This window comes from Pinus tabuliformis, chromosome J (genome assembly GCF_031772625.1).
Source record: "Pinus tabuliformis cultivar Carrire ecotype Pingquan chromosome J, CPIR1, whole genome shotgun sequence".
NCBI classification, from domain to species: domain Eukaryota; kingdom Viridiplantae; phylum Streptophyta; class Pinopsida; order Pinales; family Pinaceae; genus Pinus; species Pinus tabuliformis.
The window spans coordinates 27576-99664 of record NC_142295.1 but is presented as its reverse complement, the minus strand read 5'-3'; the positions used below and the strand labels follow the sequence as shown (position 1 = coordinate 99664).

Below are 72089 nucleotides of genomic sequence, written 5' to 3'. Positions count from 1 at the left end.
CATTAAATCACTTCTCAAGGGACTGCATTTCCTTTCTGAGCATAGCCACAAATTCTGGAAAATTATAAAGACATTCAAGGAACTATTCCTCGCTGCTGCAGCTTCATTAAGGTGACTGTGTACTGTCAAAAGACCCTTGTGATATGTGAAACCGTGTAGCCAATTTCTGGAACAGCGTCTGGGTTGCTGGAGCTCTCTGAGGCTGCGTTGGACAGCGTGTAGCAGTGGCACGGCTTAGTATGCAAAGGGGTCACACTCCCAACAATTTCTGAGCAGAGTATGATCTTTTTATATGTGCGGGAGCGCCATTTCTATATCTGTGAAAGCCGATGGATTGATGTCGAATCTTAAAAGTTATTGTGGTATTTGATTTATCTGAGCACCCAATTTTATGTCCTGCTTTAAATTGTTGCCAATTCTGTGATTTGATTGAGGCGACCTTCCGAATTCAGTTTTTGAGATTCAATTTTCTCTATAAATATTGGAAAATTTGAGGAAATTTGAGCGGTGGAGTCGATTAAGAAGGTTGTGGTCGGGTGTTAAATCAAGTGGGCTTTCTTGTAAAAAAAACCTGGGTTCTCTCTCCCCAATAACATGCAACTGTGTTAATACGACCAATTATTGTGCTCTCTTAATCATAAGTGTAGAGTGAATTTGACAGTGTGCACCATCCTCAGCTTACGTGTTGTCAGCTCCATTGAAGCGGAAGTGTGGTGGCTTGAAACCGCCATTTGTGGCTCCCCAAACCGCCACTTCATGGTTGATTGAAAGCAAAATGTGGTTTGTTTTTGCAGTGTAAAGTTGATATATCATGTAGAGCGTGAATCATATCATGGTGCGTTGAGTTTATATGTGAAGTGTCATATGAGCATTTGAAATTAATTTGCCTTAGTGAATGCACCGGCTCAAATTAGTATTGGTTGTATATGACATGGTATATTAATCGAGTTAATTCATATTTGAAGACTGTGCCACTATATATATATATATATATATATATATATATATATTAATCGACTGCGCTGGACATGGATATGAAAAGGTTATTACACACTATCTAACATGTTTACAAAGATGATGTAAACTCAAATCTGACTTGCCGTGGCTGCTACTGCACATTCCAGCTGCCTTCTTTACAGGATTGTCTGATAGAAGCTTGGACATATCAAAGCAAAGTCGTTGTATGAAGTTTGAACACGACATAACTTCCAATGGCAAAGTAACATCTTTGAAATAGCCATATGCCACAGCAACTGCAACACGAAATCTTGTTTTTAATTCGAATTGTCCGCTCCGTTTTGTTTGGAGATGTGTGTTTTTAACATATGTCAATTCAAGGGATCTTGTTGATGTCATTGGAGTTGTTCATCAACCTTGACAAAGTTGTGCTTATATTCTGGAATATGGGTTCCTTCCTCAACTGCTTCTTCAACTTCTGAATTTGCATGCAAAGTCATCTCATAATCATTTGCTACTGTCTTGAATATTTGTATGGTTCCCTGTTATATTCTATTTTGGTTCATTTGCAACTAGTAAAAGGTGTTTTACATTTGAAGCAGCAAGCGATGGCAGAGTAGAAACAATTTTCTCTCTTTAGCAGCCGCACCATTCCTTGGATTCTGAACATTAAGCTTTGGTCACATTACGAGAAATAAAGGAATTGTGCCACAAACTACAAATTTCTTGTCACAAGAAAACAAACGAAGGAGCATCAGTTTAAAGTTACACAAGAATGTTACTGTAGAACTCTGCATATCTGTTTTATAAATTTTTTGAGGGTTAATGCAGATCGAGATTTGCTAGAAATGAAAGGCAACAGCTTTGTTTTGATGTATCGAAAATAAATTGTCAAAATAAGATTTCAGAGTCAGTACTCCTTTGGCATTGGACAGGGGACTCGTGAACAGTTGATTCAAAGCTCGCCTCGCTGAGTTCATCTTCCTGATCTGAGCCGAATTATAAAGTGTTTGAGGAGCTCAAACACAGTTATCTAGTTACTTAATATATTGCTGCTGGTTGGTCTGTTGGTATTCTGGGTCAATTTCTACCATACCAGAATGAGTTTGTCACAATTTGGATGCCATTTAGAGACTATTTGTGTGGCTGTATATTCTTCTCATTAGCTGATACTGAAGTGTTGATATACGAAGGAGTATTTGAAGGATCCAAGCAAGTTTGCAGTTGCTGCTGCCCAGTTGTGGAATTGTATTTAAAATTCATTATAGTGCATTAATTCCTTGATTCCACTGCTGCATAAAGATTTTGGTGAACTGATTGTAATCTTTTATATTGCACACTGATCATTTTGCTGTGTACTGTGAGTAGATATTACTTTTCTGCATTGAGTAGTAGTTGTGATCAGTTTTTAAGGTGTAAATCAGACATTGAAGAAAAAATGGCCAGAACCAGTGAAGTATTACAGTTCCTTAAAACTCTGATATTATCTACTGTTGATGACACATTACAAATCAGCAAAGGATCTCTCTCGGAAATTCAGACATGTTTACAAAATGCACAGGAAAAGATCGATTTTTTGCAACTTGAATCACAGCTACAGCAAGAAGAGCTACATCAATATAGACATCATTCTGAACCTGTTTCTGTTCAGAACAATGAAACAGACTCCCATAAACAGAAAAACAATATTGCTGAAGTTCATTCAGATCCAGTGCCCAATAAAGCAGCAATTGTACATGCAGATGCAGAAACTCAGTCTGCACTTCCCAAGCCCATCATCAGACCTTGGGAACAGCTTGTCCACAACAAGCACAGAACTGGTCTTGGATATGATAAGGACTTCTCCTTTCATATTCCAGACTACGCCAAGTCCATTCAGTTTCAGAGTACTGGATTCATTCATGACAATTCACCTGCTCCTCATGACAGTTCAGCTACAGCAGTTCCAGACTCTGCCCTTTTCCACAACAACAACAACAGATCGTGAAATGCCAACACTGTGACCGAGTTGGCCATTTGAAAGATCACTGTTTTGATCTTCATCCATGTAAGCACTGTCATAAAACCAGCCATTCTTCACACAGATGCTTCAGAAACAAACGTCCTGCAAGAACAAAGATTCATCTTGGATGGATCGCTTCTTGGCAATGGGCATCAACAGCCAAGAAGATATTCCAAACACATGTCAGAACTTGTTCCAGAATATTGAACAGTCTTGCAATTGAGTTTTCTCCATCTTCTCACCTTGTACCTGACAGGGGGGAAATGATGGTCATCTACAAGCTTCAAAGCCACATCAAGCGAACCTGAGCCACAACCTGCCACACCAGTTTCAGAGTTGTAGCCAGAGACAAGATGCCTGAACATGCCTTCAGTTGGCAATCTGGGACTTCCTCTAGCAGAAGACTTCAGCTTCTTGCCAGTTTCGGAAGAGTTCCAGGAATTACAGAGTTGTTGGTCATCCTTAAACCATCACAGATTGAGAACACTTCCTCTAGCAGAAGACACCAGCTTCTTGCCAGTTTTGGAAGAGTTCAGGAATTGCATTAAGCATTCCAGAGTTGTTGGTCATCCTTAAACCATCACAGGTTGAGACTTCCCTTTTCAGGTTGAAGTTTTACCTTTTATGCGGGGTGAGACCTCCCTTTTATGGTTGAAGGTTTCCCTCTTTAAAACAATAGGATCACTTCCTCTAGCAGAAAACTTCAGTTTCTTGCCAGTTTTGGAAGAGTTCCGGGAACTGCACTAAGCGTTCCAGTGTTGGTGGTCATCCTTAAACCACTGCCCTTTATACCAACATTTCATAGAGCACATTCAGCCTAGTGCTGCCATGCATTTTTTGCACATTTTGTATTACAGCTCTCTTCTTGGACTCATACATAACCCTTCGGATTAAGGGGGGGAATGTTGGACACCTAATCCTAATGGGTTAGTGTGGAAGTCGAATGGACAAAAGCAGTCCAAGAGACCTTGGGATCTGAAACCCAAGAGTCATATGTTGTACTATAAATGTATATCTGATGTTAATAAAAAGGTACTCACTCATTTATCTTTCCTATTCTATGTTTCCCATGTGTGTTTAACAAAGAAGAGGACAAGCATTCAAGAAGGCTAGAAATTATAGGATGTATTAAATGCACCTGACCTCAAAAGGAACCTAGTGTCCATCTTGGCAATGGAAGACAGAGGCTACAAGGTAACCTTCAGCAATGGCAAGGTATGTATATGGAAAAATAATGTTAAATATGCCTTTACCCTTGGGTTTAGTGTTGATTCATCATATCAGGTCGATGGAAGTCCGCTAGGTGTCATGTCTTGTGACACAACTCTTCAGTCCGAACTTTGGCATCAGAGGTTTGCCCACCTTCATTACAAAGCTCTACTTGGTGTAAAACAAATGGTGACAGGGATGCCCGAATTCCAAGTAGAGAAAGAAGGTGTATGTTCGGGGTGTGTCGAAGGAAAGCTCAAAAGGGGACCGTTCCCCTCAAGCCAAAGCAAGACCTCCGATGTATTACAGTTGGTTCACTCAGGCATATCTGAGGCTGGCATTAAGAGGGAGACTACTACACCACATACTCTTGAGCAGAATGGTGTGGCAGGAAGGAAGAACCACACGATGATGGAAGTTGTCCGGGCCATGCTACATGATCAAAGACTTCCAAAGTTTCTATGGGCTGAAACTACAATCACCGTCATATATGTACAAAATTGATGCCCTCATCAAGCATTGGGTTCCTAGACTCCTGAAGAAAAATTCACCGATAAGAAACCTGATGTTTCTCATTTTAAAATTTTTGGAAGCCCTGTATACTTTCATGTGCCGAAAGAGAAAATAAATAAATTGGGAGCATCTGGAAAGAAGGGAATTTTCGTGGGCTATGGTGAAAATACTAAAGGCTATAGAATCTATGTAGCGGGTCAAAGGGAAGTCATAATTAGTCATGATGTCACCTTTGACGAAGATATGGCTCTCAACAAGGTGATCAATCTTCCGACTTTGAGGAGCTCTCAAGAAGCCGACACCAGGGAACCGAAAGAAAAGGATGATGAATCAATGCCTGATGTAGAAGAACCCATGGATCCGATTGATCCTCCTCCATATGAGTCTTCCTCTTCTAAGAAGAGGCCTTCATGGCTTAAGGGGTTACTTGATGATGCTGAAGGACATGCTGCACCCCGAGGAACCTTTCGTGAAAGTAAGAAACCTAATAGGTATCAAGGATACCTGACCATCATGAGCACGATCATACAAAATGAGCCTTCGTCATTCTCAGATGCCGTCAAGCATCAAGTATGGAAGGATGCTATGACCGAAGAATATGAGACTATCATAAAGAATGGTGTTTGGGAAGTAGTTCCCAGACCCCAGGACAAGACTGTTGTTACTTCCAAATGGCTTTACAAGATAAAGCATGCAGCAGATGGAAGCACGGAAAAGTATAAGGCTCGTTTTGTTGCTCGAGGTTTCTCCCAAAAGGGAGGTATAGACTATGATGAGATATTTGCACCTGTTGCCAGATATACGACCATCCGCTCGATCATAGCCCTTGCCGCTTCACAAGGATGGAACCTACATCAGATGGATGTCAAGACTGCGTTCTTGCATGGCTCGATCAAAGAAGAGGTCTACGTGGAGCAACCCGAAGGATTTGAGATTTATGATCGAAAATTTCATGTATGCAGGTTGAAGAAAGCTCTCTATGGGCTGAAGCAAGCACCCCGAGCATGGTATGAGAGGATCGATAGCTACTTGATGAAGCTGGGATTCACTAGGAGTGAAGCCGATCCTAACCTTTACTTTAAGGTTGAAGATGACAAGCCTCTCATACTGGTATTGTATGTGGATGACCTCTTTCTAACAGGTGCAAACCCTCTCATTCACAAATGTTAGAGGGAGATGGCTTTTGAATTTGAAATGAAGGACCAAGGACTTGAAGTGTGGCAGAAGCCAAGGGAAATTTTCCTATCTCAAGGAAAATATGTGGTAAATATATTGGAAAGATTCGGTATGATGGACTGCAAGCCTGTGACTACCTCGAGGATCTTAACTTTTAGAAGTTATATGGTAGTGATGTCGGACCAGACTTGGGAAATGCCTCTAAGTTTCAAAAAAAAAAACTCATTCGCATTGATGTTCTTGGTGAACCTCCGTCCGAACATATGTTTTGCAGTTAGCATTGTGAGCTCACATTTGGTTGAGCCTCACTGGATTGATGCCAGGAATCTTCTAAGATGTCTTCAGGACACAATCTCTCATGGATTAAGATACACTACCGGAGATGTGAGACTACTTGGATATACTGATGTTGATTGGGCAGGCAGTGTGGTGGACCGTAAGAGCACTTCCGAGTACTGTTTCACCTTGGGATCTGCTTCGATATCCTAGATGAGCAGGAAGCAAAAGTCGGTGGCTTTGAGCACCGCCGAAGCAGGATATATTGTTGCTAGCATAACCTCGTGTGAGGCAGTCTGGTTGCGAAAGCTCTTCAGTGAGCTGTTTGGATTTACATTGGATACCACTGTGATTCTCTGTAACAACCAGAGGTGGGATTCGATTATTGAGGAATCCCGTATTCGTCAATTTCTCCACCAGATAGACATCATCTGGATATGGTAAGTCTATGAGCAAGGAAGCTCCATCACATTAAGATGATGTACAGGTTGATACACCTTGTCAAAGCCCCGAGGAAAGATCTAATCTGTGATTTTCCCAAACGACTTGGAGTCGGCAAGAAACCCTTATACAAGGGTCCTACATGTTGCATACATTGAGCTCTGGGAGCTCTGAGGGCTTGCGGTTCCTACTGGAGCAACATATGACCACAGGGTGACTCACCCTCCCCTGGTGGTGCACACTGGAACAAGATGATTCGCTCTCTTGTGGGACAAGATGATTCGCTCTCTTGTGGAACAGGATGATTCGCTCTCCTGTGTAGCAGGATGATTAGTTCTCCTGTGAGGCCTGGATTGATGTGTTCTCCATGGCAGCCTGGATTGATGTGTTCTCCATGGCAATTGTAGCAGGATTGATGTGTTCTCCTGTGAGGACAAGATTGATTAGTTCTCCTGTCGAGGCATCCTACCCATGCAGTCTGGAACTCATGGGAAGTACCTCTCATCTGATCAATGAGCAGGGAAATGAAGTTAGGGACCATAGTAGTACCGATGGACGCATCGTTGTAACTACCGTACTCCCTACGCTAGGATGACCTCCATTGATCTGGGATCAATGATACTGGTGTGGGACCCGTGGTAGGAGTTGTACCATACTATGACGCTGACTTCGGGCCGGTTGAGACTGGTCTGGGATCAGTGGTACATACTCTGAGACTGACTTTGAGTCACTGGAGGATGATATTGGTCTGGGACCATTGGAGTTGTACTCACTATGACGCTGACTTTGGGTTGGTTGAGACTGCTCTGGGACCAGTGGTACATACTCTGAGACTGACTTTGAGTCAGTATGATACATCCTCGATCATTTCTTCTTCTTCATAATTCGGACAAAAGCTGAGTAGAACAGAACAATGCAAGAGCAGAGCAGAACAAAACAAAACAGTACAGATCAGTGCAGGGCAAAACAAGACAAAGCAGAACAGGGAAAATAGAGCAGAGCAGGGCAAGGGTCAGGCTGTACAAGGCAGTGCATTTGATGGATGAATAGTAACGACCGATAGACAGATTGCAGATGAAGTCTTCCATGGTTGAGAGGGAGTGTTAAAATTGGCAACCAGGGCAAAACTTCATATGGGTCATCTTATTCATGGCTGATAATATTTTTATTAGATTCCTCTCGTCGAGAGGTGTAGGATTGATATAAAGATCATCCAATTCTGATAATTATTCATGGAGATATGAATTTATTTTGATTCTGGAATTATTATCAAGCCGACCTACAACTCATGTAGGCTCAGAAGCCCAACAGTCGCATCTATTCACCCACCAACGTTGTGTATAAATATAAGAGGACTTTTCCTCATTTAGACTCACTCATCTCATCACATCTCTCTCTCTCTACTGCGCAGATATGAGTCTCTTCTCTACTGCGCTGAAATGGGTCTCTCTCTCTCACACATGTGAAGCCAGAAGCTGTTGAATTTGAAGCTGCAACTGCAGAAGTAAAGATTGACTTGCGTGGCCTAGAAGATCTCCTCATCTGAACTGCACTGTAGGTTCATCTGAACCTCCTTTGAAAGCTGCAACTTTTGGTGGTGGAATGAAGTGAATCCGACGAACAGTTTGCAAGATATCGACTGCCCTAGTTTGAAGTCGGAAACCGCTGAAACTGAAGCTGCAACTGCAGAAGTAAAGATTGACTTGCGTGGCCTAGAAGATCTCCTCATCTGAACTGCGCTGTAGGTTCATCTGAACCTCCTCTGGACGCCGAAACTTTTGGTGGTGGAATGAAGTCAATCCGACTATCGGTTTGTGAGATATGGTCTGCCCTAGTTTGATAATGAAGCCGCTAATGTTGATGCTACTAATCTAGGGTTTGCTACTGCTGATATGAATCAGATTTATTGTACTATTTCTCTCTGCTGAATTATTGAAGATAAAAGAAGATTTGATCAAAGGGTTTCCCCACACATTGTGGGGTTTGTCCCTGGCTAGCCGCCACATCTTGTGTCTCTTGTCTTGGCTTGTTTTCTGTCGATCGTTTAATGTTCTATCTGCACTTTACTTTATGTACATGTGATTGTTAATCGGTGGAATATAATAAGAAAAAAAAGTAAATTTTTATAAGCATAGAACATACCATAATTTAACAATACCAATAGTTGATTATGTTGTAGCGAGATACAAGAGGAAATCTCTGCTATAATCAAGTGGACTCAACAAAGAAGCAGAGGTTAATGCTTTTTTCAAAGCATCAAAATATCGTTGCGCGAAATCAACCCATAAAAATGGGACCCCTTAAGCAATCTCATAAATCCTTTTGTGATCTCGGCATAATTGGCTATAAATCTCCTCAAGAAATTTTCTTTTCCTTGGAGACTTTGAAGTTGACGTATAGAGGACGGGGGAGGCAACTAGAGTATTGCCTCAACTTTGAAGGGATCTACACGAATCCCCTATGTCAACACGATGAATCCCAACAACCGACTGGATGTGACGGCGAAAACGCACTTATTCGAATTCAACCGGATTTTATAAAAACGACATCATTCAAAAATCAATCGAAAATGATTATGATGATCAATTCTCTTTCAAGAACGAGCAGCTAAATCATCCAGATAGGCTTCGATAATGTGCTTGATATCATGAAAATCATATGACATGGCCCGTTGAAAAGTAGCTCCAGCATTTTTTAGGCCAAAAGGCATCTTTTTGTATGCAAATGTACCCCAGGGACAAATAAAAGTTGTCTTGTGTTGATCTTCCGAACGGATAGTAATTTGACTATAACCAGAGAATCCGTCCATAATGAAAAAATCTCATTGCCCGCACATTCATCAATAATATGATCAATAAAGGGTGTGGGGTAATTGTCTATAGGACAAGCCTTATTTAGGTCCCTAAAGTCAATGCATACGCATATCGTTCCTTGCTTTTTGTCTATGGGGAATGGATTAGAGACCCAATGAGTTAAAGGAACAGGGTATATGAAACCCACTTTAAGCACCTTCTCGACTTCAACTTTGATAGCTATTGCTTTTCTAGGGTTTACTGATCAAAGTTTCTGACGAATAGGTTTTACATTTTTGTACGTCTTGATCTCATGCTAGACTATAGATGGATCTATTCCCGGCATTTCCTCATAAGACCAAGCGAACACATCACGAAACTCTTTAAAGAGATCGGTATAAGTTTGAATATCTTCAGGGGAATAGTCAGCTCCAATGAAAACATTTTTAATAATGTTAGGATTCCTAGAGATGTTCATTGGAACAGTGTGTGAGATAATAGACATGTTACCTTCGGCAAAAAACTGTGCTGGGGCCAAAGGGTTTAAAATTGCATGAACATCACTAGTAGAGGGACTGGACAAACTTGTTTCTACTTCCCGCAAATGAGGGAGGAAATACAAACGATGATGCAAATCATTACATGGTCTTTCAACACCCATCATTGCTTCTAGAATTGTTTCTTCAGATGGCAAGACAGTATCTAAGCAATCTTGAGCAGAAGTCAAATCTAGAGTTCAAGCCGGAGCCACATCCTCATCCAGCTCCTCTGGTGAAAAAGGAGTAGGATCAGATTCTGCAGAGTTAATAATAGACTGCAGACATAGGAAATGCCATTCCACCTACCTGCCCCTCATCTAATGTGGTGGTAGATGAGGGTAAGGGCCAAGGGTCCGAAAAATAATGAGTTCTAAAGAACTCTCTTTGAGAAGGTGCCTTGGAGGATGAAATAACATTAATTCTAGCTGAAGGAACAAAAATATCAAAGGTACCCATTAAGGAAGAGTACATTCCAACTCCTAAATTCTCTACAGGCTTGCTTTGGAACAGTTGACTCAAAAGATGCGTGGGAGTCACCTGGAGAATAATCCATCTGATCAACCTTTACAATTATCCCTTCATGAGGAAAACAAAGGATGTGAAATAATGATGATACAATAGCATCCATCTCATAAATCCAATTCCTGCCTAAAAGGAGGTTGTAATCCAGATTCGCATTGACTGTTTCTACTTCAATATTTACCACCTTTCCCCCAACACAGATGGGAAAGGCTGGAATAATCATGTGCGGCCTATGAGAATGACCATCAAATGTTGTCAATAGAGTAGGTGAAGGAACAACTTGAGGCGATCCAATAGCCTTCCAACATGATATGGACATTACACATGTGGAAGCTCCCTCATCAACTACAGTTCGAAAGATATTGGTCTTTCGATATGTAGACTTTATCTAGAAAGCCATATGATCTAGGAGTCTCTTTTTGATGTTTGACATATCAAATGTAAGCACAAGAGAATTTTTTGGATCAACTGCTTCGATTGCAGTGAGTAATGCACTCCTTTATGCAGGGCACGACTGGAGTACCTCTAACGCCGACATAGCACAAGGACTCTGAGCCAGATCTTCTACAATCAAGTAGTTCTGGGCTGCCTTAGCATTAGGGTTAATGGTCGAGCATTTTGCGGAGCCTTTCAGCATCCGAGGTATAGACTCAACAAAGGGCCTCTCGATATGGAGTGGCTCTGAAGCATCGGGAGCAAACTTAACCTTAGATGATTCTGGTTCACCATAATCACGCGATCATGTAGCAACGTCGATATGTGAACTCATCATATAAACATTTGATGTATTTACCCCTTCCTGGTTGACCCCTGCAGGGGTACCAGTACTAGAGTTCGTGCCAGCAAGTAACTATTGCCCTTGGGGAAAAGGGTTAGTTAGGACAGCCTAGGAGCTAGAAGACCCCTACTGAACTAATAAGCTGAGCACCTTGGATCTTAGCGCAAAGATGAGTCAAATGATATCCATTGCATAACTTGCATGGAAATTTTACTTTCTTCATAGACTCTTTTCTACCCCCTCCAGCGTCATTGTCGGGTATGTTTTCATTACCCTTCCCATCCTAGTTCTTATTCTTACCTCGTCCTTTCTTCTTCCCATCGGATTGCTAGCTTCCTTTGGGGTTAGAAGTTTGGACGGAATTTATAGACATAGGTTGAGAAGGCATAGGCACTGATGGTGATGCCTGCATAGAAGAAGCAGTTTGTAAAGACAACTGTTGCAATTGATTTAGCAGGTTAGTCGTGTTAGCATCGATCGATCCGACTAGCCCGGTGACATGGGGACCTGGCTTCGGCTTGGCTATATCAACCTTGGACCTAAAAGCATCAAGCAAAATTTTTTGAAGAACCCAAGATTGAGAATATATTAGTTCTAACTGTTGGGCTCTAAAAATGGCATGTTCTTCAGTGAACACACCGGAGAGCGACACATCCTTAGAGATCTCGGGTTGTAAAGATTTAAGAAACCATTCAAGAAGGAATTCTTGTGGAACGGGTTGTAAAGATTTAAGAAACCATTCAAGAAGGAATTCTTGTGGAATATCGGCTTTAATGAGCCTCTTCCTTCTCCTCCATTCCTGGATGTGATCCGAAATGTGGGTCGTCTAGTCCTGGTGAAAATTAGCCAATATCCAAATCACCGGAAGAAGCGAAGGTGCCCCCTGGGAGTTCAATGTACCACTTAGCATCATTTCCAGTTAGAGTACGTTGGAATAATCTCAACCTGATTGAATTATCTATCAAGGAGTTTGTCGAACACCATAAGTGGAAAGTGGTTACATGGTCACTCGGATCTTCACCAGTCTTCCCTTCAAATTTAGGTATATCTAAGAGAATTTTGGTTGGGACTGGAGGCCAAGCCGGGTTATATCTAATCAGATCATTAGTCAATTTAGAAAGATCTGGCAAGTTTAACGTTGCCAAAAAAGGTAGTCGCGGAGGACCCTGAGGATTCCACTCGGTGTGGGCGGAATTCCCAACGTTCTGAAAAGAATACCCTGGATTTGTGAAGGCACCAAGTTGCCTAAAGTAATTCGTAGACCCACCTGAACCATAAGAATCTCCTTGTGGTCCAGAAAAAACCAAAGTTTGACCAACTCTTGCCGAAAATTTCCGTAGCCAGTGAAATTGCCCCCTAGAGAGGTGTTAAAAGGAGCAGAGAGCCCTTCGTAAGGGTTCCATGCATGAGCATAAGGAGAAAAGTTCTGGAATGCACTGACAGAATGTTAATTTTAGGTATGTTCTATGCTTAGAGCAATTTATTTCAATTTTCACAGTTAGCTCAATATCTTTTCCAGATTAGCAATCACATAAGCATTAAAGTAAACTGCAGATAAAACATCAACATAAATCATAGAAGACAAGCCAAGACAAGAGGACACGAGATGTGGCGCTAGCCAGAGATAAACCTCAATGTGGGGAAACTCTTGATCAATTCTTCTTATATGTTCTTCAATAGTTCAGCACAGAGAGAGAGAGAGAGTATATTTACAACAGAAGTCAACACTTTGACTTATCCAAATAAGAGCATAGATTATCTCTAAGAAGATGATACATGAGATCAATTGAAGACATGTTGCTTCAACTGATTCTCCAAGGTGACTCCTTCACCTATCATTGTGTTGCATTTTGTCATCATGTTGCACCTCACTGTGTTGCACCCATCATCATAATGTTGGACCTCATGACCATGATGTACACATCATACTGCTGCACCATGCTTGCCTTGTTGTCCATGCTCATTGATGTCCCATGTGCCTTTGCTGTAACATGCTAGTCACTAATGTCTTATGTGGCATACAGTTGTCCCACTGTTCATTCCAAGTTTGCTTGTTGTCCCATGCATCTTTGCTATGTAGCTTGTTGTCCCATCCATATTTGCAGCACTGCGTAGCCTTGTTGTCCCATGCATCTTAGCTGCACTAGTCACCTTGTTGTCCCATGCATTTTAGCTGCACTAGTCACCTTGTTGTCCCATGCATTTTAGCAGCGCTATGTAGCCTGTTGTCCCATTTACTTTGTTGCACTAGTTAGCAGCACCATGTAGCCTAGTTGTCCTATTTACTTTGTTGTTGTCCACAACACTGTTGTTCCAATGCTGCCTTTATTGTTGCGTATATGGTGACTGGTTAGGGCATCTGGTAACCCTTACACACCCAGCTATCCGTCCACAAACAGTAGCATATTACTTCTATTCTCCTTGGCCTAATTGCTTGCCCATTGTGCTCTTAATCGTCCTGTCCCCGCGTTGTCCCTACAGCCATTTCACGTTGTCTAGGGCAACCTCCACGTTGTCCCTTCGATCCTTCATGCCAGCGTCCTCCTTCTTCTTGAGCTGCCTTAGCATAGCTTCGTTAGGGTTGCCTTTAGGTCTTAGTGAGGGTTGCCTTTAGGTCCGCATTAGGGCAGCCTTTAGGTCTGTGTTAGGGTAGGGACTGGCGTATAGGTTTAGGGCTCCTTGATAGCGTTAGGGCTTTTCTTCATGACTGTGTCCTCTAAATTACGGCAGCGTATTTCTTCTTGAATGCGGTCAGGGCATCCTCTTATCCTCCAATGTCTAGGGCTTCCACTCCTAGATTCTGCTTCCACTAATTCCCAAGACAAGTGGAGAGAAATCAAGATAGAAGTGTGTGTGAGAAATGACTCTCAAGTCATCTCCTTTTATACTAAAACGTTGAGCACATGTGGGGTTTATTTGGTTGTTGGTCGACCTTGATGAATTGTCTTATAACACAAATAAATTCATACTCCATGAATACTTATCGGAATCGGATGATCTTTAGATCAATCGTACACCTCTCGATGAGAGGGATCGAAGAAAAATATCAGTTGGAATAAATAAGATGACCCACATTGATTTTGGCCCTATTTGCCAATTTTAACACTCCCTCTCAACTAGGGAGAACTCCATCCGTTGATCCATATGTCTGATTGTACTATCTTTGTCATCAGTGCCCTGCACTGCTCCGCTTTGCTTTGTTGAGCTCTACTATGCTCTGCTGAACTATGAAGAATAAGAATTGATCGAGAATGTTTCATACCATTCTCTACTAGCCCGAAGTCAGTTTTATTGATCCCAAATCAATATCACAAGAGAGTGTCTCAAACCACTCATATTGATCCCAGATCAATGGAGGTCATCCTCGCATAGGGAGTACGGTAGATACAACGATGTGTCCATCGATAGTACTACTATGGTCCCTAACCCCATTTCCCTGCTCATTGGCTAGATGAGAGGTACTTCCCATGAGTCCCAGACGGCATGGGTAGGATGCCTCGACAGGAGAACCATTCATCTTGTCCCTAAGTCGCCTCGGGGTATCACAGGGGAAGCCTAAGCCATTCACCCTATACACAGCACACCATTAGGGGAGGGTGGGTCACCCTATGGTCGTTGGTTCCTCCAATAAGTACCCCAAGCCCCCCGAAGCTCCCAGAGCTCAATGCATGCAACATGCAGGACCCTCATAAGAGGGTCTCTCAACGACTCCAAGTCGTTCGTGAAAATCACAAATTTGACCTTTCCTTGGGGTTTTGACAAAATGTTTGCGAACTGTACATCAGTCTCAATGCGATGGAGCCTCCCCGCTCATCAACATACCATATCCCAGATAAGGTAGTATCTGATGTCTATCTGTTGGAGCAATCATACAATACAGGATTCCTCAACAATCGAATCCCCCCTGGTTGACATAGAAGATCACGTGGTATCCATCATGTGTATAAACAACTCACTGAAGAGCTTCCACAACCAGGCAGCGTCATACGAGATCATACTCGTAGTTATGTATTCGGTCTCAGCGGTGCTTATAGCAACCGTCTTCTGCTTCCTGCACATCCAGGATATCGAATCAGAACCCAAAGAGAACCAACACTTAGAAGTGCTTCTTGCAATCCTCCACACTGCCTGCCTAGTCAACATTTGAATAATCATGCAGCTTCACATTTCCAGTAGTGTATCTCAATTCATGAGAGATTGTGCCCCGAAGATATCTCAGAAGATTCTTTGGCACCAATCCAGTGAGGCTCAACTAAATATAAGCCCAACATGATAACTGCAAAACATATATCCGGACAGAAGTTCACCAAGAACATCAATGTGAATGAGTTTATGAATCTCAGAGACAATTCCCAAATCTGGTCCAGCATCACTACCACTTAACTTCTGAACTTTAAGCTCCATTGAGATAGTCACGAGCTTGCAGTTCACCATTCCAAATCTGGAATCCAACTCCCTCTTACTTTTGTAAATGAGAGGGTCTGCACCTATCAGAAAGAGGTCGTCCTCGGAAGGTGTCGGTATGAGAGGTCTATCATCCACAACCTTCAAGCAATGGTTTGGATCAGCTTCACTCCTAGTGAATCTCAGCTTCATCAGACAATTATCAATCCTCTCATACTACACCCGGGGTGTTTTTCTTCAAGTCAGAGAGGGCTTTCTTCCACCTACATACATGAGATTCTTGATCATGAATCTCAAACCCCTTGGGTTGTTCGAAGCCTGTGGACTTGCTACATGAGGGGAATGGTCCCCTTGTAAGATTTTCCTGCGGTACATATCATACATGTACCTTCATGCTCTTCTTGAATTCAGGCATCCAAGTCACCATCTGACTCACATCAGGTAGGGCCCCATAAGTAGACTTTCTTTCCTTCACTTGAGTTGCTCCATATCTATGGCCAAGTTCAAATGTCTTGTATATGAATTGATGCACCTTGGATGTGCCTTTTGAGGCCTATGAGCTCCTTTATTTATATGTTTCCATGTGGTGTGACACTTAGCCCTTAAGGGCACTCCTTAAACTAGGCTAACTTGTCAATTTTACCAACATAACCACACTTTCATATAATAATAATAAAAATATTGCTTTGTAGACATCCTTTTTTAGTGCTTGAAGTTGCCCCTTTCTCTTCTAAGGGTCCTCTTCCACCTCCAAGAGTCAAATCAACAAAAGTCAACATGGTTTTGGCCCAACTCCTTTGGGTGCAAAACCCCCACGCTTGGGTTCTTAGCCCACAAGTGCCCTTATGGTGCTAATTCCTCCACGACCCTCTAGCCTAGGGTTTGGAGTACCTCCCAAGCTACAAACCTCAATATTCTGCCCCCTTCAAATTTGGCTACGCAGACTACTCAAAGAGTAAAGGCTTTCGACTTCCAAGATAAATGTTGCTCAGCTTGTGAGAAGAGAATAAGGAATACCGAAAGATGGATTATAAAATCCATTGATAACACCTTCAAACTCACTCCACCTCTACCAATGTCTTCTTCCTCATCCACAATGAAGTGCAATCTCAAAACCAGAGAGATTTCACTCAAATACCAATGAGGGTGCACAGTTTCAACACTGAAACTAGCAGAATGAGGGTTTCCAGAAACCCTAGACTCTCTTCTCAAGAGCTCTCCAAAATTCTATTTTTCAAGTGAGTGAATGCAAGAATGAAGAGAGACTCTTCATTTCCCTTTTTTTTATAACTCACTTGACGCTTTTGTCACCCTTTTACCTTTTATTTTAATAAAGTCACTTTAGTGTGTTTTCTTACTTTATAATTTAAAAGTGATTTTTCATTAGCCTAGAACCCATCTCCCCATTTTTTCCACTTTAGCATTTATATAGTCTTCTCCTAGGGGATTTTTGTTCCCTTGATTAATTTTCTTGTCCTAGCCTACATGAACTTCATTAGGCTAGTGGAATCTTCCCCTTATGTTTCCTAAGAGGGTGGGGACATTACACAATAGCAACAACATCAAACATAGGCTTGTAGAATGGGTTGTTCTTGGCAATGTTGAAAGGAATTTCTCCATAGAAAACACTGTTGAAAATGCAACAAGATGATGGATCTTAGTGAAAAGGAGTCGCCTTCACTAAGTGGGCCTGCAGGGCATTTTTGGCGCAAAGTCTATTTTTAGACTATGTCTATTTTTCGACATATGGATCATGGTCTATGAGTTGCAGGATGCTGTTTATGGATGATTGGTCATGTTGGGAAAAAATAGATGGATTTCTATTTTTGGATCACAGCAGGAGTGATCAGAGTCTATTTTTAGACTGCTAGTCAAAAATAGAAAAGTCAAATATTATTGTCTCATAATAATATTTGGACTATAAACTTTATCTTATCCTCTTGGAGCACTTCAATTTGAGCTACAGATGTGGCACATGCAGTTGTCAGAAGGAAATACGCTTTTCTTATGAGTCAATTGAGCTATTGCATGCAGGACATCAGTGAGAACTCATGTGGTTGAGTTCTGTGGAGTTGGATGTGGAGTTGATGGAGTTGTGTTCAGTTTGACTTTGTTAAAATAGTTGTAATTAGTCTAACTGCAAATAGACTAGTGATGAGTGATGTGAATTAATTGATTGAATTAATTCACTAATTATTAACTCATAATGCAACTGAAGAATACATCAGTTAACTCAGTGCATGTACAGTTCAACAGGGACAGGTGTTAGAGGTTGAGATTGCTATCAGTTGTGACTATAGTTGTGCATGAGATCTTGCACAAGCAATGTATTGAGTATGCCCATGAGGATTGCACAACATATGCCCAATAGAATAGCCTGTGCTCACGTGATTTCCAGTGTGAGTGATTTTCACAAGGTAAATAGGAGTTTGGATCAGCCATTCATCATTCATTCTCTTGCAGGATTGTGCAGTGGAGGCAAGAAAGCAGCGGTGGAGATTTGAACCTGTGAATTGTTCGAATCTGAGCTAGTTTTGTGTGTAACCGGTGGAGATAGTGGTGGATACTTGTGAAGAGTATTGTACTATGTATTGTTACATGTTCTCAATCATTATAATATACAGATAGTGTGGGGTTTTCAGTGGTAAGCTTTCCCCGGGTTACATATTGTGTTAATGTGTGCATGTGATTGATGTTTCATTGTTTTTAATGCTGTTAAATTGATGATCAACGTAGAGGAGGTTATGTATTATGCATGTATTCCGCAATAGTGTATAATCGGGATAATCTATGTTGAATATGTGTTTATTATTCAAAATTTCTACAAACACCTACCCACCTGCTTGTCAACTTCTTGTTTTTCCTTTCATTTAAGCACCAACCTAATAGAGGTTTGTGCACTTGGTGTGGTTCTAAGAACAAAAATTGATGAAATGATGAGGGGCCAGCGATTATGGAAGGTGACGAAAAAGAACCACTCTCACTTCTTACCCCCATTCCTCCCCTTGCAACTTTACTTTTCATATCTTCCTTGTTCTCTTAGACTACATCCTTGTCTTGCAATGCTTTTGTGGCAATACGAATGATTTTCGGACTTGCTTCTAAGCAAAGTTCCATATCATTCCGAAAATTTGTGCAAGGTCGCATTTCAACTAGGAGATTCTCCCCATCATATGCTTCCCACACAACTTGCAATTCAAAGCTTGTCTATTGAACCCCCTGTCAAGTTCACCATATTCCCACATAGGGTCCAAATTTTTTGATATTTTCAGGCATCAATGTAACACAACAAAAACAAAAACAAAAAATTGAAAAAAAATCAACATTCTTATAATCAAAATACAAAAAAATTGCATTAAAAAATACAAATGTAAATGATACATAAACAATAGATCTCCTACAGTCATCAATGGTTGGACATCTAGATCGCGAGAGAATAAACCTAATAGGAATGGGGCATCACCGAGGAACGATGGTAGTGGATTCGCAGAGCATTGCTACAGAAGTTTGGAGGGCCACCGCATTGCAGGATGGATCGATCGAAGATCAAGGGAGACGCAGATATGTGTCAGATCTAGATCCGTTTTGGACAGGTGCGCACCTTGATAAAAAGTCACTACCTGGATCTTCTCTCCCCACAGGTGAGGTATTAATTAGATCAGATAGTCGGTCTGCCGCGAGCGTAGTAGTGGGTTATCCTTTTGGAGCGGCCCCAACAGTAGATCTACAGTCAAATCAGCTGGATCGGGAGATTATCATCTCTTTCTGGGCCTTGAGCAGTCGAAAGGGACAATTGGAGTTGGATTTGCGATGTAGTTCGACAGATCGGATGTTCTATTTAACTGATCTGAGGTTTCCCGGGGATCAGATCTCACCTATGAGTTTATTCTTCCCATCGCAGCCTCCTCAAAGTCTCTCAGATATGTACTTTAACACAGATCTTAATATTGATACACATGATTGTCAAGAAAGGATTCTGGATCTAGAATCACAGACATCGTTCCAAGTCTTTATCAAAACTCAAGTTGGAAAATCAATTCTTTTTTGGGTTAGGGCTTCTGAAAGGGTTTACAATCTGAAGAAAAATATCCTACATACCCTTGGTTATCCGATAATGCTTCAAACATTGATCTGCGGAGGCAAATCAATGCAGGATGAATTGAAAATACAAGATTATAATGTCACTCCATCATCCACCATCTTTTTAAATTTGAGACTTTGAGGAGGATCTTCTAGATCGAGCAAATCAAAGGGTGCAAGGGGTGAGTCTGGCTCTAGTCTTCCCAAAGGACCAGCGTTGAATCAAGGAGGCTTGTCTTTCAAAGACATTCTAAATGGAAAATTCACCGCCTCCGCAAATCTAGAACAAACACACAATATTCCAAGCCCCTATATAGTGGAACAGTTGAATCAAGTTCCAGCATTTACTATAGATCTATCAGAAACAAATGATTTGCGCTCAACATATGAAGCCTAAGTCGTTATATGCAGATTCAACAGTTTTTTGCCAAAACCAATGGATCTTTTTCACTAGATCTTCACAAATTGGTCAATAAACTGTGAGATCCACCTCTGCTCCAAAGGCTTCTTCATAGTAAAGTTTGCATCATCAGAGGAACGAGAATATATTCTGCAAGAAGGCCCATGGTTTTGGGGAACTACGGGACTTTTTGTTACTCCATGGTTCCCAGATTTTGACGCAAATACAATGGTAGTATCAATAATGTCGGTTTGGGTTAGACTGCATAATCTTCCCCTACATTTTTGGCATCATAAAGCACTAGAAGGCATTGGGAATCTCTTAGGACAATACATAAAGACAAATACACAAAGAGTTGAAGAACGAATCTTCACTTTTGCCAGAATCTGTGTGGAGGTTGATCTCAGCAAAGGATTGTCGGATTGCGTCCTCTTGACTCACAACAAGCAGTGTTCGACACAATTTCTAGATTTTGAAAACACGGCATTCAGATGCCGAATATGCCGCCAGTCAAGACATGTACAAAATACATGTCCCGAGGCCAAGAAAGAGCCACAAAGGAAGAAGAAACCAGGAAAGCAACCTAAAGGGTGGCAATTTCCTTAGCATTTGCCCGAAGATGATGAGGATGAAGAAGAAATAGATCCCCATACCAATGAAGAAGTCCAGAATCCACAATAAAATGTAGTAAAGGAGGAAATATATCATGAAGCCTCATCAACACCAGTTCCCACAACACAGTGAAAGGGGAGACCTAAGTCTAAGGAACTGGGAGGTTACAAACATCAACAAGTCTCAGAAAGCTCAGACTCAGATAAGGAAATTCCCAAATTGGATGAAGAGAACCATCTAGCTCTTGTATCAACCACCCCATCTCAAGGAGAATGGCGGAAAGTAGAAAAGAAGAAATGGAGAAAAGGGTAACCTGTTTCTCTACATATTAAGATAGTTTATTTGTTTTGGCTCTGTGATCACCAATCTTGACTGACTTGATGAATGCTTTACAAGAATCTACATGTAATTTTGTTTTCATCAATGAAAATATGATTTTTCCTGGGGAAAAAAATAGCACTCCTACAGTCCAATAAAAATTTAACTAAAATGAGGGAAAAAAAAAGATAAGTATGCAAATCTTATCAAAAATTTGTTAAAAAAAAATCGAGGTGGACATACAACTGTTAGAAAATCAAAAAGGCGGAAAAATTTAATTTATGTTGATAATTACTTGTGATATTCTTATGTTCCTTTTAACTTTTGTATGTTCTTCTTTTAATTTAGTTCATCAAGCAATTACCAAAACAATAACACGAAGATCATAGACACCACATGTAGGTAGACAGCTAAGGAAAAACCCCTATCTCGGGGAAAACCCAATCAACAACTTTTCCTTTAATAGTTTCACGAGATGATCCAAGACTTATTGACCTAGACACAGACTTCCTCCAATCACCAAGTCAGCCCTTCCTTTCTTCTGCAGATGATAACCTTCCAGTAACTTCGACCTAGCACTTTGATCTTCAACTTCCCAGCAGCAGAACTTTGACCCAGCAGAAAACTTTGACCCAGCAAAAACTTTGACCCAGTAGAAACTTCGACCCAACAGTAACTTAGACCCAGCAGAATCCAAAATTTTGACCTTCCCATCAACAAAATTTTGACCCAGTAAATAGCCCAGTAAATCCACATGTGTGAGAGAGACAACCCAGAAAACTTCGATTTTCATTCTCCAACAAATCTCCTCCTTCTGCAACTTCGCACTTTTTCTGCTTCCTCTTCTTGGATATCGAACTTGTGTGAAAGTATCTTCCAAATGAATCGAACTGCTTGTATATATACCCTTTTCTGGAGTTCGAATTACCCTCATGTAAGCCGACTTGGTGTGGAGGTGATAAATGACTTATTTTACTCAGTATTAATTATTTTTACATGATTCAAAAGCCCAAGAAGGGTCTCTTTAAATGACAATGACTGTAATGACTCAAAACAAAACCTAGAAGTCCTCAATGGGGACCTTGACCTAAAACATGATGACCCAAGCATGAAACTCATGCTTTAACAAGTCATAATAATAATAATACTTTATTTTTCTTTCTTTTGATAAATACATTTCATTACGACTCAAATACAATTATGAAGACCAGACCTAGTTACATTCTTCAACACTCCCTCTTAACTAGGGAGGTATTCATACATACATATACAACTACATGGAATATCTCAAAACACATGAACCATGAAGAGTTTAGGCACTTACAGTACCACGGACTAGATTCCTGACCAGGGCAATCTATCCGGGTGGAACTAAGATGGATTAAAGCTTTCAGCCTCTCTAGATACCATTACGCTTACTTGCTAACTATCAACCCAGGGAACTAGGTGCTTAATGCAAGGTCAGAGCTCTATGACCAACGCCACCCTCCCTAATTCAGGAACTAGACATCAACACATAGGTCGGTCAGGTGTCTTCCCAGGCATCTTACACATAATGCCTCAACACATCAAATCTCTCCCGATTAAACAGATCAGTAACCTTGAGCATGCTTCCAAACTTTGAGGGATTTACCTGAACAATCACAACCCCAATCAGTAACAACCTTACACATAAGCAAACACAAACCTTCGGGGCTAAACACCTTGATGTTGCTTCACAAATTATCAAAGTAGGGCATAGAGGCTTCCCAAACAAATCTTGACAGAAGATTCCTCAATCATATAGCTTCCTTTCCTACTTCACATGCAACAACATATTCTTCAAATTGATCCTGCTTTCCTTCTTTCAGTGGTACCTCAATATGCATTCTCTAATTTCTTCAAGGTATCCATCATGACTATAGTATGCCCTCCTTCTCAACTAGGGAGATATCCTTCTTTCTTTTATCTAGGCTCCCTCTTAACTTAGGGAGATCAAATTCTTTCTATGACATCGGAGAATCTTTCATGGCTTCCATCCTTCTTATCAAAGTCATCTTGACCATCATCATTCATATAACTTCCCTTATCATGCTTATCAATCAAATAAACTTTACTTATGAATATCTTCGGCATCTTGAAGATTATGTATCTTCATAACTTAGATAGCAAGTACAACCAACTACATATATAGAAGCATGAACTTAACTACATCAAAATCATATAATAATGGAAGTGTTGGACTTTAGACATCAAATACCTAAACTTAGTTAGGTTCTTAATCAACAAGAGACACACACTTTTATATTTCAACTTCTTGCTAGGGTTTTGTCATAAACACTAGATTTCATCATCAAGACTTCGAGCAACTCAATCAAGATAACAATCTTCAGTATATCTAGGGTCTTAATATTTCTTCCAGAGATATGGCATACTCTACTATAATATATTGCAAACCCTAGAAGCAATTCAAACAAGTATAGTTCTACAATGCATCCAACAACTTTAGAATTTGTATGTTAGACTTCTACTAGGATTTAATGCAAACCCTAGATTCCATATTTGAGATACTAAGCTTCAACAATCATAACCAATCACAGAACAATCTAAGGTTTCAACAATATGACCAACCTTTTTGTAAACCCTAGATTTTATCATCACATTTGCAACAATATCATCACATCATATCCTAGAATATCAAACTTCTACTAGGGCTTAGTTACAAACCCTAGCCTTCGCACACTATAAGCATCAACAATTTTGTTAGCACATATATCTAGGATCTCATAATCATGCACAAGCATATCAATATCCATTAGGTAAGCCCAAGACAAAAATATCAATACATTATAAAGTCAGACATATAAAAATCTTGATTAGGCTAGGGTTTCGATCAGATGGACAAACATACACCTACCTAGGAGCTTACTCTCGATAGAAATGGTTTTACTCATAAACCCTAATTTACCAAGACCTCGAGGTCTAGGAACACATTACCATCCAACACTAAAGGAGTAAGGTTTCCATAATAATACTTAAACTCCAAACATATCAAAACCCCAAACATCAAAAGAATAGTATTTTTCTAGATTTCATCAGTAAACCTAAGAAGACTAGGGTTTTTCACATTAGCATTGACATACCCTTAGGTTAGGGTGCTACAGAGAACCTTTTAGGGTTCCACAAACATGATGTTTTAATGATGATATATTCAATCTAATGATTAATCATCCAAACAAGAATCTTTATGATTCAACGGTCCTAGACATAACACTTGTTACTAATGTCAAGCAGATTTAAATGAATATACCTTTATCGCAAAGAGAACAAAACTTGTGATCTTCTCCACGGCTCTTGAGCATATTAGCAAGCTTTTCCTAAACAAGGAAAATACAAAAGAAATGTTATTAGCATCTAGTATAAACACATGTAGATAAGAAAAGGAAAACCAAATATGAAAGATAATACAAGGAGTAAGATACTTGTCTTTAGAAAAATGGTGAGGGCTCCCACTTAATCCAATCTCGAGGGATACCTATAACTTTAACAAAACAATTCAACAATGTTTTTCCAAAGCATGTTAAACCTATAAGTACTAAACATAAAAATATAAGACAATTCAAAAACTTAGAGTAGAGGGACTTCGTAGTATAAGTCTTTTATTTTTTATTCTTTGGTTTTGTTCTTCTTTGCAGATCCTTCTTCGACAACATTTGCTTGATCCCTATTTCTCTTTCTATTCCTCGGATTCTCGGGACAATCACTTCTATATTGACCAATATTGTGACAATTGTAGCATTCGATTTTGGATAGGCCTACCTTCCTTTTAGGCCCTTTAGACTTCTTGAAGGTTCCTTTGTTCTTGTGATGAGCAGAATAGGCATTTGAAACTTTCTCCTCTTCATTTGTTTGTTCCTTAATAATGAAATTTGGACTTCTTCTTGACTACATGCATTCCATAATTGTTCGAATGTAGGAGTTTCCTTCCAACTATTGAGACCTGATGAAAAAACACTCGAAGATGTTGGAAATTCTAGAAATGCAGTGACTACAAGCTCCTTTTCAGGTACTATCTCATCGATTTCTTGGAGTTCATCTCTAATTTTAGTTATTCTTACAAAGAAGGATACCACAGTGTCTTCCTTTGTCATCTTTATAGTTCTTAGTTCATTCTTAAGACTTGTTATTTGACCAAGATTCTTGATTGTGAATAATTTGGATAATGTCTCATCCATCTCTTGAGCAAAATCCATGTTGGATATATATGGGATGAAGTTATCCATTATTCCATCCACCATTAGTGTCATGGCCAATATCTCTGTTTCTCTGATCTTTGTCTTTTCTGCATCACTTGACTCATTTGTAGGCTTCTTTACTTTTCCTTTGACTACATCCAAGACTTTATTATTCTCAAGGATGAGATCTATCCTCTTATTCCATGCCCTATAATTGGATGCTCCTTCTAATTGGTTTTCTCCCTTCATTGAGGTAGACATTGTTCTTGAATATGCTAGGCCTGACTTCTTATATGATCATTTTCCTTGATGACCCTTTATTCACCTCCTAATTCTCCTTTTAATAGATCTTTAAGTTTCATTTTTCCTTATTCTTCACCTTAGCTCTAATACCATGTTAGAAAATCAGAAAGGCAAAAAGATTTTCTTTATGTTGATAAGTACTTGTAATATTCTTATGTTCATTTTAACTTTCTTATGTTCTTCTTTTACTTTAGTTCATCAAGCAATTACCAAAACAATAACATGAAGGTCTTAGACACCAGATGTAGGTGGACAGCTAGGGAAAAGCCCCTATCTAGGGGAAAACCCAGTGAACAACTCTTCCTTTAATAGTTTCACGAGATGGTCCAAGACTTCTTGACCTAGACACAGACTTCCTCCAATCACCAAGTCAACCCTTCCTTTCTTCTGCAGATGATGATCTTCCAGTAACTTTGACCTAGCACTTTGATCTTCAACTTCCCCAACAACAGAACTTTGACCTAGCAAAAACTTCGACCCAACAGTAATTTTGACCCAATATAATCCAAAATTTCGACCTTCCCAGCAACAAAATTTTGACCCAGTAAATAGCCCAGTGAATCCACACATGTGAGAGAGAGACAACCCAGAAAACTTCGATTTTCCTTCTCTAGCAAATCTCCTCATTCTGCAACTTCGCACTTTTTCTGCTTCCACTTCCTGGATATCTAACTTGTGTGAGAGTATCTTCCAAATGAATTGAATTGCTTGAATATATACCCTTTTCTGGAGTTCGAATTACCATCATGTAGGCCAACTTGATTAGGTAAGGGCCGACTTGGTGTGGAGGTGACAAATGACTTATTTTACTCAATATTAATTATTTTTACATGATTCAAAAGCCCAAGAAGGGTCTCTTTAAATGGACAATGACTCTAATGACTCGAGACAAAACCTAGAAGTCCTCAATGGGGACTTTGACTTAAAACATGATGACCCAAGCATGAAACCCATGCTTTAACAAGTCATAATAATAATAATAATAATAATAAATTTCTTTCTTTTGATAAATACATTTCATTATGACTCAAATACAATTATGAAGATCAAACCTAGTTATATCCTTTAACACCTACATATACACCACCAGCGCTGGGAATTTGGGAAACCCTCCCCACTCCACAATAAATTGATGATGGCAAACAAAACACACTCTATCCCTAGCCAAATGAAGGAAAATAAATGGGTAAAGGAAACCATATGAAACATATATTTAAAAACAAAAAAACAAAAAAGCGGTGGAAATTGATGCCCATACCTGCAAAAGCATCCACAGTTGAGAAAATCAATCACCACTCGAAAAAAACACGCTGATGGCAAAGGAAAATTGTGTCCTCCTCCTCCTTGGCTAAAGAAAAACCAGTCTCCTCCTCCTTTTCTCTCCAAGCCCTTCTTTCTGTTTGCAAAATGAGTTGAAAAAAAACCCAAAAATAATGCCTTAAAGCATCTTTCCCCACAACTCAACAATTTTTTCACATCTAGGGATTTTATCCGATTTTTTTCCTTTTGTAAAAATTGTTGATATTCACTGGCAATAAAATCACCCAAGGTTAAATATCTTGACCACACAATTTTAATGTGATTTTCGTAACATTGATCTCTTTGTTTTTAAAAACTGTCGTTTCGAAACCGAGTCAACCGAGTTGGTCCATTTTATTGGGCTATCAGGTCGACTCCGCCTTTGAACCAAACCGGTTGGCCGGGTTGTTACCGAGCCAGCCGAGTTGGTTAACGACTCGGTCGGCTCAGTAACAACCCAACCAGCTCGGCCGAGTCCGAGCCAACTCAGTCGGTTTGGTAACAACGGTCGGTAAAGTCACTTCAGCACTTTTTTTTTGAAATTTGGTTTGTGGGGTCCCCAAAGCCCAATGTAATTTGCCTGTGGGTTCTTTGGAGTCCATTCCCCTCTCCTAAACCCTATAAAACCGACCCAACCCCTCTCATTTCCTCACAACCATTTCATTGCATTTGAGTGAGAATTTGAGTGAGAGTTTGTGAGGAGTTTTGGAGTTTGTTTTTGGAGCAGCGGTGAGGAGTCTTGGGCAAGCATTGTAGCAGGAGTGAGGAGCTTCTTAGGCAGCCATTGGAGCAGCATTGAGGAGTTTGTTTGTTGCAGCGACCTTGAGGAGGCAGTTTGTGCCTAGAGGTATTTTTTTCACTTGTAAAAATTGAAAAAAGTGTTTTTTGTGAAAGAAATGAACATTAAAGCAATGTTATTTTTTTTTTCATTTTCAGATTTTTTCCTTTGATTTCCAAGTGAAAAAATGGCACCTAGAGTGAAATATGTTGCTTGGGCATATGTTGAAATGGTTGATAGTCAAATGCATTGCAAATTTTGCCATAGAAAAATTAAGGAAGGTCCTGGGGGCATTAATAGGCTGAAACAACACTTAGCGGGGATTAGAGGCCAAATTACTCCATGTGAATCACAAGAAATTGGGGAGATTAAGAAGGATTTGTTAGCCAACTTTGAGAAGTTTAAAAAAGAAAAGGCTAGGCAAAAAGAATTAGAGGCTAAAATTGGGAGGAAGAGGAGTATACAAAAAATGATGGCTACCAACCCCCATTTTGCTTTTGAGGATTCTTCTTCTATCCCTTGTACTGATGCATCCAACCCCTTTTGATATGTTCATCCCTCTTTGGAGTCTATTCAAGAAAAGGGTAAGGGTAAAATGAAAAAGAAGGGTGATATGAATATCAAAAGTTATTTCATTGTCACACCCTCCTCTCCATCAGATGCACATGGTCCTCAAGCTAGTAGAACTTTGCAACCCACTTTAGATGACCATTGGAAAAAAGAATTGAGGGAGACTGCTTGTGATTACATATGTAGATGGTGGTATGATGCGGATATCCCCTTCAATGCTTCTCGTTCACCATATTATGAGCCTATGTTTGATGCCATACACGCTGCTGAAAAAAGGCTTCAAAGGCCCTACTATGCATGAGATAAAGGGGTATCGTTTGCAGAATGAAATTACCTCCATTAATGGCTATTTGAAAGATTTCAAGCACTCATGGGAAAGAACATGAGGTACCATCATGTCAGATGGATGGACTCATCAAAGGAACTATACCATCATAAACTTTTTTATCTTCTGCCCACAGGCAACCATATTCCTAAAATCAGTTGATGCATCTGATAGGATAAAAGATGAACAATTGTTGTTTCAGCTATTGGATGAGATTGTGGGGTGGCTAATGTTGTTCAGGTCATCACAAATAATGCTTCTAACTATGTTCTTGCAGGTAAATTGTTAGAGGAAAAACACAAAACCATCTTTTGGACCCCATGTGCTGCATATTGCATAGACCTCATGCTTGAGGATATTGGCAAATTAGATTAGGTCAAAAACCCTGTAGATCATGCCAAAAGCATATCAAAATTTATCTACAATCATTCATGGATTTTGAGCCTTACGAGGAGACACACAGGGGGCAAGGATATTATTAGGCCTGTCATCACTAGATTTGCTACTCATTTTTTGATGTTGCAATCTATGATTTCACAACATAGAAACTTGCAAAAGATATTTTCCAGAGAAGAATGGAATCAAAGCCAGTGGTCTCACAAACAGGATGGCAGAGAATTGAAAAAGAAAGTTAATGAAGAAATATTTTGGAGAAAGGTATCAGAGATTGTGAAGGTTATTGAGCCACTGGTTAAGGTGTTGCAGTTGGTGGATGGGGAAAGATTGTCTATGGGCTTCATTTATGAGGCTATGGATCAAGTAAAGGAGCAAACAAAGAGGGCATACAAGGATAAAGTGGCTAAGTATGGGCCCATTTGGGCAATCATTGATGAAAGATGGAACAATCAACTCCATCGCCCTATACATGCAGCTGGGTATTTTTTGAACCCACGGTATCATTATAAAGCTCGGGCAGTAAGAGCTTTGAAGGGGGAGGCTAGAGATGGATTGATTCACTGCATTGATCGCATGATCCCATTGGAGAGTGATCAGCTGGAGATACACCGACAGGTCACAACCTTCAGCAAAGCCATAGGTACCTTTGGGAAGAACCTAGCAAAGATTGCAAGGGAAGCAGATGAGCCAGGTAAACAAAAATTTCAATTTTCAAATTCTTAATACTTATTTTGTTAAATCGTTTATAATTTGAAAGTTGTATATAATTTGTAGTTTTGTTGAGCTAACTCATTACACTCCTCTGTTTTTTGCAGCACAATGGTGGGAAGCTTTTGGTAGCCATTGTCCTGAATTGCAGAAGTTTGCAATTCGTATTTTGGGTCAAACTTGTAGTGCTACTGGGTGTGAGCGCAATTGGTCTGTCTTTGAGAGGATTCACACGAAGAAGAGAAATCGTTTGGATCAAAAACAGTTAAACGATCTAGTCTATGTCTAATACAACCTCCAGCTCAAACGCAACCAATTGCTGAACAAAAGACCTGATTTAGATCCCATTGTGTTGGAAGACATTGATCCAACATTAGATTGGGTAGTGGAGAGTCATCTAGCAGAGTTTGATTCTAATGAGGATCTTGAATTGGATTTATAGGTGGAGGCATCACTCGAACATAATGTTCAGTTGAATGTAGATCCACTTGTACCAGCCTCAGGGCCAGCCCCAAGTCCTCCAGTTGCAGGCGCTTCCTCTACTCAGCCACGACAAAAGCGCATATCTCGTCTATCTCAGCTTGCAGCTGTTGCACAGCCTGCTAGTGCTACCACTTCTACAATTGCAGTTGGAGATGATGATGAGGAGCCATGGGCTTCTCTGTCTGACTCTAATCCAGAGGTTGAGCTAGATGATGTTGGCTCCTCTAGCAGTAGCCAGTAGTACTGGTCACAATTTACTTTTGTTGTAGAGGCCATTTCTAGCCTCCTTGGTTATGTGTTTTTGTTTTGATCTCTATATCATCATCATGTATGTATTGGACAGTGCACTGGGTGCCATTTTGATATAATGGATATATTCATGAGCCTACTTTGATCATATGTTGTCTTCTATCTATATTCTAATGTTGTGTGTTTGGAAACATGAATGCAAATCTTTAAAATTATGTTTTTTTATAAAAAAATAAATATTTAATGTATTTTTTACAATGACCGAGTCATTGAAATCGAGCCGGCCAAGTTGATACTGAGTTGGAGTTGACCCTCAGCGGTGTCGATACCGAGTTGGAGTCGGAGTCGGAGTCGACCCTCGGCCGAGTCGTAATCGGAGTTTTAAAACATTGATTGATCTAGATGCTAACCCTCTGGCATCTATAACTGTAATGAGCTTTTACTTCAAAGGTTTATAATTTTCAAACATTCTCCTGAAGTTTATCTTCAAGCAGATGTTTGCAAAGCATTTTAACAGGTGGCAATTTCAAAATGAGACTAGATCACATAAAAAGATGCATGAACACTTTCCCTAACAGTGGAGGATAAATCCTTGAATTTTCCAATAAAGGCCTTTTTACAAGGAGAAAAAAGTGACGTGAATAGAACTTCACAGTTTTTGACAGAAATTTTAGCAAAAGAAATTTTAGCAAAAGGCTTCTATAAAATAAACCTCAAACTGGATCACAAAATATAGATGACCTTTCAACAGTTTTTTGTTTCTAGTTTTTCCCATTTTGACAACAACCAGTGTGCTTTGCAGTTTTTGATGAACCAGATTTGCATCTAAATTAGAAATAAGATTCATAAGGTTTGCAAAAAGGCCATGAACCTTATTAAGGAACGTTCACCACTCCCATTCATAAAACATGATTTTGCTGCATTTCAAACAGAAAGAACAATGAATTGGCCTAATAACTTAGTCAATTGCATCCTTCAGAGGATTTATATACCAGAAGGAAAATCATATGTGATTCTAAGACCAGGAGATACTTTGGTTGAGCAACCAAACTATATGGATGCACATGACATGAAGCCAATTTGGTAAATGGCCAAACTTTATAGATAAATGTGGCACAAAGTCAGTTTCCAATTTAACTGACATCTGGTAATGGAAAGTTTTGTCTACTTTTTGAAGTTTTGAACCATATATCACTCTTCCATATACAGTCTTACAAGCCTCAATGAAGTAAAAGGTAAAAGCAACCTCCAATCCTTTTGCTTTCTGCTAAGAGTTCTACCTTTACCTAAAGCCTCTTTATTCTGTTTCACGTTGGCTAGCTTCCATGTGCACTGCCCCAGTTCCAAGCTGACACAATCCAGCTGGAAAACTCCATCTTGTACTTTGCTTCCAGGCTTGGTGTCCGAAGTTTCCTCCACATAGCTCACATACATAGGTAAGTCCTTAAAACGTTCCAAGTCATCAGGCACTTTGACAAGCCTTTCAGCACCTGGAGAAGAAACCTACAAGTAAAATGTGAAGTAAAAGAAGGATATATCAGAATTAAAATTCCATCGATGGAAGATCATAAATTCATAATGCTATGCTTTTTTCTACTATATACAAAAGGAGCATCACAATGATATGCCACTTTTCTGCTAAGACTTAAAGAGTAGGCCAAGCTTAATATGATGATATACAATAAAACTATGTCGCATAAACTATATAAATAATTCTAAAAAGTGAACGTCTTAAAGCTTTCAATTCATATAATAAGTCAATTATGCATATGTTTCAACTTTCTACTTTTGTTCTAAATCCAGACAAATATGCAATGTGGCTGCAAATATAAAAAGTGATAGCACAAATGTTCATAGGCCAGTTCCACTGTAAAACATTAATTCTCATTACATGAGTTACATTCTCACATGCTGAGCAAAACACCTTAGATCACAATTGGATGGCCTTGTCAATGAGTCAAAACCCCAGAGCATGAAGAAAACAATTGGTGATTTCAATGAATATACAATACATAGCTAAACGTGGTCCTCAATCTGAAATAGATTCGAAGTTCTCCCTAAACAAGCTAGCAAGGTACTTGGAAATCCCTTTCTCCCATACCTAACATAGAAGTGCATCATCAATAATACGTCGGAAAATTTATCTGTTTAAAGAACTCTCGAAAATAAATTGGAACTTGTAAGAAAAACATCTAGGTTTCTTAACTTTACAATAGCATTATTGTGTATATTAGCCATGCTTACTTTCCTAGTCAAACCTGTAAAAAGTGCTTATATTGCCACTATTTCTACGAAGTACTCAAAAATTCCTTTCTATTATATTTCTGCATCAAAATTGTGGCTTGATGGTCTGAGGCACTAAATCAGATGATAGAAAGCACATACGCAGACCTGATCAAGAGAAGGCATAATTCAAAGTTGAAAATCTCATGTACAGAAACAAACCTACGTAATAGAACCTCATGGTGATAGATCAAAATTGCTGTGGGATTGCAAATCAAATCTAACTTTAAGAGTTTGCGAGTGATCAAATCCGACATAATTCTTACCAGGATCATCTCTACTTTACATAATAGAACCTCATTGTAATGAATCAAAAATGCAGTGGGATTGCAAATCAAATCTAACTTTAAGAGTTTGCGAGTAATTAAAACCTACATAATTCTTACCAGGATCATCTCTACTGTTGCTTGATGACAAATCTTGTCCAATATGTTCTGATGCTAAGATTCATGAAGAAGTTGGAAATCTATGCAAAGATGTCCCATAATCATCAATGTACAGTCCTTTGTAACCCACATGAGTGTCCTCTAGTGGCAAGCAAAGTGGTGATAAGGCTTGTATTAACACAGAGACCCGGGTTCAAAACCCACTGAGTGGGTATGGATGACGCCAGGTGCAAGTCCGGAGAGATTATGGCAGCATAGATACACCCCTCATAGCACAGTAGCTTAGTCAAAGGGACAGCTGTAAGTTCTATAGTAAGTATTTCCAACAAAAATGTAAAGTTCTTCGTGTATAAATGAAAGTCGAATGTTAGTTGGAGTTAGAGATGGAAGAGTTCTGCAAAATTTAGAAGTGCACTAAATTTGGCAGAGGGACCCACAAGTGAAGCTAATGCACAGTATACTTTTTCTTATTTTGACTTAGAAAATTATAATTTTCCTATAGTCAAAAATAGAATCGATCTCAACCGTCCGTTGAGTTTTAATCTCAGCCATTTGTGGAAGATGGAAGGCCAAGTTAACTTATAAGGAGATAAAGGGCACAGACTTAGATTATGATTATGCACTAAAGACTTGTGTGTTCAGCTCAGAGGAAAAGGGTTTCCAAATCAGCACGCTACAGCAGAAAGAGAGGCTGAATAGCCTCAGCAAATTCTTCAGCCAGTGCACTTCATTTCTAGGGCCGTGTTAGCCTTGTGCAGGAGGGCCGAGTTACCCTGTAACCTAAGTCACCAGGTTCGAGTTCGAGTTCGAGTTCGAGGACCTTGAAATTCGAATAAAGTTCGGCAACTCAAATTTTGTCGATAAAATTCGACATAAAATTCGACATATAGAAATTCGAAAAAAAAAATGTATATTAAAGATAGAGGGCAGATTTATACACTTATAAAGACTATCTTATTGTTAGAAATTATATTAATAATGGAGTCAAAGCATAATTCGATGAAAAGCTTGAAATGTATAGGAAAAATCAGCAAGTTATGTAGCACATGAAAATTGCTAATGAGTCAACCATATTGACAAAGAAATAATGAAAATTTCTAAAAGATACCATTTGATCACCAACCAAAATATGATGTAACCATCAAAGCGAATAGAACAGTAAACAGTCATCAAATAAGAGTGAACAGCAGCCTTTATCTTCATTAGCAGTTTTGGTTACATGATACATCAAGTAATTAAGAGGACTGAATGCCTCTCAAAATACTCTTACTCAAAACACCCAAAACCCCCACCAAAGAAGTTTCTGGAAAAACCCGAGCCCGTCAAGCCTTCAAGGTGTAGACTGTAGTCTATGGCGTCTGCGGTGGCAATGAAAACTTAAACAATGAAACCCGAGCCCGTCAAGGTGTCCGTGTAGTCTCTGTCTTGTAGACTGTAGTCTATGGCGTCTGCGGCAATGAAAACTTAAACAACGAAACCAATGAAACCTAAAAGGCTAAAACAGCAACACTCATACCCGCGGGCGCGAAAAAAAACGAATTTTAACGCATCTAAACGAATTTCAACGCATCTAAACGATTTTAATGGCGAATTTAATCGACAAAAATTCGAATACGGCATGAAATACGGCGAACTTGAACGAACATATTCGTTTCAGCTTGAAATACGGCGAATTTTGAATTTTATGGATTAAAAACGGCGAATCCGGTGACTTAGCCTGTAACAGCTGTGCAGACAGGGAGGCCGAGTTGGATAAGAGTGCGCAGATCAGTGTGTTGAGGGGCAACGAATTAAAGGGAAAATCTTCCCTCTGATTTGTAATAATTATTTGTGATCTTTGCTGAGCAGATTAATAAAAAACACACAACTTGGCAAGTTTTCCCCAGTTGGGATTTCCTGGGTAATTTCTAGTGTATTGTTTACTGTCTGCTTGTGTCTTCGTGAATTTATTTTCCGCAGCTATTATTTGTTAGAATACTCAGGATATTTAGTAAAAGTGTTTGGAGTTCAGTTTCCAGTTTGATCATCGTGAATTTTTTATTAAATCAGCAGCTAGGTATTAGAAATCTAACATGGTATCTGAGCGAGTCTCTGATTGAAGACCAGAAAGCGTGTTATTTTCCTCAGGAACAGGTGAGAATGCAGGAAAGAGAACACAGTTCACTTCAAGGTTGTGCTAGGGTTTCTGGCTGCATGACCTAGAGATAATCTGCGCTAGGTTTTTCTCCTAGCAGGCTCTCTGCGCAAGAGTTTTTGAGCAGATCGAACAAGTAGGATGGCATATTTGGGGATGAGATTTGAGGATTGCCTTGATGGGGCCTTGAATTTTTGTTCTTGGAGAGGATTGGTGTAGTTTTGGAGGAGCGGGGAGTTTGGGAATTTGTGGAGTCCACCAGCTGCATCAACGAATCCTTAGCAATTGGCCCTGCGTAACAAGGACGTAAAGGCCAGACGAATAATCCTTGAAGGAGTCAAGGATCACATCATACCTCACCTTTCCAGAAAGAAGACAGCTCAAGCCATGTGAACATCTTAGGGTTGTATCAGGGTTCAAGTAAGGCCAAGAAGTTGGTACTCGGATATAAACTCATAAATATCAAGATGACCAAGTCTGAGTCCGTGATCTCATATCTTACCAAATTCACCCAAGTGAGGGACAAGTTAGCTGAAGTTGGGGAGACAGTCTCGAACAGAGACCTTGTCAGATTTGGACTATTGGGCTTTCCCAAGTCATGGGAAAACATCACTAATGCAGTGAGTGGCAGATAAAAGCTTCCAAATTGGGAGTGGCTATGGAGTGATTGTGTGCAAGAGGAGATCTGGAAACAAGTTAAATCTGGGTCTCATGCGAAGACTGAGGAAGAGGAAAACTTTGCCCTAGCTGGCAAAGGCAACAAGGCCAAGGGCAAGAAAAATCCAGGAGGGGTCGAGTCTAGTTCAAGAGGCAAGAAGAAGAAAGATCTCAGCAAAGTGAAGTGCTTCTCTTGTCATCAGTTTGGGCACTACTCCACCAAGTGTCCAAATAGGAAGAAGGGGTCCAAGAAGTATCACGTGGCAGCATCAACAAAGGTGGAGGAGTTCACTTCTCAGTTTGAGGAGTTTTCGCTCATAACTTGCATGGCAAGCTCAGTGGTCAGCAACGAGTGGTATATTAATTGTGGACCATCCTGTCATATGACGAGGAACAAGGGTTATTTCAACTAGTTGAGAGAGAAAGATGTGCAATTTCATATAGAGATGGGAGATGATGGCAGGTACCTAGCACAGGGCGTGGGTACTGTCAAGTTTGAGAGGGAATCTAGAAATCCTCTCTACCTTAGAGATGTCATCTATGTCCCAGGGTTGAAGAAAAACCTTGTTTCAGTCTCAACCTTGGAGAACAAAGGTTATGAGGTTCTCTTCAGCAAAGGAAAGGCTTTCCTCAAGCCCTTAAAACTCTAGAGCCATGAAGCAGATTCCAATTAGGGTGAAGAACCTCTACAGGTTACAATTCGAGATAGTCACAACCTTGAGCAGCGAAGAGATCAGTGTGCATAGATGTGACCTTAGGGAGCTTTGGCATAGGCATATGGGTCACACCATGGAGCGCTGAAGATTTTGAAGGAGATTGCCACAGGGTTATCACAATACAGTGTAGATCAACATGACATGTGCAAGGGATGCACACTTGGCAAGTATGCCAAGACATCCTTTTCCAGCAGAGACACCAGGTCCTAGAGCATCTTGGAGCTGGTACATTTGGATGTATGCGGACCATTTTCCTCTCCATCCTCGATGGGATACAGAGATTATGTCACCTTCATTGACGATCACTCGAGAAAGACTTGGGTCCTCTTCATGAAGAAGAAAGATCAGGTCTTCTCGAACTTCGTGGATTTCAAAGCCTTGGTGGAGAACCCAACAAGTAGAAGGATCAAGGCGTTGAGGTCAAAAAATGGTGGGGAGTACATCTCCAACACCTTCAGAGACTTGTGTGCCAAGGAGGGCATCAAGACAGAGCTCACTGCACCTCAAAAACTTCAGTAGAATGGGGTGGCTAAGTGCAAGAACCAGAGCATTGTTGGAGCGGCCAGGGCTATGTTGCATGACCAGGGACTGCCTATGTTTCTTTAGGCAAAAGCATGCAACCCTGTAGTCTTTCTGCGAAACAGGTGTCTACACAAGGTCCTAGGTAGAGTCACACCAGAGGAGGTTTTCACAAGAAAGAAGCTTGACGTGTCTCATTTCCAGATCTTCCACAATCTTGCTTACTACCATGTATCCTCAGATAACCACAAGAAGCTAGAGCCCATGACAGAGAAGGGAATTTTCATGGGTTACAATGAGACATCTAAAGGTGTACATGGTGTACATCCCATCACTCGGGAAGACAGTGATCAAGCGTGGTGTGAAGTTCGAAGAGGAGAGGGCTCTCAAGAATTCCTTAGAGCATGAGCAGGGTGTAGCATAGGAAGAGGAGCAGCAAGCTCCCAAGCAGGAGGCTCAGCCAGTTCCTCAAACTTCATCACAGCTAGTTCTTGGGCAAGTTGAACATCACGAAGTTGAGGAGAAAGAGTAGAAACAGGAGGAGAGAGTAGAGCTAGAGGTGCCCACTCAGCCAGTGACTCCCAGTGCAGGGAAGGGACGAGCCAAGTGGGAAAATCAATTGATTAGGGAGGCTTGAGAGAGATTTGGAGCCCCCAGCTCCACATTCAAATAGAGTAAACAGCGACAGAGATATACAGGGTACATAGCACTTATGACTGAAGTGATAGATTTAGAGCGTTCTTGTTACGAGGCAACTTCTCAGCAGGTATGGCGAGATGCCATGGTGGAGGAATATTCCTTTATCATGCAGAATGGCGTCTGGGAGATTATGCCAAGACCAACTGGCATGTCAATGGTTGGTTCACATTGGGTGTACAAGATTAAGCATGCAACTGATGGGAGTGTGGAGAAGTGTAAGGCTAGATTTGTGGCCAAATGTTTCTCTCAGGTCGAAGGGATAGACTATGATGAGATGTTCGTACCAATGGCTCGGTATTCGTCCAGCAGGACTATTTTGGCAATTGAAGTGTAGATGGGGTGGAAGATCCACCAAATGGACGTGAACATTGCCTTTGTTAAAGGAGTTGTTGAGGCAAGGATATATGTTGAGCAACCTGAGGGATTTGAGACTTTCAACAGAGACATGCATGTTTGTAGGCTTAAGAGAGCTCTTTATGGGCTCAAGTAGGCACCAAGGGCATGGTATGCCTGAATAAACAGCTACCTTCTCGAATTGAGTTTCACCAAGAGTGAAGTTGACCCTAACATGTACTATATTGTGGTTGAGGGCCAGCCTCTCATTCTTGTATTATATGTTGATGTTTTGATCTTAACAGGGGACAAGGAGCTCATCCATGACTACAAGAGAGATCTTGCAAAAGAATTTGAGATAAGGATATAGGGCTAATGCACTATTTCCTTGGGCTGGAGGTTTGGCAGGACGACGAGGCGATATTCTTGGGTCACGGTAGGTAAACACAGAATATTCTCAAGAGGTTCCACATGTAGGATTGTAGGCCCATGACCACACATCTAGCCACAAACTAGAGGAAGGTGGACGCTACTAGAGGTGAGCGAGTAGATGCTACTCTATAGGCAATTCATAGGGTCGTTTATGTATCTAGTGAACACACGACCAAACATTTGCTTCGCAGTCAACTAGTTGAGCCAATTTATGGTTGAGCCGACCAAAGTGCATTGATTGCTTCTAAGCATGTGTTCAGTTATCTAAGGGGCACAACAGATTATGGGTTGTTGTATAGGCGGGTTGATGGGGTGAGTCCTGTTGAATGGGGTTGTCATTGATGCCAATGTCTGTCATTGAACGCTCTTAATATTTGTCTGGATTGCATTAGTTGGAAGCTCCAATTGAAGGATGGCTACAAACCCTAGCTCCAAGGTTTAGATTTCCTAGACGATGGACATAACCTGCATTCGTCGTGGTTTTTGAAGATGAAGTGCAAAGAAATTGACAAGAAATTGACCTCAAGATCATTATCATTAGGTTATCCTCATCGAGTTGTTTATGGTGGTATGTGGCACACCACGAGAATCCTCACAGTTTGAGAGATATGCATGGTCAAAGTTGGAATACCCTAATTTTGGTCAAAGACCCCATAGTGTGATGAAATGGTGATGCATCATTGGTTCATGGATTAATTATTAAAAGATTTTTTTATTAAAGGAATCTCATCATGTTAATCAAAAAGCGTGGAGGATATCAAACAATTAAAAGTGTGAGGGGTTTTAAGCTTATGAGGGAGTTTTAATTTTAATAAAAAAATATATTTCAACCCCTAAAGGCAGATGACTTCATTTGGGCTACACGTCTAAATTTGAATTTATTTTAAACACCACAAGAATCCTCATGGTTTGAGAGATATGCATGGTCAAAGTTGGAATACCCTAATTTTGGTCAAAGACCCCATAGTATGATGAAATGGCAATGCATCATTGGTTCATGGATTAATTATTAAAAGAATTTTTTATTAAAGGAATCTCATCATGTTAAGCAAAAAGTGTGGAGGATATCAAACAATTAAAAGCGTGAGGGGTTTCAAGTTTATGAGGGAGTTTTAATTTTAATAAAAAATTATATTTCAAACCCTAAAGGCAGATGACTTCATTTGGGCTACACGTCTAAATTTGAATTTATTTTAAGGATTTTCATGTTGGCTACCCTTCTTATGAGCTCCTCAAATACTATATAAAGCCATGCTTTAGCTCTTCTTGAAAAATGATTATTAACGCAGATCTTATCATGTGAACTTTGCTCTCCAATTTTCAGCCTATTACAGAACGCATCAATTTGAAGAGAAGGGTTTCGTTGCATTTTTTTGTGGTCTATTTTTGGTTTTGGGATTCACTTGGGTAGTTTCTTTTGCAGGTAAAGGAGCAGCACATATCTTCGGCCCACCAGGGCAAAACATTCTGAATCAAATCTCTACATGTTAGATCAGCAAGAAGGATTGTTTCCAGATCCTTAGCTCTGAGGCTTGAAGTGTGCTTAATGTCAAGATAGCATTGTTCTAAGCCTAAACCATTTGCGGACTTGTTGTATTAAGTAAAACATGGAGCTCTGAGATGTGTGGCGTTGTTCTGAGCAGAATTCTCATCCATGTGGCCTCCCTAAACAGACCTGCAGTGACAAATTGACATGATATCTCTGTGGTTCCTCATTCAACAGTAGCCTAAAGACATCATCTTAAGGTGTGACCTATCCAGCACATAATTCTTGAAGGTCCTATGGTTGGGAGCTCGTAAAGACCTAAAATGTCTGCGGCCAAAACAAATTGAGAAGTATATTTATGAGTGTGCTATTCAACATATCAATCTCTGAGTGCTCTACTATTTCAAACCTTGTTTCATCCTCAGAACAGAGACATGAGTGACAAGGTCTTATTCCTATGATTATGGCCTAAAGCAAAAATCAGTACAGTGGCACTCTCACTAGGAAACAAACCTTGGTGTAGCTTATATATATTTTTCTGCAGAAACTTGAACCACTTTGAACAGCATTCTTGGAGGTTCAAAATTCTGAATATATAAGACAGTCCTGAAGTTTAGCCCTAATTGCAGACCTACTGAAGAATTGAATCTTATAAATAAACAAACCATCATCTACAGCTCTAAGGCTGATCTCTGTTTGTGACCTGTGACTTGAAAGAATGATACCTAAAAGGCATAATCATTTAGTGCCAGATTCTTATTCCTGGAGGATCTTATAGTGCTCAAAGGAAAGGTTTAGTTCTGAGGTTTATAATCAAACTCTTGTTTGAAGGCAGGAATGAAGGCATGTTAATTGAGACCAAATTTGTAATCAATCTAATTCTAACCTACTGAAGCTGACTTAAGTAAGCAGACCAAATCCATTAGAGTGATAACATTTGTGTGTTGTTTGCTATTGAGGTCAACTAGGGCATAAGCATTCTTGACAAGCGTTCATCAAGGGTTTCTTCCAGTCATCATATCACCAAGGTCCTATCCTTTAAATAGCAATAAGTGTCTACAGCAGTTGCAGCATTATAACAGGCAGGGTTACATCAGTGTCTTGCACAGTAAGATAGCTACCTCATCTTGTAGCAGTGTTGGATCATCTACAGCAGTTCAATCATCACAATACACTTGTTGCAGCAGTCTGGTGGAAGGGTGTCTTGGTTCAAGTCTGATTCTGTTATATCTGAGCAGATACAAGACGTATGCCAGTAGGCCTCCTTGGGCAGAGCTTGAGACACTTGCAAGGTCATAGAGCTGACGTAAGGCATATAGGATTAGGCCATCACTAGACATTAGTGCCAACAGCATATTGATTGATACATCCTTTGGCGCGGTGCAGCAGCATAAGGTTTGTTGTTGCACAAAGTGTCTAGGCAGTGTGACAATGCTCAGAGTAAGGGCTGTCACTCTTAATCCTTACTCCGTTTAGACTCTCTCCTAGACAAGTCAAGGGGGATAGTCCCTAAGGTAAATGGGTGAGGATAGCCTATGAAACACAGGCTCTAGGAGATTTTAAGGATGGACAACTTGACGAATGTAAATGAATCTCGATTAACTCAGATGAATAGATTGAATGCTAATGTAACCAAGACACGACCACAAGACAGAAATGATTATAGACCAGTGCCTTTATGTTCAATTAACCGTAGATTAAGTAAAAAAACAAGTTATCCAGAACAATTTTCCAATATGTGACGAATAGTGAAAATCATGAATGATCAATATAAACACCCAAAACTGTATCATGCAAGAGATTCCATTTAAAATGATTTTCGTTAGGAATTCAAATCTAGAACAATTAACTTTCTCCAATATGATTTAAAACATTTATCGCACCTTGACCATAGAAAATTTATGAAAATTTAAGATTTTACACTCAATCACCAAGACACCAAAGAACTGTAAATTAGCATTTCAATTATTCCTTAGGCAATTGTTTTAATGTGAAAAATAAAGAAGTAAAACAAATCAACGGGTTAATAAATCAAATTTTTAATGGGCCACAGGGCACATTAAAAAAAATTAATGTTTAAGCACAAATCCCTTAATTTATTTCATTCTTAATTCTCATTGCACCAAGAATTTAAAATTTTTAGATTTTTTAATGTTTTTTAAATCTTTTAGATTTTTTTAATTTTTAGGATTTTCTAGATTTTTTAAAGTTTTAATGCTTAAGATTTTTTAAATTTTTTAAATTTTTAATGTTTTTAGATTTTTTAATGAAAATAAAATCAAAATCAAAAAAAAAAATCATAATAACAAGAATAAATGAAATTAAATCAACTCAAAATATTAAAAAATAAAAAACCAAAATAAAATCGAATAAAAAATAATAATAAAAAAGGCAAAATCAAAAATCAAAATCAAAAAATGAGTATAACTAAAGCCTTGAAATCGGATTATATAATCAAAAAGAAATAACCTAAAACCTAACCATGCCAAGCATAAAACGAAATAAAATGGAAAATCGAATGAAAATCGAAGTGTTTATTTGTTGTTTATGCAGGTTTGACGGCAGGGAGATGAGGCTTCTTTGACGAGCAGCAACAAGGAAAATGGAGCAACGTAGGCAACAACAAGATGAAGATTGATGGGTTGGTAGAGGCTTGCAAGTTGAAGGAGAAACGTATGGAGAAAGGGAGCAGAAACGGCGGTGTATGGAGGAAAGGCAGCAAAGAATGGCAGCGATTTTTTGCAGGTGAAGGAATGGACGCGGAGGATATGAGTGTTTATTTGTTGTTTATGCAGGTTTGACGGCAGGGAGATGAGGCTTCTTTGACGGGCAGCAGCAAGGAAAATGGAGCAGCGTAGGCAACAACAGGATGAAGATTGATGGGCTGGTAGAGGCTTGCAAGTTGAAGGAGAAATGTATGGAGAAAGGGAGCAGAAACGGCGGTGTATGGAGGAAAGGCAGCAAAGAATGGCAGCGATTTTTTGCAGGTGAAGGAATGGACGCGGAGGATATGAGAGATAAGGAGGGTCGCATGGTATGGGGGGTTGCGGATCTGATAGAAGAGGGAGGACGCAGCAAGGAAAAGGGGATGCGAGAATGAAGGCCGATTGAAAGAAGGACAACACACAGGTTGAAGGAGCCACGGAGGTAAGGAAAAATGGCAGCAAGAAGAAGACTGTGTGTTGGAGGAGTTGCGTGGAGGAATAAGGCAGCGGATGAGGGAATAGCGTGCAGCAAAAAATCGATGGATTTGAGGCAACACGCAAGGAGATACGGATGGGCAGCGTGATGGAGCATAAAAGAAAGGGATTTTCGAAGGGTTTGAAGGATGTTGCAAGTAGAATGAATGGGGATAGTGGATGAGGGTTTTGAGTGCTGCGGATTTGCAAGTGATGGCAGCAATGGAAGGACGCAAAGATGAGGAGAAACCCAACAAAGAACACAACAGAAAACGATAGTCGAAGAAGCCAAAAAAAATTTCACAAAACCTTGATTAAAATATTATACTTCTGCTCCAGATTTATTAATGAAACCCTTAAAAAAATTCTCCAGAGTTTCAAAAAAAATAAACAAAAAAAAAAATTAAAACCTTGGACTGCAAAATCTTTTGAATAATCTCCTTACAAAATTATGCAAATAAAACCCCAGAGATCCAGATCTTACCCTCCAAGACCTAGATATGGACTCTACGTGGATTCTTTTCTTCAAATTTGTAGCTGCACGGCAACAAGAAAACACCCAAACGATATATACAATGATAGAACCTAAAACCTAGAAAAACCCAAGTCAGAAAACCGAAAATAATTACAGATCTATGCACACGAATGGCAAATCTATCAAATCTAGGGAGTGTGAGTCCAACTTCGCTCCCAAATCTGATAATCTAAGGCTCTCAATAGTGAGATTTATCAATTTCACAAAAAATAAAAATTAAATTTTTTGAATTATAAAGGAGGTGCTTATAGCTCAAAACCCTTCATGCATCACCCATAAAAAATATCTTATGATAAGCCCAAGATCAAATTAAGCTAGGCTCTTCAAAAAACACGGATCGAGAGTTCGCTGGTCCAACTAAAAACTTCCCGGAACGCTCGATGATCTAAAAATCAAGACTTTCCTGCAAAACTCGATTCAGCCATCAACATATAGCGAGAAAACAATAATAAAACTCAGACAAATAGAGATAACTTCTATAAAGTTCAGAATTTAGATTATTATTCAAACACCAGCGACTGAACAAGATACCTGTATTCAAATCACTCTTCAGAAGCTATTATCAATGGCTAAAAAAATTTATGCATTAAAATGACACATCTTACAGTATTTCCATGAAGAGTAACACCGGCGAAAAATTAACCCCAAAGTCTTTATTTATTATCCGAATAAAAATTACAGAAGAGCTTTTCACTTAGCACACGACTCAAAGGTCAAATGAATTGACTGACAAATAACCTCCTATTTAAAGATAAATCCTCCAACGGCTAGCTCGAGTGATCCTCGTCAAAGCAATCTTGACCGTTGATGAGGGTTAAAATTTCTTTTAATCTCATTCGTCGAAATTTTAAATTATTGAGGAAATTTGAATTTTTCAATTAAATGCATTTTAATTAACTCAAAAATAAAAAATTTGAGTTAATTTGTTCAAAATTTTGACTTTGACTTAACCCCGAGGACCAAAGGCTTAAAATTTAGCAAAATAATTAATTTACATTAGTCCCAGGACCTTTTAAAATTTGAATTTTAAAAGACCAACGAATTTTTCCTTTTGAGAATTTAAATTTACCTAGGACCTAGAATTAATTAAATTTCTGGCTTAGGATTTTCATTAATTTTGGGCAAGAAAATTTAATTAATTAACCTATGAGGCGATAAATAATTTTTCCAACCCTCAAGACACTTTACATCATGATTTTCATATTTTTACATCATAAGGGGCGAAATCCCATTTGAAAAAGACCCTCACAGACTACCCATTTCTACGACACAAATATAATCCAGCAAGCCAAACAATTTGTAATAAAATAACCTAACCAAATAGTTAGGATTATTCCCAAATCACTTTTACATAGACTCGATCTATAACACTAGGACTCGCCTAAGATCCCAATGACAAAATCCATTCCAGCTTTGGGATAAGGCTTAAGGAAAACCCTGTCGACCATTCCAGAATGGATCGGTGAGACAAAAAACTCCCGGAATGTAGATCATCACCAGAAAAGTAGGTTTACCTAGGTAATTACATACACAACAAGGATCTGCTGAGATTATTTACATTTTACACATGCAGAAATGGTTTACAATATAACATGATGATCACACTGATGATGATAGTTGAACGGCACAGACACATCGATCAGGTGTTATCCTTTTGCGAAAAAAAAGGGGGTGTACTGCTATGGGTCGTTGACACGTAGTGGTCAACAAGGTCAAAAACAGTTTGGCACAGTTGGTTTGGGCAACTACTCCATGAGCTTCTTAATGCATATTTATTCGTGACCATTGCAGTGTTTGTTTCGAGGGCAACAGTGGTTGCCGTACAAGGACAAAGTTAAGATTAACAACTAGGGTTTGATGTGCAGACTAAGCAGACGCAGAACTATGTGTGACAATGGATTTTAGCAGTTAGGGTTTGAAGAGCAGATTCAGCAGAGACTCTTCTTTGTAGTTCAATTTTCTCTGTATTGATTCAGAGCACAAGTGGATACAGTTTGAAAATTGTGAAACGTGGTCTGTCAACTGATCAAGGCAGAAGAGTGGTGCAAGGCAGGAGAGTTGACTTTCCTTCAGGTTGGAGCCTAAGAACACTTCAGGGCGGCAGGGTGGTGTTAGGGCAGGTTGGAGCCTGCATAGGGCCCTGGAGCATCCGTCCAGTTGCAGCAAGTAAACAGGGTGTTGGAGCACCTTCAGGTTGGACCTTGTAAACAGGGCATTGGAGTGTCCTACAAGTTGAAGCCTGTAATTCAAGGAGTTGGAGCCTCCTTCAGTTGGAGCTGAAAATTTGATGTAAATCTTTGAAGACAAATACTGAGAAGCATTCAATGGTTTTTGTCCTAAAGGGGTTTCCACCTAAAAATCATTATGTCTACTCTCTCTATTTGTTATGTATTGTTGAATGGTGTTATGATGTTTATATTTATTTGATGCTAATAACAATTAATGCCCTGTGGAATTAAAAATATACTAATTGATAAGAAATATTGATTCACCCCCCTCTTAGTATTTCCAACAAGCCTTCAAGGATTCACAGAATCAAATTGGGCGAGGGATTCAACAGACAAAAGAGCACTTCCGGTTGTGCTTTCAGTGTTGGATCAGTAGTGGTCTCCTAGTTCAGCAAGAAGCAGAGATAAGTCACATTGAGCTCAAATGAGTGTCGAGTACATGGCTGCCAGCTTCGCAACTTGCAAGGCTATTTGGTTGAGGAAGCTACGTGTTGGGTTGTTCAACCAGAGGTTGGATCCCACGATCATAAAATGTGATAATCATAGCTACATCAAGCTCTCTTAAAATTCTGTGTTTCATGACCGCTCCAAGCACATCAAGATCAATTACCACCATATCATAGATTGTGTTCAAAGGGGTAAATTTAGACTCCAATATGTGCCTACAAAGGAGCAAATAGCAAATATCTTGACCAAGGCATTGGCAAGGGGCAAATTTGTCTACTTCAGAGATAAACTGGGTGCAGTACAAAACACCTTCCTCTCTAAGAGGGAGTGTTAATTGGAATTAGAGATGTAAGGGTTCTGATAAGGGCTCTGATAAATTTAGAAGTGCACTAAATCTGGCAGATGGACCCACAAGTGAAGCTAAGGCGCAGTTTACTTTTTCTTATTTTGACTTAGGAAAATTCTAATTTCCTATAGTCAAAAATAGAATCAATCTCAACCGTCCATTGAGTTTTAATCTCAACCGTTCGTGGAAAATGGAAGGTCGAGTCGAATTTACAAGGAGAGAAAGGGCGTAGACTTGGATTATGATTATGCACTAGAGACCTGTGTGTTCAGCTCAGCGGAGAAGGGTTTCCAGGTCAATGCACTAGGGCAGAAAGATAAGCCGAATAGCCTCAGCAAATTCTTTAGCCAGCATACTTTTATTCAAGATCATGTTAGCCTTGCGCAAGAGCGCTGAGTTAGCCTGTAATAGTTGTACATATAGGGAGGCCAAGTTGGATAAGAGTGTGCAGATCAGTGTGTTGAGGGGCAACAAATTGAAGAGAAAATCTTCCCTCTAATTTGTAATAATTATTTGAGATCTTCGTTGAGCAGATTAATAAAAAACACACAAGTTGGAAAGTTTGCCCCAGTTGGGGTTTCCTGGGAAATTTCTGGTGTATTGTTTATTGTGTGCTTGTGTCTTCATGAATTTATTTTCTGTTGCTATTATTTGTTAGAATACTCGGCATATTTAGTAAAATTGATTGGAGTTCAGTTTTCAGTTTCTTTAAAGTAGAATTTTTACATTGAACATCTTATGAAACCAGAAATAACAAAGGCCATGGACCCAATTGTCCCTACAAGACCTTAACTACACTGATAAGTGCATGCCTTAGAATTTCTCTTCATTTAAGAAGCCTCCCAATCTACTTTGTTGGATCCTTCAAATGATTTGGCAATTTTATAAAAGTTTACCCAAGGCCACTTCCACAAGATAGAAGTCAGCTCCTCCCAAAAATCAATCAAGTTGATCAGTTGTATTATATAGTGCTTTTATTTGGAAGAACTTCAAGAAACATACCCTGAGGGGCTGCACTAAAAAGAGTAGACTTCCTTCAGCTATAAGGTGCCTGGTCTAAGGTTATATGTTCTATCTAAATTTCCCAGGATTTGCACCTAGACTTCACCCCTTTGAACCTCATGACATACAAGTGGGGAAGACCACAGTGAGAATGGAACATTAGTGGACAACATAACACTCCATCAACGTCACCAGTGAACCAAAGTACCGTTGACATTAGAGTGATTTTGTATTATATGGATTGTTGCCATCCATGAAAAATTACACATTGTGACAATGATGAATAAGCGATGAGTAAAAGTAGAAGATAGATTAATGGAAAATATGTAAGCACTAAAGGAATAACTCCTGCGAATTATATTAATGTCTAATTGTTAATTTTAGATAACAATGGTATGCTTTATGCTTAAGAGCAATTTACTTCAATTTTTCTTATTAGCCCAATATCAATTTCCAATTTAGCAACACATTAACATCAATAGTAAATGCAGATAGAACATAACAATAACCAGAAGACAAGCCAAGACAAGAGGACACAATATTTGGCGGATGCCAAAAAAAAAACCCCAATGTGGGGAAAACCCTTTGATCAAATCTTCTTATTATTCTTCAAAAGTTCAACAGAGAGAGTACAATACACAAAATTTACTTGCCCAAACACAGTCAAATCTGTCCAGTCAAACTACAGTCAACAGGATGACCTAACCAAAAGTCAACGTTGGTCAAATTAGTAGAATTACTCCTCCAAATCAGCTCTGTCAAACCTAGTCAATTCGGGCTCCAAAAACAATCCAAATCAGCCCAAACAATGTTGAATAAATCAGTCAAACCTGGTCAACACACCGTCAAACCTGTGGTCAACACTGGTCAACCTGCCCAGAATTTCTCGAAATTTGTGCCAAAGAATGCTTCCTGCCCAAAAAGACATTATCCCAAGAAAAACACAGTCAAACAAGGTCAAATTTTGCCTGATCAACGCTGGTCAAACTTGCTGCAACTTGGTCAACGCAGGAAAACAAAAAACACAGTCAACCTTTCGCATGTGTGGAGGAGAAGAAGGCAGCCCTGAAATTCATATGACCCAATCAGATGAGGAGAGAGAAAGATATGTGTGAGATGATCAATGTCCAAAAGAGGTAGATGCTCCTTCTATTTATATGCAATGTTGAGGGTGAAGAGACATGACTTTTGGGCTTCTTGAGCCTTGACAATTTGTCCATAGAAGAAATAAATTCATAATTCCATTTATACATGTCAGAATGAGATGATCTTTAGATCAATCCTACACCTCTCGGAAAGAGGAATCCAACAAAAATATCATCTCCATCATATGAGTTGTCCAAGGTGGAGTTTGGCCCTAGTTGCCAAATTTAACACTCCCTCTCAACTAGGGAGAACTCCACCTGCCAAACCATTTGACAATCTGTACCATCACTATCATCACTGCTCTGCTCTGCTGAACCGTGAAGAAATAATGAAGAAGAAATGATCGAGAGTGTATCATACCACTCTCCACTTACCCGAAGTCAATCTCCATTGATCCCAGATCAATATCAAACATCCTAGCATAGGGAGTATAGTAGTAAACAATGCGTCCATCTGTAGTACTATGGTCCCTATCCTCATTTCCCTACTCATTGGCCAGATGAGAGATACTTCCCATGAGTCCCAAACTACATGGGTAGGATGTATCAGTAGGAGAAGGTGAACCACTCATCCTGCTCATATGCCATAGGAGAAAGTGAACCACTCATCCTATGCATATATCAACCATCATGGGGTATCACAGGGGAAGGTGAACCACTCACCCTGTAGACGGCGCACCACTAGGGGAAGGTGAACCACTCACCCTATGGTCGCTCATCGCTCCAAGAAGTACCCCAAGCCCCCCGGAGCTCCCATAGCTCAATATCCAACTCAAATGAGACCCTCATAAGAGGGTCTCTCCACGACTCCAAGTCGTTCACAAAAGGTTAAGAATTTGACCTTCCCATGGACTTCGTAAGAATATCTGCAACTTGATCATCAGTCCCAATGTGATAGAGCCTTATTACTCCCTGTTGTACTATATCCTAGATAAAGTGGTACCTGATATCAATATGCTAGGAGCGGTCATGAAACACGGGATTCTCAGAAAGACGAATCCCACTTTGGTTGTCGAAGAAGATCATGGTGGTATCCAACACATGTCCAAACAGCTCACTAAAGAGCTTCCTCAACCAAACAACTTCACAGGAGGCCATAGTAGCAACAACATATTCAGCCTCAACGGTGCTCAAGGCAACTAATTTTTGCTTCCTACTCATCCAAGATATCGAAGCAGAACCTAGTGAGAAGCAACATCTAGATGTGCTCTAACAATCCACCACACTGCCAGCCCAGTCAGCATCCGAATAACCATGGAGCCTCACATTCCCGGCAGTGTATCTCAATCCATAGGTGATTGTGCCCTGAAGTTACCTCAGAAGATTCTTTGCAGCAATCCAATGTATGTGATGAGGCTCGACCATGAATTGACTCAACGTATTCACTACAAAGCATATGTCTGAACAGGAGTTCACCAAGAGCATCACGACCTCCACAAGTTGACGATACTCAGGAGGATTTTTCAAATCGGGCGCAGCAGCACTTCCACATAACTTCTTGAAGTTGAGTTCCATTGGAGTACAGACTTACAATCCACCATCCCAAATCTTTCAAGTAGCTTCACAATGTATTTTCCTTGAGAAAGGAAAATCTCACCTGGCTTTTGCCAGACCTCCAACCCTAGGAAATAATGCATTAGTCCTAAGTCCTTCATCTCGAACTCAAAAGCCAACTCCCTCTTGCATTGATGAATGAGAGGGTTTGCACCTATCAGAAAGAGATCGTCCACATAAAGTACCAAGATGAGAGGTCTATCATTCTCAACCTTAAAGTAAAGGTTCGGATCAACTTCACTTCTTGTAAATCCCAACTTCATCAAATAGTTGTCGATCCTCTCATACCAAGCCCGGGGAGCTTGCTTCAACCCATAGAGGGCTTTCTTCAACCTGCATACATGTGTCTTACGATCTTGAACTTCGAACCCCTCGGGTTGTTCAACATAGACTTCCTCCTTAAGTGAACCATGCAAGAAGGCAGTTTTGACATCCATCTGGTGTAGGTTCCATCCTTGCGAGGCAGCAAGGGCTGTAATCGAATGGACAATGGTATATCTGGCCAGTGGCAACTAGTGTAGAGAAGCCTTGAGCAACAAACTTGGCCTTGAACTTTTCAGCACTTCCATCAGCTCCATGCTTGATCTTGTAGAGCCATTTAGAGGTGACAACAGATTTGTCCTTGGGTCTAGGGACCACATCCCAGACATCATTCTTCATAATCGACTCATACTCTTCGTTCATAGCATCCTTCCATACTTGGTGCTTCACAGCTTCTTCAAATGTGCACGGCTCAGTTTGAATGATGGTGCTCATGGCAGTTAAGTACCCTTGGTACCTATTCGGCTTCTTACTTTCACGAAATGTCCCCCTTGGTGCAATATGTCTCTCGGCATCTTCGAGAGTTTCCCTAAGCCATGAGGGTCTCCTTTTTTAGGAGGAGGGCTCATGAGGAGGTGGATCAATGGGATCCATTGGTCCTTCAACATCGGGCATCGGCTCATCCTGCGGTTCTCCCTGGTTTCCTATATCTGCTTCTTTGTCCTTCCTTGGAATAGGAAGGTTCCTAATCTTCCCAAGGGCAGCATCTTCATCGAAGGTGACATCATGACTTATCTACACTTCTCTTTTACCAGGCACATAGATTCTATATGCCTTAGAAGATTCACTGTATCCCAAAAAATGTTCCTTTCTTCCCAGATGCATCCAATTTGCTTCTCTTTTCTTTCAGCACATGAAAATACACGAGGCTACCAAAACCTCTGAAATGAGAAACATCAGGTTTCTTACCAGTGAAAACTTTTTCGGGAGTTTTGGAGTCCAATGCTTCTCCCCATAGGAATTTCAGAAGGCTTTGATCATGTAGCATGGCACGAGTGGCTTCTATAATGGAATGATTCTTCCTTTTGGCAACACCATTTTGCTCAAGGGTATATGCGGTAGTAGTCTCCCTCTTAATGCGAGCTTCTCTACAATAGTCATTGAATTCATTTGATTCATACTCGGTTCCATTATCGGTCCTCAATATTTTGATCTTCTTCCCTATTTGATTTTCAACCAAGGCTTTGAAAGAACAGAACCATGTGAACACTTCGTCCTTCTTCTTCAAGAAATAAATCCAAGTTTTGCGAGAGAAGTCATCCACAAAGATAGCATACTATAAATATCCTCCCAAAGATGTCAAGGGCAACATACCAGATACATCAGCATGAACCAATTGCAAAATGTCAGTAGTCTTGCTATAACTTGAGGGGAATGGTCCCCTTGTATGTTTTCCTTCAGCACATCCCTGACAAACACCTTCATGTTCTACTTTAAATTCGGGCATACCTGTCACCATCTTCCTTGCATCGGGTAGAACCTTATAATGCATATGAGCAAAACCTCTAGTGCCACAATTCGGATTGAAGAGATGTGTCACAAGACATAGCTCCTAATGGACTCCCTCCAACTTGATATAGGCTATCAACCCTGAATCCAAGAGTAAATGCTTCTTTGAAATTTCTTTTCCAAACACGTACCTTTCCATCAATGAATGTCACCTTGAATCCTTTGTCTTCCATCACCGAGATAGATACCAGGTTCTTCTTTATATCGGGTACATATAGTACTTCTTATAGATGAATGGTGTTACCTTGATTCAATTGAAGAGTAACATTCCCAACTACCTTCACAGGATAGGTGGCATTGTCTCCAAGAATGATTTCCAAATTTGTATCCTTTTCTATCAGATTTGAAAGAGCTTCCTTATACCCAGTGAAGTGTTTTGAGGCTCCGCTATCAATCAACCAATTTCCCAAGGTATCCGGAGGGGAGGCAGTAGAGATAAAATTACTTCTGCTTGTTATCTACAACATTAGATTCATCATACTTGGAGTTTTTTTATCTTTTGGGAGGTCGACTATTTCCATGTTGAGTAGCGGGAGCATTCCTTTTTTCTTTGTTGTTGAACCTGTCATTCCTTTGATTGTTGTTGCCCCAAAAATTGTTGTGGTAGTTGTTGTCGTCATCCCAAGGTGTATCCCTTCTATTAGGACATTCCCTAACATAGTGGCCAAACCTATTACAAATGAAGCATCTTCCCTTCCTTCCATCTTTCAATCCCAGTTTTCCTTGACATTAATTCTTTGAACCTGCATTGTTCTTTCTTTTAGCATGAGCAGAGAATTCAGTAGGATCATTCCTATTTGAAAGCATGTCTCTCTCCATCATCCTTGTCTCTTCTTGAGTACATCTAGTCAGCAAATCATCAAAACCTGGAATCCTGTCATTGTTGAGGATAATAGTGTTGAACACATGTCATTCACGAGGGAGACCTCCAAGGGCAATGAGAGTGAGCTCCCTGTCAGCAATAACTTCTCCAATTGAAAGAAGATCATTTTTTATTTCGGTAATCCTCATGACGTAGAATTGGATATCTTCACCTCTTCCCTTCTTTATGTCCTTCAACTTGTTTTTGAGAAAGAGGACTTGGTTTGCATAGCTAACTTTGAACATGCCAACCAACCTGTCATACATCTCCTTAGATGCGTTCAAATTGGAGATGTATGCAACCAAATGCTTGTTAATAGACCCCTGATGATCTTCTTAGTTTCTACTTCACCTTTCTTGTACTTTGTCTTAGCAGTAACCAATGCATTTGAAGGAGGTTCAGTAATCTTTCCCTGCACATAGTCCATAGCATCTTGCTCTTCCAAAGTCAAGTAAAGAGACATCTTCTATGCATGATAACCAGATTTATCAATGAGCTTGTCATCAAATGCAGAGGTCGTTGAATCTTGTCCTTGTCCAATAAATCTCAGTGATTGCTCTTCTCACTCTTGCTTGGGCTTTGTCTTCACCTCAGCTCTGATACCATGTTAATTTTAGATAACAGTGGTATGTTCTATGCTTAAGAGCAATTTACTTCAATTTTTCTTATTAGCCCAATATCAATTTCCAATTTAGCAATCACTTTAACATTGATAGTAAATGCAGATAGAACATAAACAATAACCAGAAGACAAGCCAAGGTCAAGAGGACACAATATTGGGAGGATGCCAGAGAAAAACCCCATTGTGGGGAAAACCCTTTGATCAAATATTTTTATTATTCTTCAAAAGTTCAACAGAGAGAGAGAGTGCAATATACAAAATTTACTTGCCCAAACACAGTGAAATCTATCCAGTGAAACTGCAGTCAACAGGATGCCCTAACCAGAAAGTCAACATTGGTCAAATCGGCACAATTACTCCTCCAAATCAACTCAATCAAACCCAGTCAATTCAGCCTCCAAAAACAGTCCAAATCAGCCCAAAACAATCCTGAAGAAATCAATCAAACTTGATCAAAGCACAGTCAAACCTACGGTCAACGTTGGTCAACTTGCCCAAAAATTCTCGAAATCTATGCCAAAGAATGCCGCTTGCCCAAACAGAAATTCTCCCAAGAAAAACGCAGTCAAACAAGGTCAAATGTAGCCCAGTCAACGTTGGTCAAACTTGTTGCAACTTGGTCAACACAAGAAAACAGAAAACACAGTCAACCCTTCGCACGTGTGGAGGAGGAGAAGGTTGCCCTGAAATTCGTACGACCCAATCAGATGAGGAGAGAGAGAGATATGTGTGAGATGATCAATGTACAAATGAAGTAGATGCTCCTTCTACTTATATGCAACGTTGAGGGTGAAGAGACATGACTTTTGGGCTTCTTGAGCCTACATTAGATTGTTGGTCGACCTTGGCAATGCCATAGAAGAAATAAATTCATAATTCCATTTATACATGTCAGAATGAGATGATTTTTAGATCAATCCTACACCTCTCGGAAAGAGGAATCCAGCAAAAATATCGTCTCCATCATATGAATTGTCCAAGGTGGATTTTGGCCCTAGTTGCTAGATTTAACACTAATTTATGTGATAAAAATGTAATGAAGTAAGCCAACCATAAGAGTTTATGTAAGAATGAGAAAATTGAAGAATTGAGTGATATTATGAAGATTGCTTAAGAGATTTATGGAGAGATTCATGGATATTGTGGAGGAAGTTGAGGAAATCGTTTCAACCATTAATCTAATTTGGACATAATTATTATGGTCACCTACATTATATATTGTGACCATTTGTACAATACAAACACACACGGGAATGGTTTTATAATATAATTTCCTCTTAAGGGGTTACTTGCATCAATAATTCTTTGTGTTCCTTGTGGTAAGATGAAACCACCTAAGGTTTGTATGGTTAAGGGTAATCCAAGATACCTAGGTTGATGAATGATGATGTTCTTAGAAAATTCAAAGTGGCGGCTTATTATATCAATTTTCCTTAACCTTAATATTTGCTTGTGAACTTGGTTAAATTTTTTTTGTTCTTTACTTAGATCTTTTCATCAAACAAATATCAAGAATGAAACAGTCACAATAGAGGACACAGAAATTAGGCTCTAAGCCAGGGCAAATTCCCTCCAAAGGGAAAACCCGGAAAACTCTTCTTCTTATAGAATCTGCTTCAAATGAGACACAAAGACCCAAACCCTACACCAAGTCCTCCAACAAGTTCTTATATGATTCTACACTAGCCAGCTTCAACATGCAATTTCAACCTACCACCTTCAACGTTACAACACGACCATGCACTTTTCGTCCTGCAACTCTGGCCCTTATTGCTGCTGCAGAAACCCTAGTTCAGCTTCCTCTTGAAACCTTCCTAGAGCAAGATAGCTCCTCCCAAGGTCAACGAGGTCAAGATAGAGTATTCTTCCTCTCAACACCAAAATATTGCACTTCGTCTTACTGAAAGTTACAACACAATCCTGCAACTTTGGCCCTTCTTGGAAGCTGCAAAAACCCTAATCCTTCACACGTGTGAGAGAGATTGAGCCCTAAAAAAAAAAATTTGTCCTTCCTTTCTTCTTCTAGACCTTCACTCTCTTCTTCCTCTGCTTCCCAGCTACAGATCGAACTTCCTTCTTGAGATCGAACTTCTTGAGTGACTGAGTGCTAAATGAGGTCAAACTGCTTCTTTATATAGCCTTTCCAAGGGGTCAAATTCCCTCCTTTAGGCCGACTTGTACTTTTAGAGTTTCGAGGACTTTCTAGACTCAAAATAAATTCTTTTTTTCAATTACATTTTGCCTGGAAGGGTCTTATAAACATGATGTTGACTCCTTTGACTCATGACAATAAATGCTAAGACCTAACAAACCCCAAAAGCATGAAGAACATGCTTTTACCTAGAATACCATTAGTAATGAGCATGAAACCCATGCTTTAAAATAAGAACATTTTCTTTTCTTCTTTTGTTTGTTACATAGGATACATTTTGAAATGAGTACAACAATTAAGAAGACCAAAACTAGTTACATTTTCAACAGATGTAGAGGGTGTTGAATGTGCAGGTATAGAGATATGTTGCTGAACCATGTATCAGAAAAGCTTTCCTAGTTTTCATGTATCAGAAAATCTTTCCTATAAAACTAGGGGATACAGCAGCCAGAAACCCATGTATTCTGGTGGATGGTAACTTTTTTATATCGACTTCAACAAACACATTATTTATGTTTTGCAAGAACAATATGAAAGTTGAAGATAAATGAAGATGAAAGCAAAAGACCAAAGAGAAAGAGTGCAGAAGATTGAAGATGAAGATGGGACCAATTCAAAGGACACTTGAAGATAGAGAAATCACAAGTACTCGCTAAAGGGGGAGTATGAAAGAATAACTCCTACTTGTGAATTATATTGATGTCTAGATTATGTGATGAAAATGTAATGAAGTAGACCAACCTTAGGAGTCCACGTAAGAATGACAGATTTGAAGAAATGAGTGATGTTAGAGATGAAGATTGCTTAAGAGATTTATAGAGAGGTTCATGGAGTTATTGCGAAGGAAGTTGAGGAAATGGTTTCAGCCATTAATCTAATTTGGACATAATTGTTATGGTCGCCTATAATTATTATATATTGTGACCATTTCTACATTATAAACTCACATGGAAATGGTTTTATAATACAATTTCTCTTTAAGGGGTTTCTTGCATCAATAATCCTCTGTGTCCCTTGTTTCATGATTGGCTATTACAGCCAACAAACAACCTCCTCGAAATAAACAAGAAGTACAGAACTGTAAATACTGAAAGGGGTACTAACACTAAATATATCATCTTCCTAAAAATAATATTAATTTCTCTTCATAACAAGTTAGCATCAATGAATTGTAGAAAAATAAAAAATAAAGCTGTTTTATTAATTTCCAGCTGGAAAATATTAGGCGGATAGCAATCCTCTACCCCCAACAAAAAGGAATATGAACACATCATTGCCCAGTCACCTCTATAGCCAAATTTTCTGGTAGCTCTCCATTCTTCCCAATTTCTTCTATGCGCGTTGCATAAACAGAATTGAATGCTTCAATATCATTTATAGTAGGGCATCCATACCTGCACGAAAGCGATACATGAGTGCACCATATATGTAATTCCTCATTCTAAAAGCTACATCATGCATTGACAACATTTACACAAACTTTGAACTACTTTCATTCGAGAAAAAACAATAAATTTTACCTTGTGAATAAAACATGAGAAAAATTTCTCTATTTTATTTCATATTTCTGTGTATTCAGGAACAGCTAAAAAGAAGGATTCTCCTACTCAAGCTACAAAACTCTACTAGAATACTTCAAAAGGATGGAAAATTTTACAGGACAACACAAAGCTCAAGAATACCTTGTGAGCATAAATGATATATATTTCAAATGAACACACAAATATGAAGACCACTCATTCATTTGATCATAGACATAAGTCAACTGATCTTAAAAGCTTCTGTAATGCCTCTTGACTCTTAACTAAACATTATCCATTTTGTGGGGATAACGCTTAGGGCTATGGCTATCATTATCAGCCATACCGCACACATAACAATGCAAGAATGTAAAAGCATATTCATAGTATGTAACAAGACTGCAACATAAGCTTGTCCAATTACACACATTTTCTGGAGCCACCAAGAAACATAAACCCTAGCTTAAGCATGCATTTTGATCTCTGAGCCAGTAAACAGATCTGAGATATATCTTGCGCTGGCACTAAAACATTCAAGAGGAGGTCAACATAACACCAAAGATAATCTTGGATATTCGTTGGAACTCTCACGTTTCAACATCTTTGGGGCACTAATTCTAGCCAAAATGACATGCAATTTTTCTCCAACAATGTCAAACCACAGGCTGAAATATGTTTGAAGCATACTTGATTTGCAATTCATCCAAGGAGAAGAAGAATCACTCCACTAAGACAACAATGCAACATTCTTGGTACATTCTTCTTTTCGCAATATTCACTAACTTGTAACATTTTCTTGTGTTCTTTGATCCACACCAAAGTGCCTAGGATATGTGGTGAGGAGAACAACAGTACAACCCCAATCCCAACAAAGTTCAAGTTATATACCAACTAAAATATACAAATCTTAGTCATTGATTCACATATACACATTCATAATTGAAGCAGGAAAATAGCATAATAAAGCTCGTCCATCGCTTACGTAAAGAGGGAGATACATAATTGTACAACCAACAAGAATTTAGAGTGAGAAACCCCATATGCCAAAGTTCCAAGGAGAACTCTCTGGCAAAATCCGATACAACCAAATACAACCCGAGAACTCCTTGATGTGTGCACACCAAAGTCTCATAAATGATAGCTATTACTACAAAATCTAGCACCTTAGTGCAAAGCCTCTCTAAGAAACCTAGATTTAGAGCAACAATGGGAGAGTCACCATCATCACCTCAACAACTCCCCTCGTTTTTGTGGTTGGATAAAATCCCCACAAGGGAGGCTTCCCCAATAGATCTTAGGGATCAAGTAAACCAAATGGACTTAGACTGAATGCCCCCTAAGGGATTCTACAACAAGATTCACCTAAGGGAAAGTATGAAATGATTAAGGTTTCAACTTTCAAGTGATTAAGGTATAATTTTAATAGAGCGAGTTTAAAGGTCCTTATGGCTAAATCTAGAGGGCTTGGTTTGACCAATAAAGGCTCAAATAGCTTTCCAAACACATGCAATCATTAAATTATACCTTCTTGTTATAAAATAGGGTTCCAATCAACAATTTACAGCATGGAAATATTTTATAACTACAATAAGAAAACAGCCCCTAAATCTCTAATAAACAAGTGTAAAATTAGGGTTAATTAATGAGTAAACAAGAAAATAAATTACAGCACTTTTCAATGGATGAAAACAAATATAACAGAAAAATAAACCTTAGACGTCAACCCTAATTTATGGCTGAAAATGCATATAAAATGATATTTTCACTTTTCCAAATGGATGCATGCTCTAAGGCAAATAATGATACAAAATGATGATTTTGTTGTAACCTAACCCTAATTTACCGTGGAAAACATAAAATATAAAAATATAGGGTTTTATTTATTTATTTATGGGATTGGCACAAGAGATAAGACTAGTGCCTTTCTCAATCAAGGGCTAATGGAGTCTACGAGTAAAAAACTAGGGTAGAATAAAGATGGATGTGAATTCAAAGAGAATGAGGAAGACAAGCTTGTGTTCCTCGTTCCCTTAACCCTATCGTTCTTCTATCTTCTTTGGAGATTCAATGGAAGGAAGATAAACCTAGGTTCCTTAAGAGAAACTTGATGAAGATCTTGTGCAAGGTTATAATTTCATTAAACCCTAATTCACCAACAAGTACAAGATGGAAGAAGATAACTTACAATAAGTTAGCTTATATCATCAAAGAATCACCAATAATCATCCGAGAAAGAGAACCATCCAACCAACATCCTACACAAGAAGTTCGCTCAACTAGTTCCATAGTGCACAAGGGAGAAGAGACAAGGAGCTAGTGCATGTGATCTCCAAGTGTGACAATGAATAAAGAGAATTAGACGCCCCCTACTTGTATGAGGGCAACCAAGTGGATTTTCCCTAATTTAGCCTAAAAAGCCATAAAATAATATTAAATCATGATTATAAGGTGGACAGGTCACAAGCCAACCCCCAAGGATAGCTAAATCAATGATAAAATATAAAAATAAGCCTCAATTAATTCACATATGTGAATTAAATTCCCTCCAAAATGTGTCTCTCTCCACAAAAAGTGCAAACGATGACTCTAAGGGGTGTATCTCATGTCAAAGGTCATGTCTCCTCATCAAATGGATGTCAAATCATCAAGCAAAGCTTCCTTACCCAAACGTAATCCTCAAATGTACCCACGTCGTCAACCTAAGCATCATTAATGGGATGTCACAATGCTAGGGCATGACTTCATTATGAACCGTATACCAACCCCTCTAAAGGGGTCTCATGACATCATAATCATCAAACATCGTCAAAAACAAGGCAACATCCCTCAAGTAGGTGCAATGTCATCCCAGGGGGGCCCTGTCAACTCTAGGGTACATCGGTTCTGAAGGCAACGTCCTAGATCCCGAGGGCAGTTTCCAAGGTCTTGGAGATAGGTGAGGGTGTCATCAATTGTGCTTAAGCATCCCAAGGTCAACATTCCTCAACAAGTGTTCAACATCCTCTATCAAAGTTCCCTATGCAATCATCAAGTGGGTTGGATGTCCTCTCTAAAGTGCTAGAGAAACATCATACAATCCCTCAAGGGATGGCAATTGTACATGGGAGCAAAGATCTAACACATAGAATCAAGTGAGATCAACACCATAGGCGCAAGAACCATAACATTATCAAAGTGCGTCATATTCAATGTAAATGGCATCAAAGTACTTCACACAAGGATGATCTTCAAATGTCTTTATAGCTTATGATTTGTAAACAAGTTACCCTGCTTAGGTATGGGAGGGTTATCACAAGGCCCTATTAGGTGTTTCCCACCCTATGGGGAGGAACAGTTCGTAGGTTGTCCCTTCAAAAGATAGGTGTGAAAGGTGTTATGATCTGGGGTTTAGTTAATGAGAGGAGTCATAATGTTATGCCAGGTTATATCAACCTATTTGTTCGTGAGCATCTTTGTAGAGGAAGCACTTAGCAATGTCTGAGTTACCTTCTGCACCTTTGTTTTTCCAAGACCCCATATTTTCCTTTTTCCTTTCCTTAAATAGCTTGTTTAACAAGATTCATTAATTGTCATGTACTAATGGAATGGCCCCTTTTATGTAGGAAGTTAATTGCTTCAACAAGGTCAGGATGTTCATAGAGAGTTCATTTTACATTGATAAGCATGATAAACATGGACACTCTCGAGGGTGAATGGAAATATAAGAGGGGGTAGAGTTCAAGCTATATCTTGGCTTTTACTTGCTTTACATCCCTTTCCATTCTTTTGCATTTTAGAAATTGACTCATTTTGTTTCTTTTCTTTTACATCTACATCAAGTTTCAACCTCAGGTATATACAACCCCTTATTCTCATAACAATGAGCCAACACGAGCAACTGACAACAACCAGTCAAAAAATTGGATAATGGTACAAGGGAAAATCGAAAGATGTTCAGTATGGAAATCATGGAGCACTACCATCATCACAGCCTCCTATTTGTACCCCTCCTAGACAATGAAAGAATGGCCTCAAAGAAGGTCACATGCAATGTTGTGAAAATCGTGATCGGGATTAAATCGGCGCGGGGAACAAATCCGAAAAAATCGGGAAAAAATCGTTTGGTACAAAAATATTCATTTTTTTTCCATTTTTTTTCAATTTTTTTAATATCTAAACCATCTACAACATAAAATAAATACATTGACACATAAATATGATAAAAAAACTAATATATAAGATGTTTAATATCATTTCTAGTGCTAAAATCACACATAACATTGAATCGTGTCCTGAATAGTAAGTCCTGACTCCTGAGTCCCAACTCAGCCTCAAAATATCAACAAAAAATATGATAATGTATCTCATCATGTCATAATGTCATATACAATAAAATGAAAGTCTAATCCTATTAATTCCCTCTGCCCCTCTTGCGAGAAAATGCCACAGCTTTCCCTTTCCCTCTAGATGTAGATGTTGGTGCCTGTGCTGGTGGAGATGGCAGTGGAGTCTGATGTGCTCTAGAAGCTGAAGAACTAGAAGTAGGAGCTATAGGAGGTAGACCACGTCCTCTACTGGTGGCAGGGGTAGCCCGGGCAGGTGGTGTCACCTGGAAACATTACAATCTCCAATCCTGAAATCCTGAAAAACTGATAAGTCTGCTGGATTTTAAATGAAATCTAAAATTCTACTTTCTCCATATGAAATCCAATGAGGCTGGAACCACTCTCAAACATCCTGAGTCATTTCATGGTAATGTTAAAAATTTAAGTAAAAGGATGAAAATGAAGATTAAGGGGAATGTCACTTTTACTTTAAGAATTTAACATTACCATGAATAGCATATCCATACTAGGGCCTAGACTTGATCATTAAGCTGCCCCACTCAAAAATTATTTGTTTCTTTCAAAACAAATTGCATGAAAAAACCCAAAAAAACGTTATAAAACTATGCTGTCGCGACCCCTGGCGATTTTTAAAGTTTTTATCGCGATTTTCGCAATTTTTTCGTTTTTATCGCGATTTTTTCATAAAATCGCGATTTTTCAGTAAAAATCGGCAAAAAAAAATACCGGCGATTTTTTCGTATAAAAATCGCGATTTTCACAACACTGGTCACATGTGCCAGGGGAAAGTAATAACCACCAAGGTGAAACAAGGGAACAATTGTATAATCAATAGAAGCCTATCGTCCAAATCAACTTATGATCCATAATAGAATGCCCTTGAAAATTAAATAAAGCACTTAAATACAAAAATGGTCAACGAACCTCACAATAGATAACCAACCTTCATTAGATGAGCAAGCCAGATGGAAAAAGCACTAACAAGAAAGTGGATGAGAAGCATCTAAGGCTAGTTATCTGTGGATCATGGTAGGGTTGTTGGCTAGCAAACTACATCATAGAAGAAGAATTTTCGCTTAGGGTTAACCAGACATATGAAGGTGGGTAATGTTGTCACCTAAAATGTACACCTACGTGTGGGAAAAAATTTCAACCCCACAAGGTATAGTCTTTAAGGTGCAACACTCAGAGAAGGGCAAGGCAATTACCATTCAATATAACTTGAATTAAAGATTAATTAGCAAGTGTGATTATTAATGAGAAATGCAAATAAGATAGATTCAATTAAACCAATATGCCATTCAACAAGATAAATGTAAGAGATGAGTGTCTGATAAACAATGCTCAAATGAAATGACAATACTTGCAAGACAATAATGCTTCAAGTTATAAGATAGGCAATGTTGCAAGATAAGCGTTAGTACAAGAGATAGCACAATATTGAAATATGAGCAATAAGATAGAACTTGCAATGTAAATAAAGCTTGTACTTGTACTTTAAAGAGATGCTCAGAAAAAATAGAACAATATCATATGCCAATGAACAAGTAATTCAAATGACAAGTACAAGAGAAATATAATGCAATGTTGCAAGTAAGATGAAATGCTCACAAATCAACAAATGTAAAATGAAGCAATGTTAGATGAATGAATACAAGATTAGACTATGTGTGATGCAAGTGATATTGGTTGATTTTAATTAAATAACTAAACTATGGTGAAAACTTCCCCTCAATTCCTCAAAACTTGGTAAGGACTAAGGTGAATTGCAAGAAGGCTAAGCCGACAAGGCGCTTAGTCCATCATTAACGATGCCCACCTAGACTCCTTGACAACCCACGTGCCTTTGTTCCTACAAGGGCTCAGCCACAAGAGAACTGCAAGGTCACATGTTTTAACCTTACTCCAAACTCAAATTTATCAAATTGAATGAAAGTTAGGGAAGTTGGTCCTAAAATTTCTATCAACCAAGCTTATGCTTGGAGGTAAATTTTAAAGATGCAAGTCTAGATCTAATATGCAAATGAAGCGCAAATATTAGTGCAATGCCTCAATAAGATATAATTATAACAAGATGCTTCAAAGGAACCAATTCAATTATAATCAAGATTATGATGATCACTTAGAACACAACATCATAATTAGACTAGGTTACAACAATGATTCAATGAAGCATGTAGAAATTACTCAATGAAACAAAGCTTAAGAGAAATAGCATAAGTGCTTTAATAGAAATTGCTCTTAATCTGAAATTGAATCATTGATTAGATTAGAATGTCACTTCACTTATGATATGCCTTTAAGGGTGTTTAAGAGCAAATGTGGATTTAAGAGCACAAGTAGTTACTTCAAATGATGCCAAATGAGATTGCTAAAAAGATTTAATTGTTAGAGATATAATACTTCAATCTAAAATACAAGTGAGATAAAGACAAGAACTTCTCAAGTGTAAGTTAGACCAAGTAGCAATAGAGGTCACAATAGCAAAATAGATCAAGTAATTAGCAAATAACATTTAGATCTAACAATGACAAAGTGAATCAATTCAAGAGATTAGAACTAAAATACAATGAAATGGAAGTTAAACTAAGAAGTTAGCCACTAGCACAAGAAATCCTCCCTTTTAAATAAAGAGGTGGGATAACATTGGGAGTAAATCCTAAGCTCCCACAAGAAAAAAAATTCTTTATTAATGTTACAAGATAGAACCCTCTTAGACAGAGAGAAAGAGGGTTTCAAATCCCTTAAGAAGAGTTTACAAAATTTATACCTTGAATTACAAATATCTCTTCCCAAGCTACAACAAATGGATGGGGAAAATTACAGGCTATTGCAATGAATTACAATGAAATTTCCTCAAACAGATATAATCAGTCCTTCACCAAATTTATCAATCCAAATCTTTAGCGTCCCAAGTGAAGGAAATCTATGAAAACTAAAGCAAAAGATGGCCTCCTTCTGCTCTCAACCTAAGAGAAAAGGCCTTAAAATTTTTAGTTTTAATTTCAAGCTCCAAATGATGTGAATCTCCTACAAGAAACAAGCTTGAAACACTTGAAGTAGTAAGCTCTTTGCAAGACATCAAGTTAGCCAAAAAAATTCACACCAGAAGAAAGAATAACCTCATGGCCAAGAGAGAAAATACCTTCACAATAACACAACTTCCTCAACAAAATTTATATCAGAAGTCCAAGCCTTTGAATAATGATTTCACCAAATCGATATGGAAAATAACCTTCAAAATATTTATTAAAAAAAATTATAATTAAACATGTTACCCACTACCTGTGAGTAGTATGCATAGGAGAAAAATTTTATCCTCGATGGTCCTCAGTCGGCAGCCCCTTGCAGCCACCAGATAGCTCGATGTGCCAAAATATCTGCAACCTAAGTCAGCCACGTGGTTTGTCATGTCCCTTCCTAAATTATTTTGGAGTAGTATTAATTTCTACATTTTGGGGCCAATTTTGGAGGTGATGGGGGCCCATTCAATTTTATTAGGAGGCTAGACTTAGTAGAAGTTAATTCGATGTGGTTAAGTATACATGGGGGCCACCCATACTAGGGGAATACGCATTCCCTAGTTCGATTTGCATGGAGGGGAAATCGATGGTTAGGTGAGGGACCCATGATGGAGGGAAAATGGAGGGAAAAGTGCTCCACGAAATCTATATAAGGAAGGCAACTCTCCTCATTTGGATATCTTATCTTTTGACATATTGAACTCAATCTTAGTTGCTCAAGCTGCTTAGCCGGGTTACTGTGTTGTTTAGCACACAAGTGTCTCCGAGCAAAGATCTCAACCCTTGCTTTGGTGGACTTCGAGTGCCAGCCCTAGAAGAGAGTTCTTCTTCATCTCAGTTCGTAGCAGCAGCAAGGAGACGAGTTACAACGGCAGTAAGTCGAGTACCAGCAGCAAGGGGAGTAATAACAATGTTGGGATTGCGCAGTCACAACGTTAGGTACTCTGGGAAGTTGGGGAGATAGGAGCATCCTTCACCATTTTCAAGAGTATAGAGGGTAGCTACAAACAAGAGGGTCATCCTACACGCAACTCTCGTTTCATCACGCGCGGGACTGTGTCATCTCCTCCATGACTGCACAGTCATTGGAGTGAGACTCTTTGGGGCAACACCATCCAAGGGAGTTTGGAGCTGGGAGGTTGGGAGATCATTTGGAGGGCCATTTGAGGAGGATTGTTGGAATTGGGAGAGCAGAAATTAACAAGATCAGACACAGCACCAAAATTTGAAATTGGAGGAAGGCCAAGCTGTGAAGGGTCAATTTTTGAAGGTTGGAACCAAGGGAAACCTTTCTGGGTTTTTCTGGGTTTTAGGCAAGGATCACACTTCTAAGTTTATAGAATTTTCTGGGCAGATCTAAAAGGTCAAACAGGGGTCCCAACTCAACCAGCAACTAGAGGAGCTAAGGGGAATTTGGGCCAAAATTCTGAGGTCAACATTTGGCCAATTCCTTCGTGGGTTATTCTTGGTATTTGATGGAGAGGTCGTGGTTAATTTCCCATAATTTTTTAAGCACCAGAGGTGGGGTTTCCAACAGCATCTTTGCAGCAGACAACACGGTTTCACAAGGGCAACGCACGGCATCATTACAGCAATTATTTGTGCCATCTGGGCTTGACATATTACCACCTAGGCTTGATCACGCTTGTTATTGAGGCAAGCCCAAGTGCACCACTTCCACATTATTGTACTTTTCTCCCAGATTATAATAAAATGGCTCAGTTGTTGGTTATTCCAGGACTTTTTATGGGTGTGCACTGAACGTTTCAAGTTTATGGTGTTGTTTTTATTGTTTGCTTTGCATAGGACTATTTTTCCTAGTTTGGAACACTACATGGTCCCTCGCCCATCTGGTATGATCGTATATTTGAAGGTGGGCCCCCTGACCCCAAAGGTATGACTTTTCTTTGGTATAGTTGAGTAATTTTCCTTACTTATCATGGACACTTTTCGGGATGGATTGGTGGGAGGATTCGGTGGACAGAGTGGACCAAGTCTGTACTCTTGTCTCCTTCACCCAAATCCGTTGGTAGCCTTGTATCCTAGTCTCGTGGGGTCTCCTTCACTGGCCATTTGCTTTAGGGTTGGCACTACATGGGAAATCCCAATTTTGGTTGCGTGGTTCCGCTTCTTAATACTGTATACACCACTCCCCTCCGCTCATTATAACCCCATTCATCATTTTTCCCCTCCGAGTCCACATGTGTCCACTAGGTCCACATAGGGTTAGCCCCCCACTCCCTTTGTCCATGCCTTGGGTAGGCCCTGGAACGATGCCCCGGAGGTTGATGCAACTAAAAAAAAAAGAGAAAAAGCATAATTTGGCCACTCTCAACAAGAAATGTACCACAAAATGCAAAAGATGGTTGGTACATACAAATTTAGCACGTGGGCAAAATCCAAACATGATCTCTACCCTTGTTTATGACCATCACCCTGGTTCCTATGGGCCCTAGATGAGCCCCCTCCACATTAAGGAACCCATGATTGTCCCAACCCCTGGTGGGGAATGAATGCCTCACTTTTAAAGGGGGTACCTACTGCTATATCCCACGCATCATGCTCTCATCCCCTGGAGCCCTGAGCAATTATGAAGAGAAATTAATAAAAAGGAAAAAGGTGTATGAAGAAGGGTGGAAATACAAAAGTTGGGGTAACTTTTGTACCACGATTGCTCCCTCCTACACTCATACACCCGGGTGTGGACTTCCCTTATTATAGCTAGCCTTGTTCCATAACATAAGGTTTGGAGATTTTCCCTTAACCCCCACTCTATCTCATCATTATATCACATGCCACCTACCATTTGATGTGTGAAAATTCTGTTACTGCAACAATTGATTTATTTTATCTACTTCTTTTCCAATAAGTTATTTACGAAAACCCTTTAGTAAACCTTAAAATAAATTCTGTTGCAGACATCACATCATAATACAGAAAAAAATACATGCACAAGAATCAAACACACCAACACAGATATTTTGGACGATTGTCCCCGGAAAAACCCAATGCAGGAAAACCGGTGCAGCAGAGGAGGATTTATTAATCAGCTATTCTTGAGTACAACTGGTTGCCAAACTGGCTTACCCAACAGAGATAAATTCTCCAGCACCCTCCCCCAGATTCAGTGTCAGACTTGTTGGCCTCTGCGTAGCTCCCAGACCCTCTACATCAACTCCTGCCTCTCTGCATCAGCACTGGGCCTCTCTGCGTCACCCACGCAAGCCCTCCAGTGACTACGCAGTCCTGTTGCCTCTGCGTCTGCCTCTCTAATCTTTGCGTGGATCTTCTGGTGTTGTTCCTGCCTCTTTCTTCCGTACTCGCTACCTCTTGCTGCAATCCAAACCACTAGTTTGAATTTCTCAGCAAACCCCGCTCCAGAAATCGAACTGACTGGTCTCCTTAAGTGTGTTCTCCAACTGACCCTCAAACCTCTTCTTATACTTTTCTTGTTGGTCCTTCAATAGCCAAGATTGCATCTAATCAACGGCTAAGATTAGATTTGGCTTGATCCATGTCTTTTGGAACCTTCTAACCCAGTTTTATATTAATAGCCATTAATATTTTATTTTTCCTAAGTTTAGACTTAGGAACTCCATTAAAAATATTAATTATTTTAATATTACCAAACCGGGTAGAATCTACCCAAACCATTTCTAGGTCTTGGAGATCTCATGCGCTTTAGCCTCTCCACCAATTTTCATGGCTATAGCACATCCGATGCTACCCCAAATCAACACTCCCTCTTAGCAAGGATTGTGCTCTGGTAATACTCCACACTGAGCATCACTCTGATTATACGGCACCGGTACCTGTGTTAATGCTAGGCCTCCTCACCCAACATCCTCTGCACTGCTACATCCTGTACTGCTGCCCATGGCTCTGTCACTGCCATCGTTGCATCCGTATGGAAGCTCCTTCTACATCCGCGTTGCTGCTTGTCCTTTCTCCCAACACTGCATCTGCACTGCAACTCCCTCTGCATCCATGTTGTTGCTAGTACTTCTTCTCAACACTGCAACTTCATACCCATTTCTACTACTGAAATGGATTCTTTATCTTCCCCATCTTCTCCCTGAAATAATCAAACTTTGTTCTTCCAAGGGCCTTGGTAAGGATGTCTACCACCTGTTCTCCTGTAGGAGTGTAGCTCAACTATACAGCTCCTCGTTGGACACTGTCTATGACAAAGTGACGCTAAATATCAATATGCTTTGACCGATCGTGAAATAATGGATTCTCAGAGAGCTTGATGCAACTCTAATTATCACACATGATCCTGGTCGCCTCCATCTTTCTTCTGAATAGGTTCACAAGCAGTTCCCTAAGCCATATGGCCTCGCACGAAGTTGTCCTTGCAGCTATATATTCTGCCTCAGCTGAGCTCAGAGCTACACATTTCTGTTTCCTACTGCACCAGGAGGTCATTCCCGATCCAATGTTGAAACAGTACCCAAAGGTACCTTTCCAATCCACTGAACTTCCAACCGAATCTGCATCAGTAAATCCACTCAATCTGACTCCTGGTGTACAAGAGTCCATAATCGACTGTTCCATGTATATATCTAAGAACATGTTTGGCTGCTGCCCAGCGCGCCCTCTTCGGTTCCACCATGAACTGACTGAGGGTGTTGACAGCGTAACAAATTTATGAGAAATGTTTTCGGTGATAATCACATCAAAATTCATTTGTCGACGCATTTCGAACCAGCAAGTGTGGTTCATCGTCAGGACAAGATGAAGAACCAGATCATGGCAACATTTTAAATAGAGAGACCCATCATTCAAATGGCTAGAAAGAAACAGCGAATTTTGACCAAAGGAAACGGTTAGAATTGACTGGACTACAGCGAAATTTGACTGGACCAAGAGTTAGAGGAAAGTTTATTAATTGGTTAGTTAATTAATTAGTTAATTTGTTAGATTTAATCATTTTTATTTAAATCAAATGTAACTAAATATATTCGTTAATAAATAACTAAAATTATTCATGAACCTAAATTGAGAACATTAAAATTTTAATCCTCTATACAACTAAATCAACTATATGTAAAAACCTATATTATCATGGGATAAATTAAGGTAAAATTAAAAGTTTATTAACTAAATAATAAGTTAAATTAAATTAGCTAACTTGTTTATCATGTATATTTATTTAAATAAATAAGTATTATCCTCTTTTAATTTATATAAATATTCATATATGAGGGAGTTAGGATAAAGATTAATAAATGTTTATTAAATAATTAAGTAATATGTTTATCAAATGATTGATTAAATATGTAATATGTTTATTAAACATATTTGTTTATATTTAAATATATATGTTACTAAATATGATAATTAGTAAAAATGTTTATTAAGTTTATATAATTTACATAAGTATGTTTATAATTCTTTATGTTTATGAAAAAAAAAAATATATATATATATATATATATATGCTTATGAATAAATTTATTAATTTATATATTATGTTAATAAAAAAACAAACAATTTTAAAAAGAAAATATATATATAAGAACCTAGCCTAATGGATTATTAGGAGAAGTATTGAAACTTCTTAATACAAATCCATATGATAGAATAAGTAAGGGAACAATTCAAAAGAGAAGGGAACAAAAGGGAAATTCAAATGATGTAGATACCAGATACATCAGGACACTATGAGCAGACTGTATAAGGTGGGATCGACATCCTTGTCTTCTGATGCATCAATTTTCTTCCAGTCGATGATCATTGGAGGAGCCATGGGTCTACAATCCTGCATCCTGAATCTCTTCAGAATTTCTGTAGCATATCTTCTTTGTCCAAGGAAGATCTCCCGCTATTGTTGCCAAACTTCCAACCCCAGGAAATAATGCATCTGTCCCAAATCCTTCATGTCAAATTCTGTGGCTAGATTCTTCTTGCAGTCCCCGATGAGCCTAGATGATCCTGTCAGGTAGAGATCATCCACATATACTACTAGGATTAGAGGCTCATTCTCTACAACTAGATAGTAGAGATTTGGATCTATTTCACTCTTGACAAATCCCATTGTCTACAAGTAGCCATCAATTCGACCATACCATGCTCTAGGTGCCTGTTTCAACCCATACAAGGCTTTCTTCAATCTGCATACATGAGACTTCTTCTCATGTGTCTCAAAGCCTTCTGGTTGTTCAATGTATACCTCCTCTTCTATCACCTCGTTCAGGAATGTCGTTTTGACATCCATCTGATGAATCTTCCATCCCATCTATGCTGCAAGAGATATCACGGTTCTAATAGATGTATACCTGGCTACTAGGGCAAAGGTCCCTTTGTAGTCAATTCTTCCCTTCTAAGCATACCCCTTAGCCACAAACCCGGCTTTGTATTTTTCCACACTGCTGCCTGCAACGTATTTAATCTTGTAGATCCATCTCAAACCTACCACCGATCTGTCTTGAGGCCTCGGCACTACCTCCCAGACATCGTTCACCATTATGGAATTGTATTCCTCTACCATCGCATTCAACCAAACCTAATGTTGAGCGGCCTTCTGAAAACTGACAGGCTCCCAATCCTGAGCTACTAATGCTTGATATCTATCTAGTTGGTTTTGCTCCCTTTTATTGTTTCTTGGTGCACCGATGAAATCCTCTGCATCTCGTAGAATCTGATGAAGTTCCTTGCTCGTTCTTCCTCTGGTAGTAGGTGCTTCTGTTAACTCCTCCTCCTCCTGTGATTCTTCCTAATCCGAGGAAGAATACTTTACCTCCGTTGGTTGAAGTAGTTTGACCAACGACTCATCTTCTGACTGCTCCTCGGAAGGTGTTTCTCGAGATTTTCTGAAGGCCCTATCCTCCATGAACTTCACATCTCGTTGAACTACTACCTTCCTGCTCCCTGGAAGATAGATTTTGTATGCCTTAGCGTTCTCGCTATATCCCACTAGATATCCTTTCTCTGCAGTTTGATCCAGCTTCTTCCTCTTTTCCTCGAGTATGCGACAATATGTTAAGCTCCCAAATATCCTAAAATGACTGACTTCAAGTGTCTTCCCTGTGAAGACTTTCTCTGGAGTAATCTTGCCCAATGCCCTATGAGGAGTTCTATTTTGAACATAGAGTGTCGTGTTTCATGCTTCTGCCCACAAGAATTTTGGCACATCCTGATCATACATCATGGACCTCGCTGCTTCCAGGATAATCCTGTTCTTTCTTTCTGCTACTCCATTCTACTCCGGATTGTAAGGAGTTATCCACTCTCTTCTGATGCCCTCCTTAGAGCAAAAATCAGCTGCAACAACTGATTTATTTTACCTACTTATTTTCCAATAAGTTATTTATGAAAACCCTTCAG

At 39.4% G+C, this 72089-nt stretch overlaps 1 long non-coding RNA gene across 1 annotated transcript; it reads right to left on the bottom strand.

The window, feature by feature from the left end:
* Nucleotides 1-31302: 31302 nt before the first annotated feature.
* On the bottom strand, nt 31303-57791 carry LOC149225110 (uncharacterized). The gene is made up of 2 exons (XR_016246939.1): nt 57178-57791; nt 31303-31847 (listed from the first exon to the last, which is right to left on the bottom strand). It is a non-coding gene; the product is annotated as an uncharacterized LOC149225110 (long non-coding RNA).
* Between the last annotated feature and the right edge of the window lie 14298 nt (nt 57792-72089).